Source organism: Coregonus clupeaformis, chromosome 40 (genome assembly GCF_020615455.1).
Source record: "Coregonus clupeaformis isolate EN_2021a chromosome 40, ASM2061545v1, whole genome shotgun sequence".
Classification (NCBI taxonomy): Eukaryota; Metazoa; Chordata; class Actinopteri; order Salmoniformes; family Salmonidae; genus Coregonus; species Coregonus clupeaformis.
Window position 1 is genome coordinate 25,542,697 of NC_059231.1, and position 71,721 is coordinate 25,614,417.

The following is a 71,721-nucleotide window of genomic DNA, read 5'->3' on the forward strand; positions in this document are numbered from 1 at the left end:
ACATACTTTTGGTCATGTAGTGTATCTCTTTCTTAAATAAAGGATGAAATAATGAATGAGAGCAGATTAAATAGGAGTTTTTAGTGGACTGAGATGGGGTAAAAGAGAGATCTTTCTCCAAAGTGGTGTGACTACTTGTAGGCCTATTATAAACTGGGTGGTTCGAGCCCTGCATGCTGATTGGCTGACAGACGTGGCGTATCAGACATATACCATTGGTATGACAAAACATTTATTTTTACTGCTCTAATTACGTTGGTAATCACTTTATAATAGCAATAAGGCACCTCAGGGGTTTGTGATATATGGCCAATATACCACAGGGTCTTGCCTAAGAACAGCCCTTAGTTGTGGAATATTGGCCATATACCACACCCCCTCGGGCCTTATTGCTTAATTTTACATCTCAATCCTCACATATTGCCCTACAGTACTTCCCAATAGCAGCTGCCACCCACCCATCCTCCCTCTCTCCGACTAGTTTCTTCCCATAGTGTTTTCTCGCGGCCGGGTCAGGTGACAGGCTTTGGAGCAGCTGGCCAGCCTCGTTGTCGCGCTCAACCATCGCCAAACGGGAGTGAACGGGATAGAGGCTCATGCTAACGGATTTATCTGAATATTTTGAAGATATTGGACGGAACTGATTTAGGGTCAACGGCATGGGCGAGCGAACAGCATTTCTGTTGTTATGGGTGGCGACCTTGACGCTGACATCGGAGGTAAGTAAAAGGGAGAAAACTGGTGCGTTCTTCCAGACGAAGCACGAACCTTCTTAAGGTATTTCCCCTGACTGTAGCAGCGGAGGAAGAACGGAATTCAGACCAAGGGTGAATCAAGAATGCATTTGTTTGGATACATTAAACAAATGTTTTAAATGACAATTATAGCCTACAATGTACTTTAATGCGATTAGGCTACATTCCTTTACCATCTTGTTCCAACCACTCCATCTTTCTACTCATTGCAGCCTGCGTATGGGGCGAGAGGAAGCTTGTTTTTTAATCTCTCTCATAGCCTAACTGGAGTAGAATATCCTAATGCATAAAGCGACAAACCTGACTCTAGGCCTATTCACTTTTAGGCCTATTTGGCCTACCCTTATAGCTGTCAACGACGCTAGATTTACATTTTGGCACTATAGATGAAAGGGGCTCGGAATTACACAAGCATGTTGTTCCGTTTTTCTTCTGAAAGACGACTATTTTAGCCTGCCAAATATCTAAGCGAAGATGATAGGGCCTATATTGTGGGAGTGCGTTTGTTTCACTGGTGTAGCCTACGTGTATGCTGATCTTGTATTTTACAAGGGTGTGTGAGCAATTTGTAGAATATTGAACAGATTTTGCACTAGTTTAGACACCCGTTTAGACCTGATAAACAAACTAGATAATTAGGCCTACCTGCAAAGGGACAAAATTAAAACAGTCAATATTAGGGTATTGAAAAAAAAATTGGTTGATGGCCATGCTTAGGGTAACAAACTATAAAGGAAAATAAATGGCTACAGTTAACAGATTTGTAGTTATTTAATCAAATGTATTTTTTATTAAAGGCTTATTTTGCCCAGCTACCGGGGCAATTCACCACAATAGAAGATGATGCCATAGGGTTTCACAGAAGTGTCCCTATTTTTTTTTTTACCTCACCTGCACATAGATTATCTTTCTTCTTTTACCTTTTCCTTACACTCCATTATGTACAGTTCAATTAAACTCATTATCATTTGAATAAGGCAAGATTTTAAATCCCAGCAGTATTTAAAATAAAATTCAAGAGCAAACGGTTTTCAATAGTTTGCAATATTTATACATTTTTTTGAACTCATTCATTGGACTATAACTGATTTTAAATATTGATTAAACACACATTAAACATTTGATAACAAATGACAATAATTTAACACAATGGTATTTTCCTAGATTATTTTATTGACACAGAGGTCGCAAACTAATCCCACCCCAGTTAAATTTGAGTATAGCTCGTGAGCCCACCTCTGACACTGTTTGCGCAGTATCCAGTCCCCACCGGTAACAGAGAAGAGCTCATTACAGAACAAGCATTCTATTCTGCATCCCCTTCTTTTAGGGTGTTTGTTGTGGTTTTGGAACCTGGAACAAACTTTTTCAGTGACGCATAGCTTTCTTCAGTGTCACAGGTTTCTTTCTCCCTTTACTTTCTTCCTTCTCTCTTAGTTTTTATTGCCTTGTCCTCAAGGAACCTCTTGTGGGGTGAGGCTGTCAGGACTGTAGCCGACTCAGCCTTTCTTTTCCCAGGCCTTGCCTCCTGTATCCTTGGCCTGGGGGACAACTCCAATATGACCTCTGCCACTGTTTGTTGTTGTAGAACTGGTAGTTTTAACAAAAACAAACAACAAATAAACAACAACAACTCATGAGTATTGGTTCAATAAACAATTATTTATAATCACTCTATATGCTACTATATATTTCCTAAAATTAGTGCTGATGTTTTTTCTTACCAACATTTGGAGCAAGGTCACTGGAGACCTGTGGGTGCTGGGTAGGCTGTGGGGTGGAGGTTGTGGCTGCGGTTGATGTTGTGGCAGGGTTAGAGGTCATGGTGGGGGTGAAGCCAACAGCTCGAGCCAGACTGGTTGCTTGTGGAATACGGATGGAGAATTCTGGGTGCCGCTTAATAAAACTGTAAAACCAGTCCCACTAAGCGCAAACCAGATGGGATGGTGTATCGCTGCAGAATGCTGTGGTAGCCACGCTGGTTAAGTGTGCCTTGAATTCTAAATAAATCACTGACAGTGTCACCAGTAAAGCACACCCACACCATCACACCTCCTCCTTCATGCTTCACGGTGGGAATCACACATGCAGAGATAATCTGTTCACTTGCTCTGCGTCTCACAAAGACATGGTGGTTGGAACCAAAAATCTCAAATTTGGACTCATCAGACCAAAGGACAGATTTCCACCGGTCTAATGTCCATTGCTCATGTTTCTTGGTCCTAGCAAGTCTTCTTCTTATTGGTGTCCTTTAGTAGTGGTTTCTTTGCAGCAATTTGACCATGAAGGCCTGATTCACACAGTCTCATCTGAACAGTTGATGTTGAGATGTGTCTGTTACTTGAACTCTGTGAAGCATTTATTTGGGCTGCAATTTCTGAGACTGGTAACTCTAATTAATTAACTAATCCTCTGCAGCAGAGGTAACTCTGGGTCTTCCTTTCCTGTGGTGGTCCTCATGAGAGCCAGTTTCATCATAGCGCTTGATGGTTTTTGCGACTGCACTTGAAGTTCTTGACATTTTTCGGATTGACTGACCTTCATGTCATAAAGTAATGATGTACTGTCGTTTCTCTTTGCTTATTTGAGCTGTTCTTGCCATAATATGGACTTGGTCTTTTACCAAATATGGCTATCTGCTGTATACCAACCCTACCTTGTCACAACACAACTGATTGGCTCAAACGCTTTAAGAAGGAAAGAATTTCCACAAATTAACTTTTAACAAGGCACAACTGTTTATTGAAATGCATTCCAGGTGACTACCTCATGAAGCTGGTTGAGAGAATGCCAAGAGTGTGCAAAGCTGTCATCAAGGCAAAGGGTGGCTACTTTGAAGAATCTCAAAATAAAAGATACTTTGATTTGTTTAACAGTTTTTTGGTTACTACATGATTCCATATTTGTTATTTCCTAGTTTGGATGTCTTCACTATTATTCTACAATGTAGAAAATAGTAAAAATAAAGAAAAACCCTGGAATGAGTAGGTGTGTCCAAACTTTTGACTGGTACTAGTACCCTATCGGTTTCAGGTGACAGACCATTCAAGCGACAACCCATGGGTTATCAAACAGGATATCAATATCCTAAATAAATCTGTGTAGGTTACCATGAAAGTCGTAATTATCCACGAATATGCTATTCTAATGTACTGATAGGCTATCTTCTAATCAACATCAAATGAAGGCACAGCCTGTGGGCATTTTACACTCAACTAGCCTACATTTACATTTAAGTCATTTAGCAGACGCTCTATTCCAGAGCGACTTACAAATGTACTTGCATATGCTGTGACCTCTTTATAATCTCTGTAGGTTAGATTTGCATAGCAGGGTTTAATTCTGTCAATGAAGCTGTTTGTATTTAGAGAGCGCGGATACATTGACCACATTTATATGCACACCAATATCCCGTTATTTTTGTTTGGGATACTCTAGTAGCGTATTCTGTTTTTGAGTTGACACATAAGCATCATATCCCGTTTACAATAACCCGAAAAAGGTTGTATCCCGGTTATGAGAAACCCGGATAAAATACCTGAGATATGCTGATCTTAGATGGGATACTGTTGCATGTAAACATCTTATCATTTTTGTTTACTGTTGTATTTCACAATCTGTGCAGGCTTAGTTTTGCATATCATGTCACGATGTTTTCATTTGATTGTCAAACAAATCACTTAAAAAAACTAGGCTACCTGCGCAGTTCGATCCACCATAATAATTCCATGATTTATTTAGCTGTTACTCCATACTGGACCATATAGCCTACTGGCTACTTTCACGCCTAATTTAGACATGTTTCTGATGATAATTTCCGACATTTGGTAGGCCATATTATAATTTCCGACATTTGGTAGGCCATTTGTTTGTCAACTATAGTTAGGTACCCCACCTCTTCTGTCATAACTTGTTGCCCAGGAAGACTATATAGGTAGTGCTCACCAGAATAATGTCTTACGTTGATAGAATTAATGCATTAGTAATCTTGTTAACACCAGTAAAGTTTGTCTGTTTCATTTAGGGACCGGGGAGAAAACACAATAATCCAAAACAGTGGAAAGATTGGTCCTGTGCAAAATGCCCAAATGTCATCAATTTGACAGTTTTTAAGGAAATGAAAAGCTGAAACACGTTTCTGATAAAATTCAGTTAATCTTGGGTGCATATTTTGTGCTTGAAGTACTGTCTGCTTGCATAAGTGTCAAAGATAACACATTGCACACACATTCGCATTTTCTCAAGAGATGCTGAAAGAAATTAATCATATTTCTCTACTCTTGTTCCCGAGACAAAACTAACATTTGTTGTATCATTTTACTTCAAGAAATGCATAATTCTGCATGAGTTAACATTATATTAGGGCCTACGCTACGTGAGAGGTTATAGGCCTAAAGTGTCAGTGCCCATATTTCAGTTACTATTCCATATGAACTTGTGATCGAGATATCAAAGGTGCATGTAAACGGCTTATCCCGAATAATACCTTAAGCGGGATATGAGCTACTATCCGGAATACTATGCGCATGTAAACGTGGTCAGTGTTGCTTCTCTGATGCGGGGGAAATAACTGCTGTGTGTGTGGATTATTGCGTCTGCATACTAGGTTCGGTTTGCTCCTATCAGAACTCGGCTAGGCGAAGTGAACATCTGTGCCTTAAAAGACCTTCGCTTGAAAAATGAGAAAAAAGTGTCAATAGTACTGTTTGTCCCTCTTGAGCCGCCGTAGCCTCAAAATTGTCTGAATTCATTTAAGATAACTAAAGAAATCTGTCATAAATTGACATTTTTGCCAAGGATATCTTGGTCGCATATTTCTCAAGTGAAAAAATTGCCAACTGTTGCTGTATTCATGTGATTGTCTGAATTAGGAAACTCTGACATTTCAACTTTCTAACTGGGTGTAGTTATGCACATGCCGCGTTCAACCAGTTAGCAAGTCGGAAATTTCAGAGATTCCTAGTTCTGACAAGCACATGAACGTGGCACATCTTTCAAGGAAAGTAGCTGTTGGTTCCTCCATTTGTCGCTAGTGATGGGAAACCAAGGCTTTCTGAAGTCTTCTGTGCTTTCACCAAATTGTGCCGAAAAATTGTTAATTACTCGGAGCTTCACAATGCACATTAGTGACATCTACTGGTCAGCAATAAATCGCAGCGCGTGATTATCAGATATATATTTTTAAAGATCTCCAGTTTTCATCAAAACTCTGGCGCAGTGGTAAATCGTTGGCTTTGTTAGCCTATAATCCGTTGGAATACCAGGTTCACATTTGACATCATGCTTCCCTTTTTTGCCTTCAAGTTGACTATTTTTCAAAAACTCAATCTATGGCATTATTTAGGATGCTTAAGACAGACAGAAGCTTATACTAAATAAAATATTTTTTTTGAACAACAGTGCAGATAGTGTGGTTTCATATAAAACCATTGTCAAAATAGTGTGTGTTCAACCTCATACCCTCACATCCCTGAATGTTCCATAGTCCCCTACTCTACCTGCTAAGCTACAGGTCAGGTGAAACGTTATATTTGTAAGTATGGTGACCAGGAGAGGTCGGTGTTTGAAAGCAGCTAGGAATCGAAGAAGGCACCAAACCACGGCAAAATCAGTGGGATCCCGCATTTTGCAACACCTGGTTTGAAAAAGCATGTGATCAAACGAAGCTTCGGACATCATCGATTACATTTACATTTCAGTCATTTAGCAGACGCTCTTATCCAGAGCGACTTACAGTTAGTGAGTGCATACATATTATTATTATTATTATTTTATTTTTCATACTGTACTTCTGATGAAGTGATACACGCATCGGCATACTGCTTCGAAGTTAACTGCTTAGCAATTTTGTCGCATGCCTCGGAGCGCTGGTATCAAACGTAACATCACTAGGAGTCGCTAGATGATGTCATGACGTAATAGTGATGTCATAATGTTAATTTGCGCATTAAAACACACACATATATATATATATATATATACACACACACACACACAGTGGGGAGAACAAGTATTTGATACACTGCCGATTTTTCAGGTTTTATCATAGGTACACTTCAACTGTGAGAGACAGAATCTAAAACAAAAATCCATAAAATCACATTGTATGATTTTAAAGTAATTGATCACCTACCAACCAGTAAGAATTCCGGCTCTCACAGACCTGTTAGTTTTTCTTTAAGAAGCCCTCCTGTTCTCCACTCATTACCTGTATTAACTGCACCTGTTTGAACCTGTAAAAAAGACACCTGTCCACACACTCAATCAAACAGACTCCAACCTCTCCACAATGGCCAAGACCAGAGAGCTGTGTAAGGACATCAGGAATAAATTGTAGACCTGCACAAGGCTGGGATGGGCTACAGGACAATAGGCAAGCAGCTTGGTGAGAAGGCAACAACTGTTGGCGCAATTATTAGAAAATGGAAGAAGTTCAAGATGACGGTCAATCTCCCTCAGTCTGGGGCTCCATGCAAGATCTCACCTCGTGGGGCATCAATGATCATGAGGAAGGTGAGGGATCAGCCCAGAACTACACGGCAGGACCTGGTCAATGACCTGAAGAGAGCTGGGACCACAGTCTCAAAGAAAACCATTAGTAACACACTACGCCGTCATGGATTAAAATCCTGCAGCGCACGCAAGATCCCCCTGCTCAAGCCAGCGCATGTCCAGGCCCGTCTGAAGTTTGCCAATGACCATCTGGATGATCCAGAGGAGGAATGGGAGAAGGTCATGTGGTCTGATGAGACAAAAACAGAGCATTTTGGTCTAATCTCCACTCGCCGTGTTTGGAGGAAGAATAAGGATGAGTACAACCCCAAGAACACCATCCCAACTGTGAAGCATGGAGGTGGAAACATCATTCTTTGGGGATGCTTTTCTACAAAGGGGACAGGCTGACTGCACCGTATTGAGGGGAGGATGGATGGGGCCATGTATCGCGAGATCTTGGCCAACAGCCTCCTTCCCTCAGTAAGAGCATTGAAGATGGGTCGTGGCTGGGTCTTCTAGCATGACAACGACCCGAAACAAAAAGCCAGGGCAACTAAGGAGTGGCTCCGTAAGAAGCATCTCAAGGTCCTGGAGTGGCCTAGCTAGTCTCCAGACCTGAACCCAATAGAACATATTTGGAGGGAGCTGAAAGACCTACAGGAAACGTATGATCTCTGTAATTGCAAACAAAGGTTTCTGTACCAAATATTAAGTTCTGCTTTTCTGATGTATCAAATACTTATGTCATGCAATAAAATGCAAATTAATTACTTAAAAATCATACAATGTGAAATTCCGTCTCTCACAGTTGAAGTGTTCCTATGATAAAAATTACAGACTTCTACATGCTTTGTAAGTAGGAAAACCTGCAAAATCAGCAGTGTATCAAATACTTGTTCTCCCCACTGTATATACATACAGTTGATGTCGGAAGTTTACATACACTTAGGTTGGAGTCATTAAAACTCGTTTTTCAACCACTCCACAAATTTCTTGTTGACAAACTATAGTTCTGGCAATTCGGTTAGGACATCGACTTTGTGCATGACACAAGGAATTTTTCCAACAATTGTTTAGACAGATTACTTCACTTATAATTCACTGTATCACAATTCCAGTGGGTCAGAAGTTTACATACACTAAGTTGACTGTGCCTTTAAACAGCTTGGAAAATTCCAGAAAATGATGTCATGGCTTTAGAAGCTTCTGATAGGCTAATCGACATCATTGAGTCAACTGGAGGTGTACCTGTGGATGTATTTCAAGGCCTACCTTCAAACTCAGTGCCTCTTTGCTTGACATCATGGGAAAATCTAAAGAAATCAGCCAAGACCTCAGAAAAAAATTGTAGACCTCCACAAGTCTGGTTCATCCTTGGGAGCAATGAAGGTACCACATTCATCTGTACAAACAATAGTACGCAAGTATAAACACCATGGGACCACGCAGCCGTCATACCGCTCAGGAAGGAGACGCGTTCTGTCTCCTAGAGATGAACGTACTTTGGTGCGAAAAGTGCAAATCAATCCCAGAACAAGGACCTTGTGAAGATGCTGGAGGAAACAGGTACAAAAGTATCTATATCCACAGTAAAACAAGTCCTATATCGACATAACCTGAAAGGCCGCTCAGCAAGGAAGAAGCCACTGCTCCAAAACCGCCATTAAAAAGCCAGACTACGGTTTGCAACTGCACATGGGGACAAAGATCGTACTTTTTGGAGAAATGTCCTCTGGTCTGATTAAACAAAAATAGAACTTTGGCCATAATGACCATCGTTATGTTTGGATGAAAAAGGGGGTGGCTTGGAAGCCGAAGAACACCATCCCAACCGTGAAGCACGGGTGGCAGCATCATGCTGTGGGGGTGCTCTGCTGCAGGAGGGACTTGTGCACTTCACAAAATAAATGGCATCATAAGGAAGGAAAATTGTGGATATATTGAAGCAACATCTCAAGACATCAGTCAGGAAGTTAAAGCTTGGTTGCAAATGGGTCTTCCAAATGGACAATGCATACTTCCGAAGTTGTGGCAAAACGGCTCAAGGACAACAGTCAAGGTATTGTGGTCCTCTGTAGCTCAATTGGTAGAGCATGGCGCTTTTAACGCCAGGGTAGTGGGTTCGATCCCCGGGACCACCCATACGTAAAAATGTATGCGCACATGACTGTAAGTCGCTTTGGATAAAAGTGTCTGCTAAATGGCTTTATTATTATTATTATTATTATTATTATTATTATTGGAGTGGCCATCACAAAACCCTGACCTCAATCCTATAGAAAATGTGTGGGCAGAACTGAAAAAGCGTGTGCGAGCAAGGAGGCCTACAAACCTGACTCAGTTACACCAGCTCTGTCAGGAGGAATGGGCCAAAATTCACCCAACTTATTGTGGGAAGCTTGTGGAAGTCTACCCGACCCGTTTGACCCAAGTTAAACAATTTAAAGGCAATGCTACCAAAAACTAATTGAGTGTATGTAAACTTCTGACCCACTGGGAATGTGATGAAGAAATGAAAGCTGAAATAAATAATTCTCTCTACTATTATTCTGACATTTCACATTCTTAAAATGAAGTGGTGATCCTAACTGACCTAAAACAGGGAATGTTTACTAGGATTAAATGTCAGGAATTGTGAAAAACTGAGTTTAAATGTATTTGGTGTATGTAAACTTCCGACTTCAACTGAAAAAAAAAAAGAAAAAAAAAATATATATATATATACATACATACACAGTGGGGGGAAAAGTATTTAGTCAGCCACCAATTGTGCAAGTTCTCCCACTTAAAAAGATGAGAGGCCTGTAATTTTCATCATAGGTACATTTTAACTATGACAGACAAAATGAGAATATCTTTTCCTGAAAATCACATTGTAGGATTTTTAATGAATTTATTTGCAAATTATGGTGGAAAATAAGTATTTGGTCAATAACAAAAGTTTCTCAATACTTTGTTATATACCCTTTGTTGGCAATGACACAGGTCAAACATTTTCTGTAAGTCTTCACAAGGTTTTCACACACTGTTGCTGGTATTTTGGCCCATTCCTCCATGCAGATCTCCTCTAAAGCAGTGATGTTTTGGGGCTGTCGCTGGGCAACACGGACTTTCAACTCCCCTCCAAAGATTTTCTATGGGGTTGAGATCTGGAGACTGGCTAGGCCACTCCAGGACCTTGAAATGCTTCTTACGAAGCCACTCCTTCGTTGCCCGGGCGGTGTGTTTGGGATCATTGTCATGCTGAAAGACCCAGCCACGTTTAATCTTCAATGCCCTTGCTGATGGAAGGAGGTTTTCACTCAAAATCTCATGATACATGGCCCCATTCATTCTTTCCTTTACACGGATCAGTCGTCCTGGTCCCTTTGCAGAAAAACAGCCCCAAAGCATGATGTTTTCACCCCCATGCTTCACAGTAGGTATGGTGTTCTTTGGATGCAACTCAGCATTCTTTGTCCTCCAAACACGACGAGTTGAGTTTTTACCAAAAAGTTATATTTTGGTTTCATCTGACCATATGACATTCTCCCAATCCTCTTCTGGATCATCCAAATGCACTCTAGCAAACTTCAGACGGGCCTGGACATGTACTGGCTTAAGCAGGGGGACACGTCTGGCACTGCAGGATTTGAGTCCCTGGCGGCGTAGTGTGTTACTGATGGTAGGCTTTGTTACTTTTGTCCCAGCTCTCTGCAGGTCATCCACTAGGTCCCCCCGTGTGGTTCTGGGATTTTTGCTCACCGTTCTTGTGATCATTTTGACCCCACGGGGTGAGATCTTGCGTGGAGCCCCAGATCGAGGGAGATTATCAGTGGTCTTGTATGTCTTCCATTTCCTAATAATTGCTCCCACAGTTGATTTCTTCAAACCAAGCTGCTTACCTATTGCAGATTCAGTCTTCCCAGCCTGGTGCAGGTCTACAATTTTGTTTCTGGTGTCCTTTGACAGCTCTTTGGTCTTGGCCATAGTGGAGTTTGGAGTGTGACTGTTTGAGGTTGTGGACAGGTGTCTTTTATACTGATAACAAGTTCAAACAGGTGCCATTAATACAGGTAACGAGTGGAGGACAGAGGAGCCTCTTAAAGAAGAAGTTACAGGTCTGTGAGAGCCAGAAATCTTGCTTGTTTGTAGGTGACCAAATACTTATTTTCCACCATAATTTGCAAATAAATTCATAAAAAATCCTACAATGTGATTTTCTGAGAAAAAAAATCTCAATTTGTCTGTCATAGTTGACGTGTACCTATGATGAAAATTACAGGCCTCTCTCATGTTTTTAAGTGGGAGAACTTACAAAATTGGTGGCTGACTAAATACTTTTTTTCCCCACTGTGTGTGTGTGTGTGTATATATCCCAAACCATCTCAAAATAAAGAAAAACCCTTGAATTAGTAGGTGTTCTAAACCTTTTGACCGGTTGTGTGTGTGTGTGTGTGTGTGTGTGTGTGTGTGTGTGTGTGTGTGTGTGTGTGTGTGTGTGTGTGTGTGTGTGTGTGTGTGTGTGTGTGTGTGTGTATATACACTGCTCACAAAAACAAAGGGAACACTTAAACAACACATCCTAGATCTGAATGAATGAAATAATCTTATTAAATACTTTTTTCTTTACATAGTTGAATGTGGTGACAACAAAATCACACAAAAATTATCAATGGAAATCAAATTTGCAGGGTTTGGGATGAGTCGGACCGCAGAGTGCAGGAAAAGCAGCCAACAAGTGCACAGCATATGTGGGAACTCCTTCAAGACTGTTGGAAAAGCATTCCAGGTGAAGCTGGTTGAGAGAATGCCAAGAGTGTGCAAAGCTGTCATCAAGGCAAAGGGTGGCTATTTGAAGAATCTCAAATATAAAATATATTTTGATTTGTTTAACACTTTTTTGGTTACTACATGATTCCCTATGTGTTATTTCATAGTTTTGATGTCTTCACTATTAATCTACAATGTAGAAAATAGTTTTTTTTTTTTAAACAAAAAAAACTTGAATGAGTAGGTGTATGTATGTGTGTGTGTGTATATATATATATATATATATATATATATGTGTGTGTGTGTGTGTTTATGTGTGTATATATATATATATATATATATATATATATATATATATATCACACACACACACACACACACACACACACACACACACACACACACACACACACACACACACAGTGGGGGGAAAAAGTATTTAGTCAGCCACCAATTGTGCAAGTTCTCCCACTTAAAAAGATGAGAGAAGCCTGTAATTTTCATCATAGGTACACGTCAACTATGACAGACAAATTGTGGAAAAAAAATCCAGAAAATCACATTGTGTACAAGAACACCAGTGTTGATGTTAATAACCTTTGTTTAGTGCGATTGTTGTTCGTTTTACTCTGTGGAGAGTAAAACATTCCCATACAGCAAATTCTCCAGTGTTAAATCAACACTGAGAGTGTTACATTTAACACTGGTCCAGTGTCAATACGGGTCCACATTTTTCTATACATTTTTGTCTTAAATTAACACACTGCTTAGTGTAAAGCCTTATTTTGCATATTTTCCAGAGTGCCTTGCCTTTCATGGGTGGTAACTCTACAATTCACTCAAAGGGAAAGGACACTGGGAAATTATATTGGAGGCGTGGCTTAGTTGGGGCATGGCTTTCAATTAGTTATTTTGGGCCACCCTTGAATGGAAGTGTTGTACCCATGTACAGTGAGGGAAAAAAGTATTTGATCCCCTGCTGATTTTGTACGTTTGCCCACTGACAAAGAAATTATAAGTCTATAATTTTAATGGTAAGTTTATTTGAACAGTGAGAAACAGAATACAACAAAGAAAATCCAGAAAAACGCATGTCAAAAATGTTATAAATTGATTTGCATTTTAATGAGGGAAATAAGTATTTGACCCCCTCTCAATCAGAAATATTTCTGGCTCCCAGGTGTCTTTTATACAGGTAACGAGCTGAGATTAGGAGCACACTCTTAAAGGGAGTGCTCCTAATCTCAGCTTGTTACCTGTATAAAAGACAACTGTCCACAGAAGCAATCAATCAATCAGATTCCAAACTCTCCACCATGGCCAAGACCAAAGAGCTCTCCAAGGATGTCAGGAACAAGATTGTAGACCTACACAAGGCTGGAATGAGCTACAAGACCATCGCCAAGCAGCTTGGTGAGAAGGTGACAACAGTTGGTGCGATTATTCGCAAATTGAAGAAACACAAAAGAACTGTCAATCTCCCTCGGCCTGGGGCTCCATGCAAGATCTCACCTCGTGGAGTTGCAATGATCATGAGAACGGTGAGGAATCAGCCCAGAACTACACGGGAGGATCTTGTCAATGATCTCAAGGCAGCTGGGACCATAGTCACAAAGAAAACAATTGAAATCCTGCAGCGCCCGCAAGGTCCCCCTGCTCAAGAAAGCACATATACATGCCTGTCTGAAGTTTGCCAATGAACATCTGAATGATTCAGAGGAGAACTGGGAGAAAGTGTTGTGGTCAGATGAGACCAAAATTGAGTTCTTTGGCATCAACTCAACTCGCCGTGTTTGGAGGAGGAGGAATGCTGCCTATAACCCCAAGAACACCATCCCCACCGTCAAACATGGAGGTGGAAACATTATGCTTTGGGGGTGTTTTTCTGCTAAGGGGACAGGACAACTTCACCGCATCAAAGGGACGATGGACGGGGCCATCTACCGTCAAATCTTGGGTGAGAACCTCCTTCCCTCAGCCAGGGCATTGAAAATGGGTCGTGGATGGGTATTCCAGCATGACAATGACCCAAAACACACAGCCAAGGCAACAAAGGAGTGGCTCAAGAAGAAGCACATTAAGGTCCTGGAGTGGCCTAGCCAGTCTCCAGACCTTAAACCCATAGAAAATCTGTGGAGGGAGCTGAAGGTTCGAGTTGCCAAACGTCAGCCTCAAAACCTTAATGACTTGGAGAAGATCTGCAAAGAGAAGTGGGACAAAATCCCTCCAGAGATGTGTGCAAACCTGGTGGCCAACTACAAGAAACGTCTGACCTCTGTGATTGCCAACAAGGGTTTTGCCACCAAGTACTAAGTCATGTTTTGCAGAGGGGTCAAATACTTATTTCCCTCATTTAAAATGCAAATCAATTTATGGGCGGCAGGTAGCTTAGTGAGTAAGAGCGTTGTGCCAGTAACCGAAAGGTCGCTGGTTCTAATCCCCGAGCCGACTAGGTGAAAAATCTGTCGATGTGCCCTTAAGCAAGGCACTTAACCCTAATTGCTCCTGTAAGTCGCTCTGGATAAGAGCGTCTGCTAAATGACTAAAATGTAAATAACATTTTTGACATGTGTTCTTCTGGATTTTTTTGTTGTTATTCTGTCTCTCACTGTTCAAATAAACCTACCATTAAAATTATAGACTGATCATTTATTTGTCAGTGGGCAATACTTTCTTCCCTCACTGTAAGTGGTCTATGGTTATGTTAATTAAAGTTTGAGCGTGTCTGCTGTCAGTGCCGAAGTCCTTATAAATGCTTATATAAGAGCATATGGCAATAAAGACTTGTAAATATTATTGTAATGTCCTTAACCCAACACTGAATAGCAAGAGAGTAAGACCTCTTGGTGCAATTGTTAAAAATACTGAGGTTTTATGTCGTAACACCATTAGTGCAAACTATATACACTTCCTAGTGTTAAAATAATGTCTTATTGCATAACACTGAAAGTGTTAATTCTCGAACACTGACTAAGTGTAACAGCGTAGCACTAAGCACAGTATTAAATTGAACGATGTCAGTGTTGATTTAACACTGGAGAATTTTATGTGTGGTGTGAGACAGCACTCAGGTTTTTGTTTGTAGCAGTGCATGATTTGATTTTGAAGAATTATGGCACAACATTAAAATGATCCACATCCGTACATAAAGCCTCACAATAGGGCTGATAGTAGCTTATTTTGCATCTAGCGTGTTTTACTCCATTCCTAAGTGCCTTGACTGTAAGCATAAGAAAAGCAGGATAATTTCACTGTAGGGTAGGCCTTATAAACAATGTGTACATACCAAAACAAAGTCGGGTCAACACCGACGTGCTAAAAGTCATGGGCATGTTTCTGTTTAACTGCTGCTCTACTATTTAGAAACAGTAGCCAACTTCAAGAAATATAGTTTTATCATCTTAATATAATGTTGAAGGTGTTTAAGGGAAAAAAGGCCTACTTTGGCTGCTGTGTTAGGCTTGTGTGGTATACCGGGGTATTTAGAAATAGTTTTTCAATACCGTTGAAACTATTTATTTGATGTTTTTCAATAAATTGTAATATTTGTTCCTATTTTTAAGTAAATACCCTCAGTCAACTTGTGCAATACGTCAGGAGATAAAGTAGATTGCGTTCTTCATTTCACCTGTCACATTTTATATTACGAAGCTTACCATAGTTTTCCAGAACAGCTGAGCCAGTCACGTGTTTGTTTGTAAATAGCACTACAGGAGAAAGCGGGAGCAGGGGGGTATTCCAGAAAGATGGTTTAACAAATTCAGGATTCCCTGAACATATCCGGCTTTCTTTAACCAGATGAGGCAGATTGGTTGATCTGAAAATTGGCGAATGCACGCAACATTCAAAAAGGTCCTCATGTCGATGACAGAAATAATTATAGATATGGAGTCAAAAGACAGCACAAGTCTACAACAAGAAACAATTATAACAACATACAACGAATATATAAACATATTTACCAAAAAAAGTAATACATCCACTGCCGCAAAAGCCAGAGGGAGCCTGGCTGAAAATTGCAGACAGAGTAAATGCGCAAGTGAAGTGCCACGATTCCAATATCTAATAGGCCTAGCTTACACACATGGCTGATTTAGTAATAATGCTTTCACTTTATAGAGCATTTTTATTGCAACGCTGGTGATATTAAGTGTCAAGGCTTTAGCCTAATACAGTGCATTTGGAAAGTATTCAGACCCCTTTACTTTTTCCAAATTTTGTTACGTTACAGATTAAATTGTTTTTTTCCCCCTCATCAAACTACACACAATACCCCATAATGACAAAGCAAAAACTGGTTTTTAGACATTTTAGAAAATATAATTTAAAAAATATCTGTATCACATTTACATAAGTATTCAGACCCTTTTCTCAGTACTTTGTTGAAGCACCTTTGGCAGCGATTACAGCCTCGAGTTTTCTGGGGTATGAAGCTACAACCTTGGCACACCTGTATTTGGGGAGTTTCTCCCATTCTTCTCTGCAGATCCTCTCAAGCTCTGTCAGGTTGGATGGGGAGCGTTGCTGCACACCTATTTTCAGGTCTCTCCAGAGATGTTCGATCGGGTTCAAGTCCGGGCTCTGGCTGGGCCACTCAAGGACATTCAGAGACTTGTCTCGATGCCACTTCTGCGTTGTCTTGGCTGTTTGCTTAGGGTCGTTGTCCTGTTGGAAGGTGAACCTTCGCCCTAGTCTGAAGTCCTGAGCGCTCTGGAGCAGGTTTTCATCAAGGATCTCTCTGTTCATCATTGCTTCGATCCTGACTAGTCTCCCAGTCCCTGCCGCTGAAAAACAGCCCCACAGCATGATGCTGCTGCCACTACCATGCTTCACCGTAGGGATGGTGCAAGCTTTCCTCCAGACGTGACGCTTTGCATTCAATCTTGGTTTCATCAGACCAGAGAATCTTATTTCATGGTCTGAGAGTCTTACGGTACCTTTTGGCAAACTCCAAGCGGGCTGTCATGTTCCTTTTACTGAGGAGTGGCTTCCGTCTGGCCACTGTACCATAAAGGCCTGATTGGTGGAGTGCTGCGGAGATGGTTGTTCTTCTGGAAGGTTCTCCCATTTCCACAGAGGAACTCTAGAGCTCTCTGAGTGACCATTGGGTTCTTGGTCACCTCCCTGACCAAGGCCCTTCTCCACCGATTGCTCAGTTTGGCCGGGCGGCCAGCTCTAGGAAGAGTCTTGGTGGTTCCAAACTTCTTCCATTTAAGAATGATGGCGGCCACTGTGTTCTTGGGGACCTTCAATGCTGCAGAAATGTTTTGGTACCCTTCCCCAGATCTGTGCCTCGACAAAATCCTGTCTTGGAAGTCTACGGACAATTTCTTCGACCTCATGGCTTGGTTTTTGCTCTGACATGCACTTTCAACTGTGGGACCTTTATATAGACAGGTGTGTGCCTTTCCAAATCATGTCCAATCAATTGACTTTACCACAGGTGGGACTCCAATCAAGTTGTAGAAACATCTCAAGGATGATCAATGGAAACAGGATGCACCGGAGCTCAATTTCGAGTCTCATAGCAAAGGGTCTGAATACTTATGTAAGTAAGGTATTTTTTTCTTTTCTTTTCTTTTACTATTTTCACTTTGTCATTATGGGGTAATGTGTGTAGATTGCTGAGGATTTGTATTTATTTAATCAATTTTAGATTAAGGCTGTAATGTAACAAAATGTGGAAAAGGTCAAGGGGTCTGAATACTTTCCGAAGGCACTGTATGTAAGTTGTAGTCTGTCACAATTGCAATGGGCACTTGTTGGCTGCTTTTCCTTCACTCTGTGGTCCGACTCATCCCAAACCATCTCAATTGGGTTGAGGTCGGGGGATTATGTAGGCCAGGTCATCTGATGCAGCACTCCATCACTCTCCCTCTTGGTCAAATAGCCCTTACACAGCCTGGAGGTGTGTTTTGGATCATTGTCCTGTTAAAAAACAAATGATAGTCCCACTAAGCCCAAACCAGATGGGATGGCGTATCGCTGTGGTAGCCATGCTGGTTAAATGTGCCTTGAATTCTAAATAAATCACACAGTGTCACCAGCAAAGCACCCCCACACCATAACACCACCTCCATGCTTTACGGTGGGAAATACACATGCGGAGATAATCCGTTCACCCACAACGCATCTAATAAAGACGCGGTGGTTGGAACCAAAAATCTCCAATTTGGAATTTCCACCGGTCTAATGTCCATTGCTTGTGTTTCTTGGCCCAAGCAGGTCTCTTCTTCTTATTGGTGTCCTTAGTAGTGGTTTCTTTGCAGCAATTTGACCATGAAGGCCTGATGCACCAATTGTGCGCCGCCGGGTTTGGCTGGTATAGGCCGTCATTGTAAATAAGAATTTGTTCTTAACTGACTTGCCTAGTTAAATAAAGGTACAATAAAAAAAATACACACAGTCCCCTCTGAACAGTTGATGTTGAGATGTGTCTGTTACTCTGTGAACTCTGTGAAGCATTTATTTGGGCTGCAATTTCTGAGGCTGGTAACTCTAATGAACTTATCCTCTGCAGCAGAGTTAACTCTGGGTCTTCCATTCCTGTCGCGGACCTCGAGAGCCAGTTTCATCATAGCGCTTGATGGTTTTTGCAACTACACTTGAAGAAACGTTCAAAGTTCTTGAAATGTTCCATATTGACTGACCTTCATGTCTTAAAGTAATGATGGACTGTCGTTTCTCTTTGCTTATTTGAGCTGCTCTTGCCATAATATGGACTTGGTCTTTTACCAAATAGGGCTATCTTCTGTATACCTTGTCACAACACAACTGATTAGCTCAAACGCATTAAGAAGGAAAGAAATTCCAAGGGTGGCTATTTGAACAATCTCAAATATAAAATATATTTTGATTTGTTGAACACTTTTGGTTACTACATGATTCCATATGTGTTATTTCATAGTTTTGATGTCTTCACTATTATTCTACAATGTAAAAAAATGTAAAAGTAAGGAAAAACCTTTTGAATGAGTAGGTGTGTCCAAACTTTTGACTGGTAGTGTACAGTGTGTGTACAGACAAAGGGTCTCATTTGGGGGCATGGTTTAAAATATGTTCTATTTGTGCCAACCGTCAGTGGAAATGTTGTACCAGTTTAAGTGGTTTTATCATTATGTTGATAAGGCTTGAGCACCTCTTTTGACATTGTCAGTTCAGTAATCTGTGTAAGTACTTGTAACAATCAAGAGCTGCACTGTTGAGACGTTACTGTGCATTTTCCAGTAGCTTAATGGCAGCTTGTTCAAATGAACTTTTTAGCCAGCTGCATCCCACTGCTGGCTTGTCTCTGAAGCTAAGCAGGGTTGGTCCCTGGATGGGGACCAGATGCTGCTGGAAGTTGTGTTTGAGGGCCAGTAGGAGCCACTCTTTCCTCTGGTCTGAAAAAATATCCCAATGCCACAGGGCAGTGATTGGGGACATTGCCCTGTGTAGGTTGCCGTCTTTCGAATGGGATGTTAAACGGGTGTCCTGACTCTCTGTGGTCACTAAAGATCCCATGGCACTTATTGTAAGAGTATGTGAACCCCGGGGGCCTGGCTAAATTTCCAATATGGCTCTCATACCATCATGGCCACCTAATCATCCCCAACTTCCAGTGATGATTTAACCCTGCCCTGCAGCAAAGCTTGCAAGTCTCCCCCTTTTTCCTCCAAACATAACGATGGTCATTATGGCCAAACAGTTATATTTTTGTTTCATCAGACCAGAGGACATTTCTCCAAAAAGTACTATCTTTGTCCCCATGTGCAGTTGCAAACCGTAGTCTGGCTTTTTTATGCCGGTTTTGGAGCAGTGGCTTCTTCCTTGCTGAGCGGCCTTTCAGGTTATGTCGATATAGGACTTGTTTTACTGTGGATATAGATACTTTTGTACCTGTTTCCTCCAGCATCTTCACAAGGTCCTTTGCTGTTGTTCTGGGATTGATTTGCACTTTTCGCACCAAAATACGTTCATCTCTAGGATACAGAACGCGTCTCCTTCCTGAGTGGTATGATGGCTGCGTGGTCCCATGGTGTTTATACTTGCGTACTATTGTTTGTACAGATGGACGTGGTACCTTCAGGTGTTTGGAAATTGCTCTCAAGGATGAACCAGAGTTGTGGAGGTCTACAATTTGTTTTCTGAGGTCTTGGCTGATTTTTATTTTTATTTTCCCATGATGTTAAGCGAAGAGGCAATGAGTTTGAAGGTAGGCCTTGAAATACATCCACAGGTACACCTCCAATTGACTCAAATTATGTAAATTAGCCTATCAGAAGCGTCTAATGCCATGACATAATTTTCTGGAATTTTCTAAGCCTTTTAAAGGCACAGTCAACTTAGTGTATGTAAACTTCTGACCCACTGGAATTGTGATACAGTGAAATAATCTGTCTGTAAACAATTGTTGGAAACATTTATTTTGTCATGCACAAAGTAGATGTCCTAACCGACTTGCCAAAACGATAGTTTGTTAACAAGAAATGTGTGGAGTGGTTGAAAAACAGGTTTTAATGACTCCAACCTAAGTGTATGTAAACTCCCGACTTCAACTGTAGCTAATCCATCACCGGATGATGTCTGTTAGGAAAGTGAGTATTACAATTACATGGTGACTAGTTATAAATTAAATATTTTATGGTTCTTTTGTTATCGCATGCACTTATGTCAGCCTTTAACAAGGCTGCAGAACTGACAGTGTACAAGCTTAAAGTTCCTGAACAGTCATTCTGATTCCCATGTAAAATAGCCTTGTGAGTGACTAGAATATCACCCATAATTTAAAAAAGTATATAGAAATGCTCTACATTTTTGAAAAATAACGTTTTCTCTCATGGCTAACTACCGGGCAGTTTGAAAAGACAGGCTAAGTGGGCGGGGAGCATGAGCTCGCCTTGATTGACAGCTCTTTGAAACACCTATGTCAAGCAACTTGGATGCAGTGTTGCAGTAAAATCATCTCAAGCTAATTTGGAGATACACGAAGCAACTCAAACAACATTAAAATTGCATCAATGATGTCTGTTTTATACATCTCCCATTTGGCATGTCTCTTGTGATGCAGTTCACAGTAGCACTGATGTGTTGACTTGACAACTGTCAGAGTTTTGAACGACCCTTACCCACCTTTTGTTTCATGCTGGCTGAAGACCTAGCTACCCAGTAACTAGCTAACACCAGACACAGATGAAAGGGGAAACATATAATTATCTTTGCCATAGTTGAATAAGGTACAATTTTAATTATATTTGCTGACACCCAAGAGTCAGATTTTGGCACCAGTAGAGTAGCTATCTAGCTATATAAACCACGCCCTTCTGCAAATGCCTTCTCCGATGTTGGTTTCAAGGCAGTACTTATTTAAATTAGGTAAGACAGTATCATGTTACCATTGGTGTATTAAAATGAGTTAGGGTGATGCTGCTCTCATCCCCTTAATAATCCCGCCTCCTGAGTCCAAGTGTTTGACACAGGGGAAGGGACCAGTAACTTTATGATCAAACTTTATCAATGTAGAGAAGCAACAGTAATTTACTTTAGTCATCATACTTTGATCTGGTTTGGTCTAAATATCATCCAATTTCATGAAAAACATGATCTTTAAAGTTTATGAGCACATTCCCTCTTATGGGAGACTAAAAAGAGCTAGCTGAAAGCCACGCCACAAATAAGCCACGCCTTTTACAGTATGCTGCCAATCAGCAGGTGGTGTGCATGTTGTCAACAGAAGTCAGTGAAGGCATTTTATAGGAATCACACCTTCAAGTTGTTGTACATATTTACTTAATTTTTACTGCAACTTGCAGAAATGTATTCTTGACAATCTCCGGTATGTCCACAGTCCTGGTGGAACAGCAGGAACTTCAAGTTGCTAGCAAGAGTTTGTGAGTTCAAATCCCAAGTGAGGTTGAGTCCCAAGTCATCTGCATACTGTCCATTAACACCTAAATGTAGCTGTAAAAATACAATAACTAGTTGTAGATTTACCATATTTGCACTAGACAAAAACCCCAGGGTACCATGACTGTTAAAAGTGAATTAATGTAAATTGTGCCTTTCAAAGTAAAATGTTCTAAATTACATTTGACACCTTGGTTTTCAAATGTTGTCACATTTGTAGTTTCATGTTATCACGTTGAAATTTTGTGTCCCCATGTTGTCACATTTATTTCACATTAATTTCAGATGAGATCATGTTCTGACGTGCTCACATGTTGTCACATGTAGTTTTATGTTGTCACATGTTGCGTCGCATGTTATCACATTAACTTCACATTAAATCACAAAAGATCAAATGTGTTCATGTGAAATTCATGTGTTTTTTTCATAAGGGTTCTCTGACACCTCAGGTCAACTGTTGTCTCCAGAGTGACAGGTCAGCTTCTCGCTCTAGTGGTATGTAGGGTTGGCTCCAGGGTGCAAAGTGCTGGTGGGAGGCTGGGAGGGTGGGAGGCTTCATTGGTGCATGTGACCTGGGGAACACACTGGATGTCTCAGCTGCTGGGATTACTGCAGAGAAGAGGAGGTCAAAGAGAAGTGGTTCTGCTATAGTGCAGCCTCTCCTGGGGATGTCACCTTCCCTGAGACGATGGGACCTGAAGTCATCTGTCACTTAGCTAGCTAGTAAATGCTAGTTGGTACCAGAGTGCAGAGTGCCAGTCAGCCAGTGGCAGGTATCATATAAAATCTAGGCAGGGTTGGAACAAGGCAAGCTACATAAACACAAGCTTCCGCTTTCCGAAGCATAACAGACACTCCCAAGGTCCTAACATTGTGGAATGTGATTGCTGTTACTCCTGTTGCAACTGACCCCCTCAATAACAAGGACTTTTCTTGGGATTGTTTTAGTGCCTGGCTGTCACATAGCCTACTGTATAAAGGTTGAGTGACCAAAAGCAGGCTAGTCTGTTACATACCATGGCCAAAGTGCAGTTGCAGTACTGTCTTTGTCCCAGCTACACTACTGTTACCGGGCTTCCTCCTCTCCCCTCGTTCTTCAATTCCTACACAGAGCGTTGACCAGAACCGTAACCTAGTTCAATGTGCTGACTCAGGCCTGGTGAATCTATACTGAACAAAAATATAAACACAACAATTTCAAAGATTTTACTGAGTTACAGTTCATATGAGGAAATCAGTCAATTGAAATAAATTCATTAGGCCCTAATCTATGGATTTCACATAACTGGGAATACAGATATGCATCTGTTGGTCAGAGATACCTTACAAAATAATTGTCCTCACAATGGGCCTCAGGATCTCGTCACTGTATTTCTGTGCATTCAAATTGGCATCTATAAAATGCAATTGTGTTTGTTGTCCATACCATAATCCCACCGCCACCATGCCATGGGGCACTCTGTTCACAACGTTAACATCAGCAAAACACTCGCCCACACGAGGCCATACACATGTTCTGCGGTTGTGAGACCGGTTGGACGTACTGCCAAATTCTCTAAAACAACGTTGGAGGCGGCTTATGGTAGAGAAATGAACATTACATTCTTTGGCAACAGCTCTGCTGGACATTCCTGCAGTCAGCATGCCAATTGCACGCTCCCTCAAAACTTGAGACATTTGTAGCATTGTGTTGTGTGACACAACTGCACATTTTAGAGTGGCCTTTTATTGTCCCCAGCACAAGGTGCACCTGTGTAATGATCATGCTGTTTAATCATCTTATTGATATGCCACACCTGTCAGGTGGATGGATTATCTTGGCAAAGGAGAAATGCTCGCTAACAGGGATGTAAACAAATGTGTGCACAAAATTGAAGAGAAATAAGATTTTTGTGCATATGGAAAATTTCTGGGATCTTTTATTTCAGCTCATGAAACATGGGACCAACACTTTACATGTTGCGTTTATATTTTTGTTCAGTGTAGATGGTGTGTGTGAAGTAAGATTCTAGGACCCTCTACTACCTGCAACCCTGCTGATGCTGTGTCTCTTTCTGTTGCCATGAGCATGAGACACCATCTTGGAAATGCTACCTTCTCCCCATCGCATCAGTTGTTTCTGGCATCCCACCACCACCTCATAATATCGACTTCCATTCAGGCTCATTGTAAGATGATAGCTATGGTTCATGATTGTGTTCCTCGTGTCAGCCATGTTCCATCAGGGTCCCTTACAATTAAATGCACACACACACACGCACGGACACACCCAATCACGCACAAGACATTACATTTTTTTATAAAATATAAAGAAGCAATTAAACAGCAGTGTCAAAGAGATTCCCTGCAGGTATAATGCAACGAGCACCTTGTGAGAGCAAACCACACTCCCTGAACTCCACAGGGTGTTAGGTCATACACCACCAACAGCATCTACTGAGAACTGTTTGTTCACTGCTGCTATATAACATAAAAGGACAACATATGTGTGCTTCTATAACACATATATTGCATACAAAATGGCAATCATAAATATGGGGAGAAAAGATGTAGCAGATTCGCGCAAATTTATGTGGTTATTATTAATCATAATCTGCTACACTACAGGCTGCAGAAATAACAAGGGCCTAGTTTTTTAATGAGTGTCATCATCCAGGGCATGGATCATTATAATGTTTTGTTTTTCACAGGCAAACACAGCACCATCTTTGCTTTGGTAATTTACCAGCAGAATGGCAGCAGGCTCCTGTTTTGGTAGTTTGCAGCATCTGTATTGTCGGATGTGCGTGAGACAAAATGGAGAGCCAGACGGCCAGCTACAATGAAACTTCCTCCAATTGCATCACGGAACGAAAAACAATCCCAGAATGCTTTGTGTTTAGCTCCGTTAGAAGGGGGAGGTCAAAAGGTAAAAACTAAACACTAGGGTATAAACAGAAAGTGGATCTATCTTTATACTGTTCTCTCTGTTTCCACCTCCCTCTCTGACACAGACACACATTTTGTAGCGCTATCTGTCTGTGTCTGACGTACCCTCTTCCACACGTTCTATATTTATTTCTCTCTCTTTCTCACCTAAGTTTGCTGAGCTCGTCCCTTCCTATATGAACAACACTCCTTATTCACTCAGGACAAATACAAGAGCTCATACATGCACATGGTCACAGTCACATACACACACTGTAGGCACAGTTCTCTGTGCTGTTGCCTCTTCTTTGCCTGTCAGTGATTCAGTAGAGTGCTCTGGCCAGCTGGCCTGGCTCAGAGGATTAAAGCAGTGTTTATGCTTTTTTAATCATAACTGAAATGGGCAGTGTCATTACACAATGATTCACAGAGGCCGCGACCCTCAAAGCACATTAATCCTTATGCTGTGTTGGGTGAGGAGTGGACGTGTGTTAATGTGTGTGTGTGTGTGTGTGTGTGAGAGAGGGTAACATTACCTCAAGATATAATGTATGCACTCACTAACTGTAAGTCGCTCTGGATAAGAGCGTCTGCTAAATAACTAAAATGTAAAATGATGTAAATGTGTGTGACTTCTGTCAGTGCGGTGTGTGTTCTAAGAGGAAATTATGAAAGCTACAGCCGGATTAAGCTGATCTCAGCTGCAACGTGGGAATGAATAAATCGCTGTGTTTTGAGTCCGTTTAACGTTTTGAGTGCACTTCAACTGCAAATAAAGTTTGTAAACAGTAATTACAGAAATTTCACTCTCTCCTTCCTCCCTCTGCACTTCCTCTCCTCCCGGTTCTCCCTCTCTTCCTCCATCGACCATCATCCTTCCTCCCTCTGCCCCCCTCTATCCTCCCTCGCTCCTTCCATCCTTCATCTACCATCCTTCTTGGTCTCTCTCCCCCATCCCTCCAGGTGCCATCTGATGACTCACTAGGTCTGCTACCAGAGCCCCAGGTAGCCATGTTCTGTGGGAAGCTGAATATGCACGTCAACGTCCAGAGTGGCAAGTGGGAGCCGGACCCCTCCGGCACCAAGAGCTGCATCGGAACCAAGAATGGCATCCTGCAGTACTGCCAGGAGGTTGGAGGAGAGGGAGGGGGAGGGAAAGGTGGCAGAGAGAGGAAAGCATGAGCGGTAGGAAAAAGAGAAATAAAGAAAGGTGAAAGGAGAGTGGAAGAGGGTGGTTGATTAGGAAGATAGAGGGGTGGAAGCTAAATGAAATTAGGGCGAGAAAGAGAAACAAGGGAGATCTGAGGTAAATGTCAGGAATATTACACCAATACAAAACAACTGTGTGAAGTCTTGTACAATCATTGAATCCTGCTCCTTCCCCAGGTGTACCCTGAGCTCCAGAGCACTAACGTGGTGGAGGCCAACCAGCCAGTCAGCATCCAGAACTGGTGCAAGAAGGGACGCAAGCAGTGTCGCAGTCACACACACATCGTGGTGCCCTACCGCTGCCTGGGTAAGCTGTGTGTATGTGCTTGTGTGTGTGTGTGTGCTTGAGTGTTTATGAGAGACTCCATAATCTGTGTGTGTTTTGCAGTTGGGGAGTTTGTGAGTGATGCCCTGCTGGTTCCTGATAAGTGCAAGTTCCAGCACCAGGAGAGAATGGACATGTGTGAGAGCCACCTGCACTGGCACACCGTGGCTAAAGAGGTGAGGACACATGCTTTTCACTTCATTTTCACGCCATTCTGTTGTGTTCAGGTATGCTCCTCCCCAGTCTCTCCTCCCCAGTCTCTCCTCTGTCTAGTGTTCTCTCTCTCATCCGCATTCTCTCGCTCGTATTCTCTCTCTCGCTCGTATTCTCTCTCTCGCTCGTATTCTCTCCTCTTCTATCTCTCTCCTATATCTATCTAGTATTCTCTCCTCCTATCTCTCGTTCTCTATCTATCTAGTTCTCTCTCAATTCAATTCAAAGGGCTTTATTAGCATGGGAAACATATGTTTACATTGCCAAAGCAAGTGAAATAGATAATAAACAAAAGTGTAATAAAAAATTAACAGTAAACATTACACTCATAAAAGTTCCAAAGGAATAGAGCCATTTCAAATGTCATGTTATGGCTATATACAATGATGTAACGATGTGCAAATAGTTAAAGTACAAAAGGGAAAATAAATCAACATAAATATGGGTTGTATTTACAATGGCGTTTGTTCTTCACTGGTTGCCCTTTTCTTATGGCAACAGGTCACAAATCTTGCAGCTGTGATGGCACACTGTGGTATTTCACCCAATATTATCTACTCCTCTCTTTCCTGTCTGTCAATCTAGTATTCTTTCCTCTCTCTTTTGTATTCTCTACTCCTCTCCGCTCTCTTATCTATCTAGTGTCCTCTCCTCTCTTTCCTCTCTATCTAGTATTCTCTCATCTATCTAGTATTCTCTCCTCTTTTTCCTCTCTATCTAGTGTTCTGGGAGAGAGTGTGCTGTGCTGTGGTGATTCATCCTTCCCTGCAGGCCTGAATCCTCTCATCCCATCCTTCCTCCTTCTATTCTTTCACTGAATTTGAGTCAACTAGATTTTATAAGCTATAATTGTAAAAACGTAATTGTTTTGCTTTTTTGCTTCATATTATTGTTTTTGTCATGTGACCTGACCAGGAAACCGTCTTGGCACTAGTGATATGTAATTGCGTGTAAAGACCTGTGTCTCAAAAATAGATTATTTCTAATTACTATTATTATCAGTCCTGTGGAGACCGCACCATGAATCTCCATGACTACGGCATGCTGTTGCCATGCGGCATCGACCGTTTCCGAGGGGTGGAGTTTGTGTGTTGCCCGGGAGACACGCAGCGCAAGTCAGACAGCGTCGAGCTGACTGAGTCTGACATGTGGTGGGGCGGTACCGAGACTGAATACACCGATAACAGGTATACACGCACGCACGCGCACACACAAATGTGTACACACAAAGGCACAAGCACAGGTGCATACAGTCAGACACAAACACACAGACATTTAAGCACACATATATCATCTTAAATGCTTACTCAAGTTCGTAAACCAGTGGTTAAACACTTTTGACAGATAACCTTCACAACCAGTCTACACACACTCACGAACACCCACCCTCCCTACAGCATGCCTCGCCAGGCGGATCAGGGGGCTGCCACCACTGAGGATGATGAGGATGCCTTTGATAGGGACGGTGACGGTGATGAGGATGATGATGATGAAGACGATGAGGATGATGTGACTGACGAACGGGATAGTGGTGAACGCACCTCCAACATCGCCATGACAACCACCACTGAGTCGGTCGAGGAAGTTGTCAGAGGTAAGAGCATGGCATGGATGGAAAGAGATAAATACTTGTTGGTTGGTTTGTAGAGATGGATAAGATGGAGTGTGTATGTTTGAACATATGTGTAAACACACACCCAAGCAGTGTGTGTATGTGTGTGTTTGCGCTGTGTGAGTGTGTATGTGTACATACTGCGTGTCGTGTGTTTAAGAGTGTGTGTGTCTCTCTCAGAGGTATGTTGGGCACGTGCTGAATCGGGCCCATGCCATGCCATGCTGGAGCATTGGTACTTCGTGCCAGAGAAGGGCACCTGTGCCCCCTTCCTCTTTGGAGGGTGCGGGGGCAACCGGAATAATTTTGACTCAGAGGAATACTGCCTGTCTGTCTGCAGCACCAGTGTGTGTAAGTCCCTGTACTGGACCCCCGATATGGCCCTCTGTGCCCCTTACCTTGGGCCATGGGGACTGTCCACCCTGCTGTCTGCCTCTCTGAGCCGCCTGTCTGTCTAACACTGTCTACCTGTCTGTCTGATGTCTCTTAGAACATTGGAGCGTAAGTGATTCAGAGGGGTTGGGTTAAATGTGCAAGACACATTTCGGTTGAATCCATTCAGTTGTTCAACTGACTAGGTATCCCCTTTCCCATATGTACTACCAACTCTGAAAGGGGAAGATTTTTCAGTTCTAGATTTAGCAACACGTTGGTCAATGAAGCACCTTGAGGATACTTAACGTTTTTATTTAATTTCATTTAAGAGATATTCAGCTACTCTTAAAGGAAAATGGAAGGTCAATAAAAAGCACTGCATTAAATACTTTTATTGATATTACATTTTCCTTCAATAGTAGTTATTAAAGATTAACCATCACTATGGATAGCTAATAACAAACCTTGAGAGGGTCTGAGTCCAGGGTCTGAGTCCAGGGTCTGAGTCCAGGGTCTGAGTCCAGGGTCTGAGTCCAGGGTCTGAGTCCAGGGTCTGAGTCCAGGGTCTGAGTCCAGGGTCTGAGTCCAGGGTCTGAGTCCAGGGTCTGAGTCCAGGGTCTGAGTCCAGGGTCTGAGTCCAGGGTCTGAGTCAATCTCAGCTATTGAATATTGTGGGAAGTGCAGAGGATTCCTATCAATATAGTCTGATCTAGTGGGTGTACAGACATCTTGGTACAGACAGAGGTTAACCTTTCGATTAGGTTATTCTGGTTTAAAAAAGAGATATAGCGACTTTAAGAAACAGCTGAGAAATATCTGAGCAGGAAAATAGCCATCACACTCCCTCCCTCACTCACTCACTCACCCTTTTACTCATCTGCTTTCGCAACGATTCTCTTACTCATTCCATCACTTGCCAACAAGCTCAATAACACTGGAGGTTATGAGTCTCTGTGGGTCTGATGGGGTCAGGGTAATGTGTGTGTGTGTGAGAGACAATATTTATGTCTAGTGATTTATGCTAGTCTGACCTGGCTGTGTGTGTTAATGAGTTCATGTCCTAACCGGCTTAACCAAACAACACCAGTCTCTCTTCATATTGGTGTGTGTGTGCATGTGACAATATTTATGTCTGATGATTTATGCTGGTCTGACCTGGCTGTGTGTGTTAATGAGTTCATGTCCTAACCGGCTTAACCTAACAACAGCAGTCTCTCTTCATATCACTTTATCAGTGTGTGTGGGTCAGTGGGTTGAGTCCGTTTTCCTGTCCCTCTCTTTTCTGGTACAGCACAACACTCCTCAGCGGGGAGTGTCAAGGCAGCGAGAAGTCAAGGCAGACAGATATATCACCTGTCGCTCGCTGGCTGACAGGTTTAGCTGCTCTAACCAGTCTGTGCCGGGTCCACCTGTCTGTCTGTGTGTGTTCAGGACTTGAACGTCTAAGTACAGTTTCAGATTACAGTGGCAGATAATGTAGACTTGTGGAAGGAGGATATGCCACTGTTTAACAGTTAACTTCTCTCTCTGGACCCTTTTGTGGACATCCACTTTCCGCTCTACCTCTCCTCCGCCCTCCCCAGTGCCCACCAAGGCCCCCTCCCCCCCTGGCGTGGTGGACCATTACCTGGAGTCTCCCGGAGACTACAACGAACACGCCGACTTCCAGAAGGCCAAGGAAAGTCTGGAGGCCAAGCACCGCGAGAGGATGTCCCAGGTGTGTGTGTTTGAGCGAGAGAGAGTGCGAGAGAGTCAGTCAGTTTTGGCTAGAATAGCTAGAATAGTTACATTCTGCCCATAACACATATCAACACACACACACAGGGTGACGATAGCTTACCTTGGGTTTGTGATATGATGATGCAAAGGTTCCAAATGAACAATGTTACACATTACCAGGTACCTCACCATGTCATATGCGGGGCAAAAGCACTGGTGTACATGTGTATGTATGAGAGAAAGAGAGAGAATATGTATTTTTGAGAGAGAGAAGTATCCCTCCTCTGATGTGAACTAGGGACATTGAGGGAGGTCTCTGAGAGGTGTGTTCTCTGATATGTGTCTCTCCAGGTGATGAGAGAGTGGGAGGAGGCAGAGAGACAGGCTAAGATTCTCCCTCGCGCTGACAAGAAGGCTGTCATTCAGGTACGGTACCTGGGCTGTGTGTATGCGTGCTATATATATATATATATATATATATATATATTATTTTATTTTATTTTATTTAACCTTAATTATGACATGGAGTCATGCTGAAACCAAGGTCTCTTTTACAGATGAGCCCTTTATACACATCAATACACATGCGTGCCAGTAATGTGTGTGTGTATACTAGTGTGTATTAATGTTTCTGCGTGCTCCTGTGTGCAGCACTTCCAGGAGAAGGTGGAGGCCCTGGAGCAGGAGGCAGCAGGAGAGCGACAGCAGCTGGTTGAGACCCACATGGCCCGGGTGGAGGCCCTGCTAAACAGCCGCCGTCGCATGGCCCTGGAGAACTATCTTAGCGCCCTGCAGGCCAACCCACCCAGGGTATATATAAACTCAGCAAAAAAAGAAACGTCATCTCACTGTCAACTGCGTTTATTTTCAGCAAACTTAACATGTGTAAATATTTGTGTGAACATAACAAGATTCAACAACTGAGACATAAACTGAACAAGTTCCACAGACATGTGACTAACAGAAATTGAATAATGTGTCCCTGAAGAAAGGGGGGGTCAAAAGTAACAGTCAGTATCTGGTGTGGCCACCAGCTGAATTAAGTACTGCAGTGCATCTCCTCCTCATGGACTGCACCAGATTTGCCAGTTCTTGCTGTGAGATGTTACCCACTCTTTCACCAAGGCACCAGCAAGTTCCCTGACATTTCTGGGGGGAATGGCCCTAGCCCTCACCCTCCGATCCAACAGGTCCCAGACGTGCTCAATGGGATTGAGATCCGGGCTCTTCGCTGGCCATGGCAGAACACTGACATTCCTGTCTTGCAGGAAATCACGCACAGAACGAGCAGTATGGCTGGTGGCATTGTCATGCTGGAGGGTCATGTCAGGATGAGCCTGCAGGAAGGGTACCACATGAGGGAGGAGGATGTCTTCCCTGTAACGCACAGCGTTGAGATTGCCTGCAAGGACAACAAGCTCAGTCCGATGATGCTGTGACACACCGCCCCAGACCATGACGGACCCTCCACCTCCAAATCGATCCCGCTCCAGTGTACAGGCCTTGATGTAAAGCTCATTCCGACGATAAACGCAAAACTTTTTGCCAGTCCTGTCTGGTCCAGCGACGTTGGATTTGTGCCCATAGGCGACGTTGTTGCCGGTGATGTCTGTTGAGGACCTGCCTTACAACAGGCCTACAAGCCCTCAGTCCAGCCTCTTGCGGACAGTCTGAGCACTGATGGAGGGATTGTGCGTTTCTGGTGTAACTCTGGCAGTTGTTGTTGCCATCCTGTACCTGTCCTGCAGGTGTGATGTTTGGATGTACCGATCCTGTGCAGGTGTTGTTACACGTGGTCTGCCACTGCAAGGACGATCAGCTGTCCGTCCTGTCTCCCTGTAGCGCTGTTTTAGGCGTATCACAGTACGGACATTGCAATTTATTGCCCTGGCCACATCACAGTCCTCATGCCTCCTTGCAGCATGCCTAAGGCACATTCACGCAGATGAGCAGGGACATTTACATTTACATTTTAGTCATTTAGCAGACGCTCTTATCCAGAGCGACTTACAGTTAGTGAGTGCATACATAATTTTTTTATTTTTCATACTGGCCCCCCGTGGGAATCGAACCCACAACCCTGGCGTTGCAAACGCCATGCTCTACCAACTGAGCTACATCCCTGCCGGCCATTCCCTCCCCTACCCTGGACGACGCTGGGTCAATTGTGCGCCACCCAATGGGTCTCCCGGTCGCGGCCGGCTACGACAGAGCCTGGATTCGAACCAGGATCTCTAGTGGCACAGCTAGCACTGCGATGCAGTGCCTTAGACCACTGCGCCACTCGGGGGGACCCTGGGCATCTTTCTTTTGGTGTTTTTCAGAGTCAGTAGAAAGGCCTATTTAGTGTCCTAAGTTTTCATAACTGTGACCTTAATTGCCTACCGTCTGTAAGCTGTTAGTGTCTTAACGACCGTTCCACAGGTGCATGTTCATTAATTTTTTATGGTTCATTGAACAAGCATGGGAAACAGTGTTTAAACCCTTTCCAATGAAGATCTGTGAAGTTATTTGGATTTTTACTAATTATCTTTGAAAGACAGGGTCCTGAAAAAGGGACGTTTCTTTTTTTGCTGTGTTTATTTATTTGTATATATATTGAACAAAAATATAAATGCAACATGTAAAGTGTTGGTTTCATGAGCTGAAATAAAAGATCCCAGAAATGTTCCATATACACAAAAAGCTTATTTCTCTCAAATGTTGTTCACAAATTTGTTTACATCCCTGTTAGTCATCATTTCTCCTTTGCTAAGATAATCCATCCACCTGACAGGTGTGGCATAGCAAGAATTGATTAAACAGCATGATCATTACACAGATGCACCTTGTGCTGGGGACAATAAAAGGCCACTCTAAAATGTGCAGTTTTGTCACACAACACAATGCCACAAATGTCTCAAGTTTTGAAGGAGCATGCAATTGGCATGCTGACTGCAGGAATGTCCAACAGAACTGTTGTCAGATAATTTAATGTTAATTTCTCTACCATAAGCCACCTCCAACGTTGTTTTAGAGAATTTGGCAGTACGTCCAACCGGCTTCACAACCGCAGACCACGTATATGGCGTCGTGTGGGCGAGCAGTTTGCTGATGTCAATGTTGTGAACAGAGTGCCCCATGGTGGCGTGGGGTTATGGTATGGACAGGCATAACCGACAGACAACGAACACAGTGCCGTTTTATCTATGGCAATTTGAATGCACAGCGATAGAGTGATGAGATCCATTGTCATGCCATCCACCGCCATCACCTCATGTTTCAGGATGATAATGCACGGCCCCATGTCGCAAGGATCTGTACACAATTACTGGAAGCTGAAAATGTCCCAGCACCCGTTGCTGACAGGTGTATAAAATCGAGCACACAGCCATGCAATCTCCATAGACAAACATTGGCAGTAGAATGGCCCGTACTGAAGAGCTCAGTGCCTTTCAACATGGCACCGTCACAGGATGCCACCTTTCCAACAAGTCAATTTGTCAACTTTCTGCCCTGCTAGAGCTGCCCCGGTCAACTGTAAGTGCTGTTATTGTGAAGGAGCAACAACGGCTCAGCCGCGAAGTGGTAGGCCACACAAGCTCACAGAACAGGACCGCCGAGTGCTGAAGCATGTAAAAATTGTCTGTCCTCGCTTGCAACACTACCTAATGAGTTCCAAACTGCCTCTGGAAGCAACGTCAGTACAAGAGCTTCATGAAATTGGGTTTCCATGGCTGAGCAGCTGCACACAACCCTAAGATCACCATGAGCAATGCCAAGCGTCGGCTGGAGTGGTGAATCACGCTTCACCATCTGGCAGTCCAACGGACAAATCTGGGTTTGGTGGATGCCAGGAGAACGTTGCCCCAAAGCATAGTGCCAACTGTAAAGTTTGGTGGAGGAGGAATAATGGTCTGGGGCTGTTTTTCATGGTGTATAATGTATAATGTACACAGACACTCACTCAGTACATACTGTACAAATACTCTCACTGTGTATACACACTTACCAGTCATTCTCACTATAATCAAACACATTCTCACTTGTACATACACATGTTGTCCACATCAATATCTCTTATTTCTCTCTTAGTTTTTCTATCTCTCTGTCCCTCTCTCCTTCTCTCACTTTCTCTCTTGCTCTCTATCTCTCCCTCATCCCCCTTTCCTCTCCCCCATCCCACTCTCTCTCTGACCCATCCCCCTCTCTCTCTCCCCCTTAGCCTCGTCAGGTGCTGGGCCTGTTGAAGAAGTATGTCCGTGCAGAGCAGAAGGACAGACAACACACCCTGAAACACTATGAACACGTCCGCATGGTGGACCCCAAGAAGGCTGCTCAGATCCGACCCCAGGTACCCCAACTCCCCCAACCACTATAATACACTACCCTACATTCAGCCCATACATTCACTCTGTGTCCCGTGTAACACTCTGTGTCCCGTGTAACTCCTTTGACCTCTGCACTTCTGACTTCCAGGTGATGACCCACCTGCATGTGATTGACGAGAGGATGAACCAATCCTTGGGGCTGCTCTTCAAGGTGCCCAGCGTGGCCAACGAAATCCAAGACCAAGTTTGTGAGTGTCCGCCCTACTCCTACCCATATACTGCAGTTTCATGTTATTATTTAGTCCATACACAGTGTAGTACTATATTGTGTTATTACAGAGATAATGTACCGACTATACATTTTCCTTTCTGGCTTGTGTTCATTCTGTCTCCTTTTCCTTCTATTTTCCCTTTCTCTCTCTCTCTGTCTGTCTCTGTCTCTCTCTGTCTCTGTGTGTAGCGGTCCTGATGCAGAGGGTTCAGTCAGAGCTGTCTCAGCAAGTCTCATCTCTGCAGAGCGATGGGAGGGTGAGTTTTACACAGGCATGCACACTCTCATTCATAAAAATTTTACAATCTCTCCTATCCTATCTCACACACACACGCAAACACACACACACCAGGGCTGGGATCAATTCAAATGGAAGGCAGTCAATTCAGGAAGTGATTTTAATAACAAATTCCTAAATAGAAAAACTTAAATCGTTGAAAATAGATGCTGTTAAAAAAAAATAAGATTTGTTATTGAAGTTTACTTCCTGAAATGACTGCCTTCAATTCAAATTGACCCTAGTCCTGACACACACACACACACACTCAGTAATGTGTATCCTGTGTTTGCAGACTGATGTCATGGTGAGCTATGGGAACGATGCCCTGATGCCTGACCAGGCCTACAGCTCTGCCCCTCTGGACCCTGGCATGGGCCTGGACAGACTCGGCTTCATCCACCCAGAGAGTTTCAACCAGCCCAACACCGACAACCATGGTAACACACACACACACACACACAACCAGCCTAACACACAGCCTAGCAAACCACGGCAATACACACACAGGACAGCTGTTTCATGCATTATTCATTACATTGGTCATGCTCTAAAGCTTTTTATCAGGGAATGTTTCCTCTGTTAAAACAGTTGAGCCTGTTGACGCTCGTCCAGTTCCAGATAAAGGTCTGCCACTCGGCCTGCTAAGTGTCTGTGTGTGTGTGTGTGCTCCTATAGTATGTGTATGATTGTGTTTATACTGTATGGGTATGTTTGTGGTTATGGTTGTGTTTGTCTCTTTGATTATGTGTGTATGTTTGGATGGTGTATGATGCTCTCTCTCTCTCACTGTGTGTGTTTAGTCTCTGCTCTGAAGCCTGAGGAGTTCCCTGAGGTGCGGATGGAGAAAGAGAGGCAAAGCGCCAGCTATGAAGTGCATCATCAAAAACTGGTACAAAAACATTCAGTACCTATACACTGGTACATGTTCATACATGTATACATCACAAACTGTCTCAGTAGTTCACATGTTTACGATAGAAACTGGAACATTTCCATAATGGTTTATCTGTGCATTGGAGACTGGTAAACACAGTTCTCGTCACAGTCTATAACTGCAGAAACCCTCAACAAACACACGATCTCCAGTTTGATTGACAGGTGTTGTTGTGTTGATTATTACCAGGTGTTCTTCGCTGAGGATGTTGGCTCCAACAAGGGTGCCATCATTGGGCTGATGGTGGGCGGGGTTGTCATAGCGACAGTCATCGTCATCACTCTGATTATGCTGAGGAAGAAGCAGTACACCTCCATTCATCACGGAGTCATCGAGGTAAGAGAGTGTGTGTGTGTGTATGCGTGCGTGCCTGTGATTTGTCTGTGCATGTGCGTGGGTGTTCTGTACCTGTGTGTTAACCTGGTGTGTGTGTGTGTTGCAGGTGGATGCTGCAGTGACCCCAGAGGAGCGACACCTGTCCAAGATGCAGCAGAATGGTTATGAGAACCCCACCTACAAGTTCTTCGAACAGATGCAGAACTAAGGAGCTACCCTTTGATCCCTCACTGACCCTGAACCCCCTTAACCCCTCCTACTTAGGCCATGTTCCATTTTGGTCCCTAAACCCTTCTCCTAGCTCCTGCTTATTTTCAATGGATCTGAAAGGACTGGATAGGTGAAACCAGTATGACTGAAGCTCCACGTAAATCTATTGGGTTAGAAAGAGCCGTAGTCATATTACTTACAGCTACCCAAGGGTAGTGAAGGCCAAGGGGCTAGGGGCCAAAATGGAACCAAGCCACACTCACCCTCCATCCCTTCCTTGTAAGGTGCAGCACATCAACATCCATAGCTGCCATTAGTCAGACAAGGGTATCCTTCTTCACCTGCACATTTTTAGCCAATCACAGATGAGATCCCGTAGCGTTTGTACAGAACAGAGAAGCTCATTGATTGATTAATCTGTCCATGTATCTGTGGGTTGGCCCTCCCCCTCAGTACAGCACTCACATCTCTAAGAGGGCTAAACAGAGGCCTCATATACACCTGTAATCTTCCTCCCTCTTCCTCACTCCTTCTGAAGCAATCTCCTCTCCCCCTCCTCCATCACTCCCATGCACTCCTCTCCCGCTCCCCCTCTCAGATGACGGATGTGCTGTGTTTGGTGATGACATAACAGCTCTTAGCGCTAGCGAAGGGAGGAGGGGCTCAGTCTACCCTGAGCTCCTCTCCGCAGAATTATATCCCAAGTGTTTCAGGTTTGTTTTTCAGAAAAAAATATATACAAAAAAATTATATATAGATATATAAATACATCATCAGAAATATGTAAATGGTGAAGAAATATTGAATGTTTTCATTTGTTATTTTTATTTTGTGCATAATGTATTGAAACAAGGCATAATGTAGTGCATGGCGATATTGATGACCGATATACTTAGAGGGAACCCGGCTCCTGTTGTGGGGACTGGGCCTCTCATGTAGACTTAGCAGGATTTAACATTTCAGTGTCTTCTTTGATCTTGTGATACGAAGAAGAGAAAAAAAGTATTTGGAATCTGGTCTGCTTTGTTGTCACGGAGACATGCTTTAAACAGAATCTGTGCTCTCCTTTGTTTGCCATGCCTCACCCTGTTTTAGCTGCATGGGCTGAATGCTCTATCTATATGTAATATGATATGAAGTGGAATAGTATCTGAAAGGAAGTCGATTGTGCTACTATTTGCATTATATGCACTCATTTAGAGTCTGATTATTTACTGGTATTACTGCTCTGTTTATCGGCATTCCATGTCCATAGAATTGTTTCAGCTCCATTCCTCATTGCCATTCCGGAAATCTCCAGCATTTGACCTATCTTTCCTATTCCTATATCGTCTGTGAATATCTATGAATATCATTTACGGAACAGAAATAATTAGTTTTTATTTTTCTCAGGCTTTCAGACTATTTTTCTATCTTTCTTTCCCTCTCTCTATCCTACAGTCCCAACAGCCCTTCTCTATCACTCCCTCTCTCTGTGCTGTGTCAGCTTGGGGTGTGCGGCGCTTTGGAGTTGTGTAAGAGAGAATTAGATTAAGTTGATAGAGAGAGGGACAGGGATTGAGAATGTGATAAAGATTAGAATGTACAAATCTGATATTCCCGTCACCTTTCCTATCATCACTCCTGCACACACACACACATTCCCTCCAGTGTCTCACACACGCAACATACATTATACACTATTTTTCTATCTTTCCTTGGTTGTTTGATACATGTACAGTGTATGTGTTCTGTGGTGGATATCCCCCTCTTGCTTGTCTTGTCAAATCTCTCATTAAGTCTCAGACCTCCTGGCTTTAAAAGCAGAGGCTAAAGAAATACTGATCTCAGACCAGTTTGATGGTTAAATTGATCTCGGACCAATGTGTGAGAGGCTAAATACAGGGACCTGTATAAGATTCGTAAGTGCAATTCCTCAAGATTTAATGATTTTCTTACGAACTTCTCAAATATCGTACATTTAAAAAAAAAAGATGTTTGTTTCTAGGCAACCGTTTTAGCTAGTCATCTAGCTAGCCATGGCAATCGGGTTAGCATATTTCTTACTGAGATTACTGTTCTAAAACATGTTCTTGGGTTTAAAGTAATCAATACTGAAACTTTCAGATGAATTTTGAGTGAATTAAACATTTCAATTGCTTTCATTAGCGTTTTCTCTCACTGCCCTGAGTTTAAGACAATGGTTTAGCTAGCTTGGAATTAAGAACATTTCCAATACTTTATTTTCAAGAATCTAATTTCTTCTTAACTTTTTGCTTAAGGAGCAACACAAGAAATAGCGCAAGAAAATAACCTTTTTAAGGAATAGCAAGTTTTCTTAACTTTCTTCTTAAGTCTATAGTTAAGGACAAATTGACCGTTAAGACATTTCTTCCTAAGAAGGTTTTGTGAATCTGGGCCCTGATCTGGAGGACACAACTTCACAATGTTGAGATTCAATGTGTTATGTAGACCAGATGTCATTGTCTGTTAGGTAGTGTTTGTTACATTTCTATCTGCATTTCTAACTGAATGCACCCCAGATCTGGGATCAGTATTTAGAGGCAGTAGTAGAGACGAGACATTCCCCGTACCCAAAATGGAGTCAAACTACAGCCTCCAATAGACATGAATGTGACATTCATATTGTGCAATTATTCCACAGATCTACACACACAAACTGAATCAGGTAAATGTGTTGTTGTCGTCAAGGATACTCGTGCTATCTTTCTTTCATTTGTTAATTCTGTGACTTTTTTCTCTGTACCTATACAAACTATTTGCTTAGACTGAGAAAGCTTTCTACACACTATCCCATCAATAAAAAATGTAATGTACATACATATCTCTGGTGTGGTATTCATGACAGAGCTTGAATCCTGCGTGAATGACAAGTGTTGTTTATATAGAAGGAACTAGAAAACATTTGAACACGTTATCGTGGTGCAAAAGAGAGAGTGTGTTTGTGCATACGCATTACATTGGAGGAATGTTACACTAAGTCCTTAGGAAAACACTTGCCACTTTATTCCCCCTGGAGGACAGAAAAGGTCCAGCTCATCAGGGAAACACACTCAAAATAAAATACAAAACAGATCCTTTATAAATGGAAAATATGAAAATACACTGTCCTTGTGGCTATCAAAAACATTGAGTACCGGTATATACAATGGAAACGATACTAAGCTACAGATAAAGGAACAAAAAAAATGCAAAGCTCATATTTCATTTTCAAACATACGCACACACACTCCACTCAAACGCTCATGCACACATACACAGACACTCTCCCTCCCCGACCTGGTTAAAATAAAATAGGAAAACAACCTCCCCATCCTGCCTCAGCCCCTTCTCCAATCAAACCCAAAGGAGTAGGATGAAGTTGCCCATAGACACTGTTTTAAGGTCAGTTTATCATTTCCACCTCCTAATGGTTAAGCTTAGGGCTGGTCATAGTAGTCTGAACCTAGATCTGTGCCTATGGGCAACTTCTACCCTTAGAGAGCCCCAGGCTCCTCCCCCCTCAGCTGTCCTGTGTGGAGGTGTACACAGTGGTGATGGGCTGGCCAATTCCGTGCAGCTGAATGCGGGCCAGCTTCTTCTGCTCACACTCCGTCACCAGGTTGTTGAGCTCGGCAGCGCTGTAGCCAATCAGAGTCCTCAGGTCACACACAAACTTGTAGACGAAGCGCTTGCCCTGTACTTTGCTGATCATGTCCCCGTCATAGTAATACCTGAGAAAATAATCAGATTAAGTAGCCCTTTACAGTCGTACCCGTATAAGGGTTGAAAATGGCAGATTTGTGCATCGGTAAGCGCCTAAATTGGAACGCAGTGGCTGTACAGTTACATGCTATAAATTGTCAGAGCTCAGATGCTACGCTTCACAGCGCCGTATGGGTTTTGACTGACAGCCGTTCTGAACTTGAGCATTGCACGCGACAAGAAGTTGCACCCATCCCTCCCGCTAATTGGGTAACTTTTGCAAATGTTTTGTTGTAGGAGGGCGGGAAATGCTGTAAATTAAGAGGACACTATGTATTTTGAAAGATGAGACGTTGAGGATTATAATAAATACCGCTTTGATGTCATACAAGCAATCCAAACACCCATGAGTCCAAAAGTGCACTTCACATTTCCATATCATAAAATTAATGTCATATACAGTGTCAACGTTTATGATCACTATGTTTGATGTACAGTTCCAAGATGACATGGGGTTATACCCTGGGTTGTGCACTTTGGAGAGGTGTGTGGCCACTTGGAGACACCAGTTAGTCTTTTTCTTTCTTTCTTTCTTTCTTATGTTGCACCTACCACATTTTCCAGGAATATTCTAATTATGATACTGAATGTATTCACAGTATGTTCATATTTAATTAACAAATGCGGCGAAAAGTACAGTAAATGGAAAATGCACAACAACAAAACAATCGACAGTGTAATGTTTGAATTCAGTCTTGTGTCAGGTTAACTGTTGTGTACGCACCTTTGGTCTAATCATTTTCCCATAATCTCCAAACTGTTCCCATTCAATTGCTACCATGCTTATGCATATGAATTTCATATTTATTCTGTAAGAAACCTTTCAATTTAGCCCTATCCATTTAGGTCAATTCCCATGAGTGTAAAGGGTTCAAATTAAACAAGACAAGAGAGTTCAAGACATAAGATAAGAGATATTGAACGTATGCAACAAAAATTTTAAAGAGAGGAAAAGGGAAAGAAACAGGAGGAGTGACATACCGGAGCGCTCTGCTGAGTTTCTCGTAGTTCATGGTGGGCTTGTTCTTGCGGTGGCCCCATTTCTGGGCCACCAGTTCAGGCTGGTTGAGTTTGAACTCCCCCTCCTCTCCCACCCAGGATATACAGTCTCTAGCGTCCTTATCAGTCAACAGCTCCAAAAGGAACTGCCACAGCTGGATCTGACCATTGTTACCTGCAGGGACAGGTGAGAGGACGTTTGTGTGTGTGTGTGTGTACATCCACATCAGATTTGAGCACATGCACATACACACACCATTAATGCACTCATTTTAAAAAACATACCAAGACTTATGCTCTTAAGGTGTACACACACACACACACAAAAAACACACACGTTGTATGCGTACCTGTGCGGTTGCCAGGTGAGCTGCGTTCCTCTCCTCCGGAGATGCGGGGTGTTTTGGGGCCGCGGCTCTGCTTCAGCACCTTGATGGTGGTGGGTGTGGTCTGCACAGCGGCCGGGATGATCTGGACCTCTGGGGGCGGAGACAGAAGGTTCAAACAGTTAGAAACATACAGGATTAAGTTAGACACTGATCTATGGTCAGTTTGCTGTTCCTACCCATGTTTGCACAGGTAAGAATTTGGATAAAAGTAAGCTGATCCTAGATCTGTGCCCACAGGCAACAACTCACACAGAGGAAAACAAGATAGTGTGGTAGATGCATTCAGGGTGACACTGAGTCAGAGAGACAGGAAATAAACGTACGTTGGTCAATGGTGACTGTGGCCTCCTGGCCAGACTGGTCCTGACTGGCCAACACATCTGTAAAGAACAGGGACAGATACAGGATGTATCAATTAACATGCTTGCCCAGGCTCCCATCCCCTTTTCCTAGCCTCTATCCCTTCAGAATTTTCAGTTCTGAACGCACTGGGGACAAATTGGTTGAATCAATGTTGTTTCCACGTCATGTCAATGAAACCAACGTGGAATAGACTCCCCATAGCAGATGTGAGTAAGACCTTTAAACAGGTCAACATTCACAAGGCCAGACGGATTAACAGGATGAATACTCAGAGCATGCGCTGACCAGCTGGCAAGTGTCTTGACTGACATTGTCAACCACTCCCTGACCCAGTCTGTAATACCTACATGTTTCAAGCAGACCACCATAGTCCCTGTTCCCAACAACGCCAAGGTAACCGTCTAAATGACTAATCGCCCTGTAGCACTCACAGCTGTAGCCATGAAATGCTTTGAAAGGCTGGTCATGGCTCACATCAACACCATCATCCCAGACACCCTCGACCCACTCCAATTGGCATACCGCCCCAACAGATCCACAGATGACGCAAACTCTATTGCATTCCACTGCGCCCTTTCCCACCTGGACAAAAGGTGAGAATGCTGTGCCCTCCAAGCTCATCACTAAGCTAAGGACCCAGGGACTCAACACCTCCCTCTGCAACTGGATCCTGGACTTCCTGACAGGCCGCCCCCAGGTAGTGAGGGTAGGCAACAACACATCCGCCACGCTGACCCTCAACATGGGGGCCCCTCAGCGGTGCGTGCTCAGTCCCTTCTTGTACTCCCTGATCACCCACGACTGCGTGGCTGCGCACGACTCCAACACAATCATTAAGTTTGCCGACGGTGGTATGCCTGATCAGACGACAATGAGACAGCCTATAGGGAGGTCAGAAACCTGGCAGTGTGGTGCCAGGACAACAACCTCTCCCTCAACATCAGCAAGACAAATGAGCTGATTGTGAACTACATGAAACCTAGGGCCGAGCGGTTGAGAGCTTCAAGTTCCTCTGTGTCCACATCACTAAGGACCTATCATGGTCCAAACATACCAACAAAGTCGTGAAGAGGGCGCGACAACGCATCTTCCCCCTCAGGCAAGCGGTACCTTAGCGCCAAGTCTGGGACCAAAAGGCTCCTGAACAGCTTCTATCCCCAAGCCATATGACTGCTGAAAAAGTAATTAAATTGCTACCCGGACTATTTGCATTGATACCCTTTTTTGGGGGGCACTGACTCGCTTGCACCAGCTCTATGCACACTCACTGGACTCTACCCACACACTCACACATACTACATATTCTCTCACACACACACACACACATTGCCACACACACACTGCTGTTCTGTTTATTATCTATCCTAATTGCCTAGTCACTTTTACCTCTACCTACATGTACCTCAATTACCTCGAACTACCTCGTATCCTGGACATTGACTCGGTACTGGTACTCCTTTTATATAGCCTCTTTATTGTTATTTTATTGTGTGAAACTATTTCCTATTTTTATTTAGCTGTTTTTTGTCATATTTAACTCTGCATTGTTGGGAAAGGGCTCATAAGTAAGCATTTCACGGTAAAGTCTACACCTGGTGTATTTGGCGAATGTGAAAAATACAATTTGATTTGACGTCTGTTCCCAGTGGGAAGGGACCAGGCACGTGTAAACAATATGGTTATTATGGCTCTACTTAGGCTTGAAATTGGCTAGCCCCTAACACACTGACTCAACACAGAGTAGCTACAACACACACTCACACTTGCGAAGCAGCTCCAGGTGGCTCCAGAGGATCTCTCCACTGGGGACCCTCTGCAGGAACTCATCCTGGGTGAAGGTGCAGAGGTCGCGACCCAGGATGTGAATCCCTCCCACCTCCATCTCGTCAATGCTGAACTCCTTCATCACCCACACGGCCCAGTGGATCACCTGGTCCGCCGTCCACTCTACTGGGTCTGAGAGGAGAGAGACACATTACAAGACTGTGACAATGCTGACTACAGCTTTCTTGTCTGTTAAAAATGTCAAGGCAACTGCAGCAAACTGGTCTCACTTTGTACAATGGTGTGTAACTGCCTGATTAATTATGTTTTTCAGAGTGTGTGTGTGTGTTTATCTGCGTTGTGTCTTATTAATGTGTTTCAATGTAAGTGTGTGTACTCATCACCGTAGGGTATCCCCAGGCGGACCTGCTCCTTGCGGTAGCCCTCCAGTGCGGCGGCCCAGCGGGTCACCTGCTCCGACGTGTCGTCTGACAGGGAGGAGCGCTCCACCGCGATCAGCTGGCCCTCCTCCATCAGGGTGCCCTCCTCCCCCGCTGCATCTGGGTCGATCACCACCTCCACCGTCTCCACCGGCTTCACGATCTCCAGGATGTTCAGCTTCTCCTCGCCTGGATGAAAGGAGGCAGGGGGGTGAGTGGAGGTTAGAGTGTGATTCAATAGTATCGACAGTCTAATTGTTATGGTGCAACATTTGTGTGCGTCTATAGTTTGGGTGCCTGGGTTTTGATAAAGTCTTGGTGCAGAGTCTTGTGTGTGTACCTGGCTTGGTGATGATCTGTAGGCTGAGTTGCACTGTGCCATCTGTCTTCACTCCCTGATCAAAGAGGCTGTGGTCTGGATGCAGCTGGAGAGACAGAAAGAAAGAGAAAGTGGACAGGAGAGGGAGAGGGAGAGAGAAAATGGCAGATTAATAAGAGAGGAGGGAGCCAATGGGAGGGTCAGAAAGGGAGATCAAAAGAAATTAGATAACTCTAAACATATTTCTCCATCAAATGATGAACTCTAAAACACACGAGACGCTCCATCAGTATCAGGTCTGATCAGGTTGGGCAGATATTTCAACCCCATAAATAAATCAAATCAAATGTTATTTGCCACATGCACCGAATACAACAGGTGTAGACATTACAGTGAAAGGCTTACTTACAAGCCCTTAACCAACAACGCAGTTAAGAAAATAAAAAAAATAAAAGTGTTAAGTAAAAAATACAAAATGGCAAATAATTAAAGAGCAGCAGTAAAATAAGATAACAGTAGGGAGGCTATATACAGGGGGTACTGGTACAGAGTCAATGTGCGGGGGCACCGGTTAGTCGAGGTAATATGTACATGTGAGTAGAGTTAAAGTGACTATGCATCGATAATAAACAGAGAGTAGCAGCAGCAGGATGGGGGGGGGGGGGACAATGCAAATAGTCTGGGTAGCCATGATTAGCTGTTCAGGAGTCTTACGGCTTGGGGGTAGAAGCTGTTAAAAAGCCTTTTGGACCTAGCCTTTTGGACCTAGACGTTAAAAAGCCTTTTGGACCTAGGTAGCGCTTGCCGTGCGGTAGCAGAGAGAACAGTCTATGACTAGGGTGGCTGGAGTCTTTGATAATTTTTAGGGCCTTCCTCTGACACCGCCTGGTATAGAGGTCCTGGATGGCAGGAAGCTTGGCCCCAGTGATGTACTGGGCCGTACGCACTACCCTCTGTAGTGCCTTGCAGTCGGAGGCCAAGCAGTTGCCATACCAGGCGGTGATGCAACCAGTCAGAATGCTCTGGATGGTGCAGCTGTAAAACTTTTTGAGGATCTGAGGACCCATGCCAAACCTTTTCCGTCTCCTGAGGGGGAATAGACTTTGTCGTGCCCTCTTCACGACTGTCTTGGTGTGTTTGGAACATGATAGTTTGTTGGTGATGTGGACACCAAGGAACTTGAATCTCTCAACCTGTTCTACCACAGCCCCGTCGATGAGAATGGGGGAGTGCTCAGTCCTCGTTTTTTTCCTGTAGTCCACAATCATCTCCTTTGTCTTGATCACGTTGAGGGAGAGGTTGTTATCCTGGCACCACACGGCCAGGTCTCTGACCTCTTCCCTATAGGCTGTCTCATCGTTGTCGGTGATCAGGCCTACCAGTGTTGTGTCGTCTGCAAACTTAATGATGGTGTTGGAGTCGTGCCTGGCCATGCAGTCATGGGTGAACAGGGAGTACAGGAGGGGACAGAGCACGCACCCCTGAGGGGCCCCCGTGTTGAGGATTAGCGTGGCAGATGTGTTGTTACCTACCCTTACCACCTGGGGGCGGCCTGTCAGGAAGTCCAGGATCCAGTTGCAGAGGGAGGTGTTTAGTCCCAGGGTCCTTAGCTTAGTGATGAGCTTTGAGGGCACTATGGTGTTGAACGCTGAGCTGTAGTCAATGAATAGCATTCTCACGTAGGTGTTCCTCTTGTCCAGGTGGGAAAGGGCAGTGTGGAGTGCAATAGAGATTGCATCATCTGTGGATCTGTTGTGGCGGTATGCAAATTGGAGTGGGTCTAGGGTTTCTGGGATAATGGTGTTGATGTGAGCCATGACCAGCCTTTCAAAGCACTTCATGGCTACAGACGTGAGTGCTACAGGTCGGTAGTCATTTAGGCAGGTTACCTTAGTGTTCTTGGGCACATGGACTACGGTGGTCTGCTTGAAATACAGGCCTCTATCAGTACCTGGATGTCCTGTAGACAGATCTCATATCCGTCCAAAGACATCTGGATACGGGGCTCCAGGAGCTTCTTCAGGTTACCGATTGGCTCATTGATGTCGATGTCCTGTTGGATCAGATCGGCTGATGTGATGGTCTGCTCCTCAACCCTGAAAATGACAACCACACAAACGAAAACACACAAATAGTAATGTTAAGTCATCAGTAGTAGGGAGAGAGCTGGGTTTGAATTGATGGGCTTATGGGAGCCTGTTCACATTGTAAAATATATAACTCACCCCTCCTCCAGACACTCCTGTTTCTCCTGTCCATCGATCTCGATCTCTATCATCTCCTCGGTCTCGCTTTTAGACATTGCTGTACACCAAGATTAAACCTATTCTGAGGAAAAGACTGACAGACGGGGAGGGGGGGTAAGTATCAATCAATATGAAGATTACATCAATTATTTTCAGATGTGATGTTAAAAACACATACAATGGGTTCACATCAGCTATCATCAATTATAAACCGGGTCATTCGAGCCCTGGATGTTAATTGGTATATTTAAGCAATAAGGCCCTAGGGGTTGTGGTATATGGCCAATATACCACAGCTAAGGTCTGTTAATGGTCATGAAGAAACGCGGAGTGCCTAGATACAGCCCTTAGCCGTGGTATATTGGCCATATATCACAAACCCTGAGGTGCCTTATTGTTATTATAAACAGGTTACCATCGTAATTAGAACAGTAAACAAGTAGTTTTGCGTCATACCTGTAGTATATTGTTTCATATACAATTTAAAAAACATTGAGGAATAGTCGCAAAATTGTCACTTGATCATCATTGGCACATTAATAAAACATTTAGTAAATTACCATGAATGCATTTTATCAACAGTGGCATTTTACCAAGTATTTAAAAATAAATAATAAATAAAGAACATTGAAAAGGTTAATGGCTAGTGACTGACAGTTTTGATGAATAGAGTTGAGGGTGCCTCGGTTTCTCATTGGGCGGCAGAGAGTTGTGTGCGCTGAAGTACTAACTCCAGGGCGAGGCCTCTCCAAAGCATAGGCCTTGCGGTGGGCCATTAGTTTATAAATCATGACATCAACTTGATCAATTTAACTCCCTTGAATGCAAACACTTCGTGTATATATATATATGTATATATCAGTACTAATGCACTTTATACGCGTAGCATAGCGCTACAATGTTGTAGCATTACAAAGCTCGCTAGCCAGCATATTTGTCAGCGATGTTACAAGCGCGAAACGGAGGTCGGTATCATGTGAAATACACAATTGATACCGACTGTAAAAAAAAAAAAGTATACACTAAAATAACTGATTTAAGTGTCGATTAAAATATACTCTGAAATTTATAATCTGGAAAACTTTGAAACGGAAATGGAAGAAACGGAAATAAAACAGCAGAGGGGCAAACGCAAAGGAGCCGGAAATCCTGGCTAAGTTTACAGTGTTGTCCAGACTTCCGAGAGCGGTCAGGGGGAATACCGGAGTAATTTGCTCGATTAGAAAATTATATTTAGGTAGCTATAACATTAGGAAAGCTTATTTATATTTGGCTAGCCGTATAACGTGTCAACACGGCGAACAACTGGACCGCACAATGAGCAAGCTGTTGTTGGCATTAGCTAGCAATAATAGCTAGCTAAGTTACTGGCTAACGTTAATAACGAACGTGTCGAAAGTTGGATTTTGGATGTACTTTTGGATTTTGAAGCACATCGTAGACAAGTCATTTTAGAAAGCTATTTTGTAGTTGTAAAGTAGTCTGAAAACGATTCCTTTCATTAGTATTTTATGTTATTGTTTTTAACTAGGTTAATGCATCCACCATGGCATGTGGCTTAGCGGATCAACAAGCTAACGTTTGCTATCTAGCCGCTAACTAGCAAACATAGTTTGATACAAAAAGCGGGAAGACCGATGAGGCATAGTGAAAGAAGATACAATTCCTTTCAGAGAGACAATGTAATGGATTTCATATATATACATTTAAAGTAGTTTATGCTCATACACATACCTCTTCAAATGTACACTCCAAGATTGTGGACTTGCTATGAGTCGATGTAGGATAGCAAGCTAGCTAGCCTTTCCACTCAAATCGAATCGAATTCAAGTTTTTGGTCAACGATGGGGCGGGGACAAGCTTGCCTTTTAGACATAGACCAGCGTTTACTCTTGTATCAAATAAATCATGATGTTTGTGAATTTGGTTGTAATTAATTATGTGTATGAATGTGACGTTTGATAGCAAGCATAATTATTGACAATAATTTTCAGCATTTAACTCACTTGGAACAGCAGGCTGTTGTAGATAAGAACACTCACTGTATGCTTGCACTTATGTATTGAAATAAACCAGCCATCAGTAATCATTATACCACAATGTCCCTCCCACAGACATCCGATTAAATTCAACGTTTGAATATGTAATTAATAAAATCCCTATCTTTGAGGGTAAACAAACATGTAAAGTTTATGAGTTCTTATTACAGAAGGATGAGTTATTCATTTCAAAGTATTATCTAGTATACACTTGCGCTTGACCCCCCTACTTTATTGAGGAAAAGTGTACTTACTATGCCTGTGATATGTTATTTTAAGATTAATGCACTAACTGTAAGTCGCTCTGGATAAGAGTGTCTGCTAAATGACTAAAATGTAAAACATGTAATTATCTAAATACTATAATTATGCTGCAGTGCCTCTTCATAATAAATACATATTGTATGTAATGTTGATATATCTAATATTCAAGAAGACTAATCTTGTACCAGTAAGTGACATCTGCATAATGCTCAGACACCTCAAACATGCCCACTCCAAAAAATAAGTAGACATTTCTCAAGGGAATAAATAATTGGATGGGGTGTACAGTAAGCAAGGAGTGGGTGGTAGGGAATAGACTGATTTCAGACTGGGCAACACATTCAGTAGCCATGATCTCACAATATATTACAGTTCTAAGCCAATTTCAGTCTCCAAATAAATACATTTGTAACCACTGTGTTCTATGTTACCTAGCTATAAGCCAATTTCATAGTGTCCAAATAAATATAGTTGTAACCACTGTGTTTGTATGTTACCTAGCTAAAGGGCCAGTCAAGTTATGGGGCAAATCAAGATTACCTACAAAGTTTAACGATAGCCTTGATTTCAATGCGCAACAGAGGTCCCCTCATCATTTCTGATAGGATGGGCCAACTATTCCACTTCTTCCATTCTAGATTTATAAAAGCCTTTGACACTTCATTTAGTTCATCAAAAATAGTCATGATTGATGTACGCTGTCAGTGTTTGTTACAGGGTTTAGTGTAGGTTTTCCATGCTCTCTGGTAGTGTAAAATCAGTGCACAGACGAGACCGGAAAAAAAGTAGTCACACCAAAGATATTTATAACTAACCCAAGATAGTTCATCTGTGTCATTTACAGTGGGAGCAAATTAAGCATAGTGGGCAGAACAAGCAAGGAGGTGGGCAAAACCGAGCACGAGCTAGCGAGATCCTATTGGCGCCTTGTAGCATGTAGTATTTGCAGTTTGTAGTTTCCGTTAGGGAACGCCTCCTCTGTGAAGTGCGCGTGTGCACAAACTCAATTCGACTTTGTACTCCTAAACAACGCACATTTTTTAAAACTTTGGCAAAGCATCAAGTCCATAAAATTTTGTGCACTGTGTTCGTAATAGATTATAGTTTTGGGAACAGGCAAATGTATTGAGATCAGATGTTTCATCGATGAGAAAATTGGCAGAATGTCGGCCCAGTTTTACCTAGTTCCATCCTCTCCCACTACCCGCAACTGGACTTCCTCTCACTACCCTATTTGGTGGTGAGAAAACGTTCTAAACGGATGCTTCAGCTTTATAGCCCATTTGACGTGTCTGGGTTACCCCTTTTGTATGTGGTCCACACTGTACCGTCTTTGGTTTAGTCGACATCGAAAATGGCGGAATACCTGGCGTCCATTTTCGGTACAGAGAAAGATAAGTGAGTAAAATGTTCTTATAGCCTTGCTTATTTGGTCAAACAATCATACGATCTAGGCCTAAGAGAATTTTCGCATTGCATGTGGCTGGCTAGGCTAGTTACCTAGGATATATCATGTAGCATTATAAGTTGTGAAACGTCAACGGCGTTAGCTTCTAGCTTAGCTAGCTAACATTAGCATGGGGTTAATAACATGTTGTTTGAACGTATGCACCGTTCTTTTATAGTTCAATGGTGTGCACAGATGGATAAGGGATCTTTGATGTGTGTGTGCTGAGCAGTTTGCCAGTCCCACCTATCTAAAATGTGCATTAACTATATTACTAACTAGCTAACTACCCTGATAGACAATTTAGGCTTAGGGCATTATTTCGTGTGAGACCAGGGAAACATGGGCAACTTGCTCTCTTTGCCAAATTAGCTAGCTAGGCTAGCTATACCAATTATTTATTTAATCTGTGGCTATACATTCAGTAACTAGCTAGCTATTATGCTAACTAGCTAACGATAACTAGTTAGCTAGTTCCAAGTCCCAAGTTCCTCCACTGATGCCAATGTTGTATATCCAAGCTAAGTAAATTGAGAAAATAAGGTAGGCCATTCACAATTTATTAACGTTAGCTGATATAGGCCCTAGTTATACAATCTGATCTAGCTAGCTAACGTTACGTTGTTAAATCCAATGCAATTTGACTTTGAACAGGTTGCTGTTTTCCAAACTTAATCACATGATGGATAGTTGCATATGCCACTTAATTTGCATCTGGTAGAGTGAAACTGATGTACCTAGCTAGTTATGCATTTCAGGACTGTGTAGCTAGCTATTTATCAGCATTTTTTTTTGTCGTTCAGGGTGAACTGTTCTTTCTACTTTAAAATTGGTGCCTGCCGCCATGGTGACCGGTGCTCCAGATTACATAATAAACCAACTTTCAGCCAGGTAAGTCAATTCAGTAAAGCAAACTTGTTTAAAATATTTGCTTCTACCAGATGCCCTGCATGAAAGGGAATAGCATGTCTAAAACGTATCCTGTCAAGATGAAGTGGTTGTCATGCTGTAGGCTAGTTTGCCAAATATTAACCTCTCGTGGAATTATGCAGCAGTTCTGGTTTAACCGAGATTATTCAAATGAATACATTATCTTTGGTTTGGTCTAACTTTGATCAAGTGATTGGTGCTTTGTTTAGCTTGTTCTTCTAAAGAGTTTGGAAAGGTTTATCAGCACCCTGGTGTTCAGATAGTGAAGCACCATAGTGTGATTGATTAACGTTGAATTGGAGTGTTATTCAATGTTGTGTGAATAACCCTTTCCCCCCTCATTAACATCTATTTTGATTTATTCTAGCAGAGAGATGGATGTGTGCTTGTGTATGTTGGCTCTGTTGTGCATCAGCTGATTCCCTTTGAGTAAAACAGAAGGGCTTGTCAATAATCCTCTTTAATTATAACACTACTAAAATATGAAAGTTATGACTTTGAATGTAGATCACTAAATACTGTACAAGTTAGTGTCCAAAATATATGAAACAGGAAGTGTGTTTTACGCAACCATACTACTGACACAAGCACAACGATATACACAGTTCCTAAATTTTTGGTGGTCCAAGACTGTTCAGTAGCCTCGCTTCGAATAGCCAAAGCATTTATTGCATCCCGCGTCTCAGTATACCAGACAAAAACATCTCACACGACACAGTCTCCCTGCATTACCATTTTTCTCTAGCTGGTCGATCATAAATGAACAGAGGTACTTTTTCTAACTCCAATAGGACAAATCATTCCTATTTTTAGTAGGGCTGGGATGATACCAGTATCGCGATACTCATTAGTATCGTGGCAAGGAAACAAAACACAAAGCTGATTTAACTTCTTTAGGGAAACAGCCATCATTGTGGTGTCATCGAGTCACAGTATTTTTCCCCTCAAGCTATAGCACACAATATTTTACATACAGCAGGTTTTTAAAGGACCAAAGAGGTTGGTCTGCTTTGTTTACATTTTTGCCAAGGATAACATATTGCGATATCCTAAAAATTAGGGCTGTGACAATGCCAGTAAGGTCTGCCCTGAATCTAGGTCATCCTCTCCTCCATCCCTTTCACTCGGTCACATTTATATATCTAAATAGCGGGAGAACTTGAATTGAGAGCTAGATTCACCCAAGGGTCCCATGAGTCGCTAACACTCCCCTACGTATGTATTTGGACAGTGATGCTGTTTTTTTTTTTTTTTTACATTTGGCTCTATACTCCATCATTTTGGATATGAGGGCATTTTCATACATATCTGATTTACCATTTAGAAATTAAAGCACTTTATGTATCTAGTACCCCCATTTGAAGATGTCATAAGTGTTTAGACAAATTTCACTTATAGTTTTTATTTATTTTATTTTTATTTCACCTTTATTTAACCAGTTAAGCCAGTTGAGAACAAGTTCTCATTTACAACTGCGACCTGGCCAAGATAAAGCAAAGCAGTGCGATAAAAACAACAACACAGAGTTACATATGGGGTAAAAAAAACATAAAGTCAAAAAATACAACAGAAAATATATATACAGTGTGTGCAAATGTAGCAAGTTATGGAGGTAAGGCAATAAATAGGCTATAGTGCAAAATAATTACAATTAGTATTAACACTGGAATGCTAGATGTGCAAGAGATTATGTGCAAATAGAGATACTGGGGTGCAAAAGAGCAAAATAAATAACAATATAGGGATGAGGTAGTTGGGTGGGCTAATTTCAGATGGGCTGTGTACAGGTGCAGTGATCGGTAAGGTGCTCTGACAACTGATGCTTAAAGTTAGTGAGGGAGATAAGAGTCTCCAGCTTCAGAGATTTTTGCAATTCGTTCCAGTCATTGGCAGCAGAGAACTGGAAGGAATGGCGGCCAAAGGAGGTGTTGGCTTTGGGAATGACCAGTGAGATATACCTGCTGGAGCGCAGACTACGGGTGGGTGCTGCTATGGTGACCAATGAGCTAAGATAAGACGGGGATTTGCCTAGCAGTGATTTATAGGTGGCCTGGAGCCAATGGGTTTGACGACGAACATGTAGTGAGGACCAGCCAACAAGAGCGTACAGGTCACAGTGGTGGGTAGTATATGGGGCTTTGGTGACAAAACGGATGGCACTGTGATAGACTACATCCAAATTGCTGAGTAGAGTGTTGGAGGCTATTTTGTAAATGACATCGCCAAAGTCAAGGATTGGTAGGATAGTCAGTTTTACGAGGGCATGTTTGGCAGCATGAGTGAAGGAGGCTTTGTTGCGAAATAGGAAGCTGATTCTAGATTTAACTTTGGATTGGAGATTCTTAATGTGAGTCTGGAAGGAGAGTTTACAGTCTAACCAGACACCTAGGTATTTGTAGTTGTCCACATACTCTAGGTCAGACCCGTCGAGAGTGGTGATTCTAGTCGGGTGGGCGGGTGCCAGCAGCGTTCGATTGAATAGTGTACCAAAGTAGTCAAAAGTTCAGTATATGGTTCCCATATTCCTAGCACACAATGTCTAGCTACATCAAGCTTGTGACTTTACAAACTTTGGATGCATTTGCAGATTATTTGGGGCCCAATAGGAACTGAATGGTGAATGATGAATGGTGAATGATGACTGGAGTAATTCTCTTTCTAAGTGAGTAAAAAATGTTTCTTAACACTTCAAAATCAATCCTGATAATGCCATGATTAAGAAGAATCATGAATAATGACGAGTGAGAAAGTTTGAGGCTACAACAAAGCATGCTAACCTCTCACCGTTACCAATAATGGGGTAGATCAGCATTGTTTAAGGGGTATGATCTTTGTCTCTTTGTAACTATCTCACTCATCATCATTCACAATTTCATTCAAGATTATCTGTAATCATGGTAGCATTCACATTCATGTTGAAGTGTTCACAAACATCTATTTTTACTTAAAATAAGTGACTTCAAAATGACTACATTATTCACCATTCACTTCCTGTTGGACAAAACATAATCCGAAACACAACCAAAACAAGCTGAAAATGCATACAACAAGTTTGTAGAGTCACAAGCTTGATGTTGTCATTGTATGCAAGGAATACGGCACCAAATACTAAACTTTTGACTACTTTAATACACTATAAGTTAAACTTGTCCAAAGACTTACAGTTCAAGTCAGAAGTTTACATACACTTAGGTTGGAGTCATTAAAACTCGCTTTTCAACCACTCCACAAATGTCTTGTTAACAAACTATAGTCTTGGCAAGTCGGTTAGGACATCTACTTTGTGCATGACACAAGTAATTTTTCCAACAATTGTTTACAGACAGATTATTTCACTTATGATTCACTGTATCACAATTCTAGTGGGTCAGAAGTTTACATACACTAAGTTGACGGTGCCTTTAAACAGCTTAGAAAATTCCAGAAAATAATGTCCATGGCTTTAGAATGTATTTCAAGGCCTACCTTCAAACTCAGTGCCTCTTTGCTTGACATCATGGGAAAATCAAAAGGAAATCAGCCAAGACCTCAGAAAATAAATTCTAGACGTCCACAAGTCTGGTTCATCCTTGGGAGCAATTTCCAAACGCCTGAAGGTACCACGTTCATCTGTACAAACAATAGTACGCAAGTATAAACACCATGGGACCACGCAGCCATCATACCGCTCAGGAAGGAGATGCGTTCTGTCAAGGCAATTCAGCAAGACAGAAGCCACTGCTCCAAAACCGCAATAAAAAAGGCAGGCTACGGTTTGCAACTGCACATGGGGACAAATATCGTACTTTTTGGAGAAATGTCCTCTGGTCTGATGAAACAAAAATATAACTGTTTGCCAATAATGACCATCGTTATGTTTGGAGGAAAAATTGGGACGATTGCAAGCCGAAGAACACCATCCCAACTGTGAGGCACGGGGGTGGCAGCATCATGCTGTGGGGGTGCTTTGCTGCAGGAGGGATTGGTGCACTTCACAAAATAGATGGCATCATGAGGAAGGAAAATTATGTGGATATATTGAAGCAACATCTCAAGACCTCAGTCAGCAAGTTAAAGCTTGGTCGCAAATGGACAATGACCCCAAGAATACTTCCAAAGTTGTGCCAAAATGGCTTAAGGACAACAAAGTCAAGGTATTGGAGTGGCCATCACAAGCCCTGACCTCAATCCTATAGAACATTTGTGGGCAGAACTGAAAAAGCGTGTGCGAGCAAGGAGGCCTATAAACCTGACTCAGTTACACCAGCTCTGTCAGGAGGAATGGGCCAAAATTCACCCAACTTATTGTGGGAAGCTTGTGGAAGGCTACCTGAAATGTTTGACCCAAGTTAAACAATTTAAAGGCAATGCTACCAAATACTAATTGAGTGTATATAAACTTCTGAACCACTGGGAATGTGATGAAATAAATAAAAGCTTAAATACAGAATTCTCTCTCCTATTATTCTGACATTTCACATTCATAAAATAAAGTGGTGATCCTAACTGACCTAAAACAGGGAATTTTTACTAGGATTAAATGTCAGGAATTGTGAAAAACTGAGTTTAAATGTATTTGGCTAAGATGTAAACTTCCGACTTCAACTGTACATCTTCAAATGGGGGGACTAGATCTATAAAGAGCTTTCATTTCTAAACGGTAAATCATACAGTGAGGGGAACAAAGTATTTGATCCCCTGCTGATTTTGTATGTTTGCCCACTGACAAAGACATGATCAGTCTATAATTTTAATGGTAGGTTTATTTGAACAGTGAGAGACAGAATAACAAAAACATCCAGAAAAACGCATGTAAAAAATGTTATAAATTGATTTGCATTTTAATGAGGGAAATAAGTATTTGACCCCTCTGCAAAACATGACTTGGTACTTGGTGGCAAAACCCTTGTTGGCAATCAGAGGTCAGACATTTCTTGCTGTTGGCCACCAGGTTTGCACACATCTCAGGAGGGATTTTGTCCCACTCCTCTTTGCATATCTTCTCCAAGTCATTAAGGTTTCGAGGCTGACGTTTGGCATGATTTTCTATGGGATTAAGGTCTGGAGACTGGCTAGGCCACTCCAGGACCTTAATGTGCTTCTTCTTGAGCCACTCCTTTGTTGCCTTGGCCGTGTGTTTTGGGTCATTGTCATGCTGGAAAACCCATCCACGACTCATTTTCAATGCCCTGGCTGAGGGAAGGAGGTTCTCACCCAATATTTGACGGTACATGGCCCCGTCCATCGTCCCTTTGATGCGGTGAAGTTGTCCTGTCCCCTTAGCAGAAAAACACCCCTAAAGCATAATGTTTCTACCTCCATGTTTGACGGTGGGGATGGTGTTCTTGGGGTCATAGGCAGCATTCCTCCTCCTCCAAACATGGCGAGTTGAGTTGATGCCAAAGAGCTCGATTTTGGTCTCATCTGACCACAACACTTTCACTCAGTTCTCCTCTGAATCATTCAGATGTTCATTGGCAAACTTCAGACAGCCCTGTATATGTGCTTTTTTGAGCAGGGGGACCTTGCGGGCGCTGCAGGATTTCAGTCCTTCACGGCGTAGTGTGTTACCAATTGTTTTCTTGGTGACTATGGTCCCAGCTGCCTTGTGATCATTGACAAGATCCTCCTGTGTAGTTCTGGGCTGATTCCTCACCGTTCTCATGATCATTGCAACTCCACGAGGTGAGATCTTGCATGGAGCCCCAGGCCGAGGGAGATTGACAGTTTTTTTAGTTTCTTCCATTTGCGAATAATTGCACCAACTGTTGTCACCTTCTCACCAAGCTGCTTGGCGATGGTCTTGTAGCCCATTCCAGCCTTGTGTAGGTCTACAATCTTGTGCCTGACATCCTTGGAGAGCTCTTTGGTGTTGGCCATGGTGGAGAGTTTGGAATCTGATTGATTGATTGCTTCTGTGGACAGGTGTCTTTTATACAGGTAACAAGCTGAGATTAGGAGCACTCCCTTTAAGAGTGTGCTCCTAATCTCAGCTCATTACCTGTATAAAAGACACCTGCGAGCCAGAAATCTTTCTGATTGAGAGGGGGTCAAATACTTAATTCCCTCATTTAAAATGCAAATCAATTTATAACATTTTTGACATGCATTTTTCTGGATTTTTTGTTGTTATTCTGTCTCTCACTTTTCAAATAAACCTACCATTAAAATTATAGACTGATCATTTCTTTGTCAGTGGGCAAACATACAAAATCAGGAGGGGATCAAATACTTTTTCCCCTCACTGTATGTATGAAAATACCCTCAAATAAAAGGTGACATTTTATGCTGTCACCTTGTATGAAACATTTGATGTCAAATCCAAAATGCTGGAGTATAAAGCCAAATATATATTTTTAGCATCACTATCCACATACAAATGTACGTAGCGGAGTGTAATTTAGAAACAAGTCTTTCTCTATACATAACATTGGATGAAAGGCGGCACGGCAATGCACTTCCCTCTGCATCTCCATGTATTTCTACTCCATTGTAATCGCTGGCCATGCCTTTTGCAAGAGATTCCATGCAGAAAGTTGCCTGCTTGACCAGACTGCAAATTGCTCTGGCCAACCGCTGTTTGATCTGACCCTACCCTAGAGTGCGTTTTTGGATCTTCGCTCCAGGTTGTTGGCAATCCTTTTTAGTCTTTTGACAGAGCTCAAACCATTTGACTGGATTATTGACATAGTCATGCGCCTGATGTCCCTCGTTGTAGGGATGTGGAGGGGAAAAAAACTTTAAACAGCCTTTATCCATTTTCTGATAAACAAAAAATCATAAAATTCCACGTGAATTCACAATGCAGCTTTGCTGCTGCTAGCAACTGTTTGGGTCTCACGGTGCATCCCTTTCAGATGGTTAAGCATTGCACCTGTACTACCTCGAGGGGTGGAGTTAAATGCGGAAGGCACATTTTCGGTTGAATCCATTCAGTTGTGCAACTGACTAGGTATCCCCAACTGTTAATGACGATGGCGTAGTGGTGGAGAGTTGAGTCAAATAATTGATTCCTCGTTTCCTTGCATGTCGACTCCTATTTCTGAGTGTCAAGCAGAATCGACTACTAAGATTCAGTATTTTTGGAACAGATAAGACTGATTTAGTTGCTGTACTTCTGAGAACACAAACATTTACATTTTGGTCATTTAGCAGACGCTCTTAACCCTAATTGCTATAGTAAGTCACTCTGGATAAGTGCCCTGCTTAAGGGCACATCAACATATTTTTCACCTAATCTGCTCGGCGATTCAAACCAGCGACCTTTCAGTTACTGGCCCAACGCTCTTAACCGCTTGGCTACCTGCCACATCTTTCATAGCGAGCCAGGGAGGGGCGGAGAGAGCGAAGAGGGGCACAGTATAGGCAGGTCGGCCACCAGGCAGACAGTCAGAACCGTGCACTAGGCTTATCTATTGGCAATCAAAAGCTGTGTCTTGCAACTTCAGTAAAGCAGGGCCTATCATCAATGAATAGGCTAGGATACTCTAGGATATTCTATACGCAACAGACCGAAGACTAAACACACACATATTTAAATTAAATTACACACCTTTCCCCATGCCTTTATAGCCTGTCTATTTAAGCTATAATATGTTCTGTGATAACTTTTTTTTCCGGGTTTGGGTTTTTTCTTAACGTTAAGGATCCCAATTTTGTTTAAACGTCAACACCCCTACCTCGTTCCCTCCTATTAATGCATATTGTGACTGCGTTCGACTAAACATGACTGAGTCACTGAACATAATTTCAGTCCTCTTTTATAAACAGTAATTGCAAGCTTTGCAATAGCTAGCACTTTTCCACCAGTTGGCCTACTCTCCGCAATGGTTTGTCTGAAGTGGTAGGATTTATGTGGCCTGTTCCCACCTCCAAAGTCAGATGTATCCCTCTCACTGAATAGATTATTAGAACATAGCACATACTCTAGGCTTCCTCTAGGTTTCCCTACAGCTCGCCTTGTCTGCATGGGACAGAGAAAAGACACAAACTCCCCAGCGTGTCCACCGGTCAAGCACGGACTCCTGCTTTATTTTGCACTTACCCCTCCTACAGACTCAAGGTTCCTCTACATCCAGGGATTTTGTCTGCCCACCCTCTATAGGTTCTAGGTATCTGGATTTGGTCCGCCCCCCTTCTATAGGTTCTAGGTATCGGGATTTGGTCTGCCCCCCTCTTATAGGTTCTAGGTATCGGGATTTGGTCTGCCCCCCTCCTATAGGTTCTAGGTATCTGGATTTGGTCTGCCCCCCTCCTATAGGTTCTAGGTATCTGGATTTGGTCCGCCCCCCTCTTATAGGTTCTAGGTCTCGGGATTTGGTCTGTCCCTCTCCTATAGGTTCTAGGTATCGGGATTTGGTCTGCCCCCCTCCTATAGGTTCTAGGTATCGGGATTTGGTCTGCCCGCCTCCTATAGGTTCTAGGTATCGGGATTTGGTCTGCCCCCCTCCAATAGGTTCTAGGTATCTGGATTTGGTCCGCCCCCCTCCTATAGGTTCTAGGTATGGGGATTTGGTCCGCTCCCTCTCCTATAGGTTCTAGGTCTCGGCATTTCTTATTTTATTGATTTTAAACTTTTTCACATTTTAGCAAGAGGGGCCAAACAGTCCTCTACCTTCATCACCACCTGTGGGTTAAAAATAAAGTCTGTTTACGTTAGCTATATAGCCACATTTTTTTTGGGGGGGGTGGGATTTAGTTTTTGTATTTTTATAAAACAATTTTTTTATTTTTCCCTCTGCAGACCATCTTGATTCAAAACATCTACCGTAACCCCCAAAACAGTGCGCAGACGGCCGACGGCTCCCACTGTAAGTGCCTCCGGTCCAGTCCTCTCAGCCCACCAGGTCTCTCTAGCTCTCTCCCCCTCCTCAGATTTTAGGTCTGCGTCTCCGCTGGCTTCCTGCAGGGCTTCGGAGGGTCTGTCTCAGCACTGGTAGCAGGGGGTACCATAACACTACCTCAACACTTTAGTATATTGCCAATCAAATCGATTGAAATCTTTTTATCCGTTGCCATTCAGGAGATTTTAAGCCTAGGCGTAGAATGACATGCTCTGATAGTGACATTGAGAAAAGGACTCAAACAAAGAAAATGCCTTGATCCCCACAATTCGCATTGGATCCGTACAGTGAGGTTATTATCCACAGGCAATCTCCTCCATAGTACCTGTTTTCTAACAGTTGACTGACTTTAGGTATTTTTCAGGCGCTTTCAGACAAGACTGACAACACACTGACTGCCCTAGTGCCCAACATTTGTTTGTGATTAGCTAGGTTTCCATCCAATTGGCGACAGATTTTATGCAAATATTCTAAAATCCACATAAAACAATATTAGCATTTTCCCACCAGAGATGTGTTTCCATCAAATTGACTTGTTGCAGATAAAAGGCTGTGCGTGATGACAGAGTGCACATAAAAATACATTTTGCCGTTAAACTCCCATGTATAAAATAAAAACAATACTAGTTAAATGGGTTTATTGCATTGGTTTTCTCTACTGATGGTTTTCCACTCTGGTATTGGCACGTGCACTCTAGCAGCGCTGTCTGCGCGCTGTTGGTTAGAGCGCGTGTATAGCCTACATGATTACATTATTATTATTATTAAGGACAAAGGAGCGAGATTATTTTTATTTGTCAAACAGCAGCCATGCATCGATTATCATGCCACCAGAATGAGACCCTCAATATTTATTGGAAAGGAGCATCAAGCTCATCACCTTGCACATTCACCACCCAGTGAAGTTCATCATAACTTAAACTGTATGCTTTCCAGGCGAGTGGGAGGACCACACAACATGTCATCGAGTGACTCCAAGTTCACTTCGATATGATGGTTATATCAATATTTTACGCTTAAAAGTGTTTCCACCAACATTTCTCGCATGATTCATTTTACCAACACAAAAAGATCCCACCTTGTCTAGTGTATTTTGTTTTGTCGACAGTTGGAAAGTTTATTGAAAAATGTTGTTTCCATCAGGTCTGACATGGCATTTTTTGTACTTTACTCGCATAAAAAGGTTGGATAGAAGCCTGGTTATAGACAGCAGAAATATCTATATGCGTTACTGTCTAGACACAGAACACTTTTAGATTTTTGTTTTTGCTCTCGCAATACTGCAGCCCCTATACATTAGACTGATTCAGAGTTCGTCAGCCATATTGTAAGTGTGTAAATAGTACCCTGATGTTGAGCCCCGGCTAGCAGAGCTGATGCATTGCCACTCGCTTCCTCTAAGGTAAGTAGTGGGTTTGTGGTCTTGTTGCTGTCATGTATAACTGTTCTGTTTCTCAGCTGAGCATCTCAGAATGACGGGAAAAAATTAAACACATCTTGGCATCCAATCACCTATGATTCAGCAAGTTCTGGAGGTCATTTCGAGCCCCAATGACCTGATATAAATGTTTGACATATGTAATGTTTGGGTAGGCTAAATTGTCGAATGTATTGGATTTTCCATCATAATTTTCAATAGTCAAATATTGTCATGCTGAGATTTTCACTTCTTCCAGCTCCATCTCTTTCAGCGTGGACCAGTCCCGTGGATCATCTTAACCTCTTTCAGTCATCCCTTCCTACCCTGTTCTGGGGCTGGTTGGGGCGAAAGTACACCGTTTTGAGGGAGGGGGATGGGAGTAAATGCACCTATTTAACTACCATTTTAGAAATCTGCCTGAAACTATCTCAAAAATGTACATTTTGTATTTCAGACCATTGCCCTCTTGAACATTTACCGTAACCCTCAAAACACTGCCCAGTCTGCTGATGGTTTGCGCTGTAAGTTTCCCACCTGTTAACAGGGACCTGTGGCACAAAATGTTATTTTATCTTTCTCTTTATTTGCCCTTACTTCCTTTTGGGGGCGCTATCTGTCCTCTTTATCTGACATGTTAAGATTTATCCCTTTATTACATGATCAGTGATATACGTTCTCCGCCCTTTAGAGTGCTGTAATATACATATAATACAACAGGTACTAGTGTAAATTAAAACAAACCATGTATGCTACCGTTCTGGTGCCATGTAGTCAGTGTAACAGAAATAGTCCAATTTATGTTTTGATGCATACAGTATGTTTCTATTAATTCAAAATCTAAGACTTGTTCTAGGAAAACATTTATTCATCAATGTTTCAACTACAGCGTCATTCACAAAACACTTTATTAATGATATTCTAGAGGTTAACCCTGCTCTATAGGCTCAGGTGGTCAAACTAATGGAGGATACAGTTTTTGTTTTTTATTGTACAAAATGTGATATGATACATGGGGTGTGATTTTGGGGAGTTGAGTATGACTGACATTTTCCCTAGAGTGTTTAGGCCCCAGTGAGTCCCATTCCTTAGCATCCATTGATGGCTATATTATCTCAGTGCCAGAACCGTACCATTACTACTTGGCACTCACTGAATGGAACTCAAATTAGTCTCATAAGACTCTGTCCTCTCATAAAGGGCAAATGTCCAGTCTTACTGTCGTCCTTGGTGTGCAGGGGCACAATGAACATATTTTTCGCATTGACCCTTTGCCTCCGGACACTTGTCTTTGCTGTGTATTAGATTGAATACATTTGTAATTCAGTAGTCCAGACTCCTAGGTGTTAGAAATATTTATCTTGTGCATGTAGTTCATGAAACCACAATGCTTATGTCACATACTGTAACACGTTGACTTGTCCCTGATGCGTGCGTTTCTCCCCTGTGGCCACTAGGTGCCGTCAGTGATGTGGAGATGCAGGAGCACTATGACGAGTTCTTTGAGGTGAGTCAGTGATGTTCAGCGTGTGGTATTATCGCACCGTAAGCCAATTTGAATGGAGTGGATGATGCAACTCAGGTCTACCTTGCATCTCTTCCCTCCCCCTCCACACAGCCCATGTGGGAATCATTGACAAAATACTGAAACCTTTTTTCCCTTGTCTTTGTAAAGTGTGTTTTGATCATGTGTGGGAAATGGACTTTGAATTCAAATAGTATGTTTTAACCCTTCTGTCTGCCAATCCATCTCTCCCTCTGTTTGTCTTGCTGTAGGAGGTCTTCACAGAGATGGAGGAGAAGTACGGAGAGGTGGAGGAGATGAACGTGTGCGATAACCTAGGAGACCATCTGGTCGGAAACGTATATGTGAAGGTGTGTCACTGACCATTGTGTGTGTGTGTGATGGTGGGTTTTGTATACATTTGTTGAAGAAAACACACATTCTCCTCTCATTCAATCACACTCTGTCATTCTCTGCCTCTTTAGAACCTACATTTGCACACACACTAACTCTGTGATGGTCTCTGTGCAGTTCCGTCGTGAAGAAGACGCAGAGAAGGCAGTGATGGATCTGAATAACCGCTGGTTCAATGGTCAGCCCATCCACGCCGAGCTCTCTCCCGTTACCGACTTCAGAGAAGCCTGCTGCCGCCAGTATGAGATGGGGTTAGTACTCGACCGCAGGACCACACACACACCATTTTCAGCTCAACTTTGCATTAAAGGTGACACCTACACAAATGAGTTGTAATTAAGTTGAGTTATTTCAACTATATAAATGCTGTAGCAAGGCTAAATCCTACCAATGGCACCAAGTCCACACACCTTTCTCTCCGTTACTGATTAGATTTCTTCATACAAGAGTTGCTGTCCCCCCCCCCCCAGTGCACTAACTGAGTTCCCCCTCTCTCCACAGGGAGTGCACTCGAGGAGGTTTCTGTAACTTCATGCACCTGAAGCCCATCTCTAGGGAGCTGAGGAGGGAGCTGTACGGACGCCGCAGGAAGAGGGGGTAAGCTCAGGCTCTCAGAGTCAACGCTAATCATAAAACGTATGCTGCTTTCAAGTGCTATCCGGAATGCACGTTTCTGACTTGATAAGGTTTTTCACATAAGTTTAAGTGGGAAATTCTCATTTTGAGTTTAACTAGCTCCTTGTTTTCTCTATTCCTCAGAGGGGGGCATCGTTCTCGCTCCCGTTCCAGGGAACGGCGTTCGCGCTCGAGGGACAGAGGCAGGGGAGGTGGTGGAGGTGGACGTGACCGCGAGAGAAGGCGCTCCAGAGACAGAGAACGCTCGGGAAGATTCTAAACTGAGCATCCACCACACATCTATCTCCATTATCACTCTCCATCCATCCCCAAATCTCTCTATCCTTCCCTCAATTGCGGCCTATCAATTCACCCATATCCCTTTCATATTAATTGTGTCTCCATGACCAAAATGAATTGGAAAATGTTGGACTTGTTTTTTTTCTCTTATCATTTTTATTCAAGGAATGGAAACATTTTCCTTCTCAATAAAAAAACAACATGATTTGTACTCATTTCTTCTATCCATTTCTTATAAATGGTTACTCTGGAAAACAGAAACATTTAATTTTTATAGTGAACAGTTTTTATAATGAGGAACTGTTACTTTTGCCTTGAGTCATCATGCTTTAGACTGGGTTTACTGTAAGTGAGGGAAGTGAAATACTTCCCATAGACTCCTCCCTGATTCCCAGTAACTTGACTCCCTCAGCCTCAGCTAATTTCTCACTCAGAACATGCTCAGCTGTGAATTGAGTGTTCACTTGGCTCAAAAAGACAGTTGGCATAGAGTTTTTAAGGATTATCTCCTAAACCAATGAGCTGTGATTCTGAGTCCATATCGAACTCATTTTTTCCAGTTTCCCATGCCTACACTTGCCTGTTTGGATTACATCTGCAAGTACATATTATTGACTGTGTAGACCTGTAATTTTGGATAAATTGACTTGATTGGAGAGAGCGGACTCAAGGCCATGGTGTGGTTGAAGTAACACATTTAAAACAGAATTCTTCTGGGTATATGTATTTACATTCAATATGCAAGATGCAAGAGCAAGTTACATCTCAGATGCAAGGGCATAGTACAAAAAGTCCTAATGGCTCAAAAGACAGATTATTCTTCTGAGTCTCAAGATTATATTTTCATTCTGAATTACGTATACATGCGTCATTATAGACTCTTGATATGAAACTGATACAACTTTCAGTTGAACAATGAGAACATTCAGACATCTTCTATTTTGTCATGTCCATTACAGAGTGAAATTCAGCTGCTTAAGCCAGTTCAAGGTTGGATTGTCACTAGTTGAGGCCTCTAAGACTGTGTTTAGACAGGCAGCCCAATTCTGATATTTTTTCCCACTAATTGGTTATTTGACCAATCAGATCAGTTTCTTTACAATATTTGTGCAAAAGATCCGAATCGGGCTCCCTGTGTAAACACAGTCAGAGAAGGATGGCAAACACTTGTATACTTTAATACCATTTTAAGTTGTGTGAGTAATTAAGCAGGTTACTCATGATATGATTGTAAGCAACGATGTGTGAGGATATGACATCTGGGTCGTTGTCGATCTTGGTCGGCCCCCACAATTGCATTTTCAACTACTGTTCTCAATCAGTGAGTGAAAAGCCTATGCACATAAGTAGTTTACATTCAGAATTGACAGAAGCACAGTGCCAGAGACAAGAATACTGCCCCAGATGCAGTATTTCAAATGGAAAGTGAACATGAGGTGGATGCAAATTCTGTGAAAGTCTCTTCAGCAACTTTAATTTCAAACAGAAACCAAGGCTTTATTCAGTGTGCGTTGGACTACAGCCTTTCGGATTTACAAAGCACTCCACTTATGAATGACAATATCCCATTAGTTTATCACTGTCTCTTCACCTCTGTACAGAGAACCCTATACTGTAATAGCCAGTACATCATGGTTGTTATTAAGTTTGATAACAGGAAGGCGGCCTACATAATGGTTGTGTTTGCAAGTTTACGAGTTTACCACTCCTTTGTTTATCTTGAGCTCTACTGGAGCACCCAGGTCAGGGCTAGCGTGAATGCCAGAGGATGTTTTTGCCAATACAGTTGTGACACTCCCAAAGAATTATTTTGACTTAGATAATAGCTTCCTGAGGTAAGATTATAGGTTTGAATTTCACACATTTTAAAACACCATCAAAGTGTGTATTTCCAGATGGCCTATTTAATGTCAATACATAGGCTATGCATATCCACCTTATTCACCCATCTGATTGTGCATTCTGATATGAATGTCTACATAGGCCTGCATGTTTAGTGAAGAGCAAAAATACTTTGTTTGTATTTTTGTGCTGAAGAACATTCTTTAAACAGGATGCAGAAATGTCAAACAGGCTGGTCGAACCTACTCATCGGTAGACAGTGTTATACAGTACCATAAAAAGGAAACACACCATTTAGAAAGAACAGAGTGCACATGTGGGAAGGATAGAGAAATCTTGAGATGATAAAAATGTAATGTACAGTGATCGTATAAACACATGTTTATGTCTGTAGGTAAATTGTACACATGTTAATGTTATGGCTTGTTTGAAATGTTGGAACCGCTACATCTGGTCGTCACTGTAAAAATACCTTGATTTGGCCTCCCAGATTAGACTAGAAGGGTGAGCTGGAACAGGGTGGGCTGCGTCCAATGATGAATGTAAACCCTGGATTGCTGATGCTATGCAGAGGTTTTGAAGCCACCGGTCGGCCATATTGGCACTCCCCAGTAGGAGCAGTCCATAGAGATAGATAGAGGACTCATCTTTATATCTGTGCCATTATAGCAGTGGTCACCAACCGGTCGATCGCAATCGACTGGTCGATCTCCAAGCATTCCTAGTCGATCACCAAACATTTCTGTAAAGAAGCCAACGATAAAGCCTTGCGTTCCTATTTTTCTTATTCGTTTCGCGCTGTTGGCGGTAGGTGCACATGATTCAGCAGCCCTAGCGCCGGGAAGGCAGTGTGTTCCCATTTTTTACCATTTAATGTGTCTGAAGGTAGAACTCTGCCTACCCGGCAGTTCCAGAGAGCAAATCAAGTGCACCTATAGGCCTACCGCTGACCAATCAGATAGCTCAGATATCCATGTCTACACAGTTTCCTCGCTCCATAGACTGTACGCACAGCAAAGCTGATAATATGAGATTTCAAAAATGTTAAAACCATGACTATAGAAAGACTCAACAAATACATCAAAGAGCTGCGGTTTTCATGAGTAAGTTCATGTTGAAGTTGTTATTCAGCACTGTCAACACTTTGTTCAACACTTTTATAAGCCATAAAATCTCACCGATGCTCCCTCCATCAGATGCAGTCCATCAGTACATTTTTTTTTTGTAAGTTCATTATTATGCTCACTTAGCTGTGCCTCACAAGTAATACAACAAATTATCTATTACCAGTGTGATCATATACAGTGCCTTCAGAAAGTATTCATACCCCTTGACCTATTCCACATTTTGTTGTGTTACAGCCTGAATTCAAAATAGATTAACTAGATTTTTTTTCTCTGCCACCTACACACGATACCCCATATTGACAAAGTGAAAACATATTTTTAGACATTTTGGCAAATGTGTTGAAAATGAAATACAGAAATATTTAATTTACATAAGTATTCAAACCCCTGAGTCGATACTTTGTAGAAACACCTTTTCCAGCATTTACAGCTGTAAGTCTTTCTGGGTAAGTCTCAAATAACTTTCCACACCTGGATTGTGCAACATTTTCCCATATTTTTTTTTCAAATTCATCAAGCTCTGTCAAATTGTTTGTTGATCATTGCTAGACACCCATTTTCAGGTCTTGACATAGATTTTCAAGTCGATTTAAGTCAAAACTGTAACTAGGTCACTCAGGAACATTAATCTCCAGCCTTTTGTTTTAGGTTCCGTTTCTTTTTATCCTAAAAAAAACTCCCTAGTCCTTGTTGATGACAAGCATACCCATAACATGATGCAGCCACCACAATGCTTGAGTGGTATTCGGTGATCAATCAATCAATCAATTTTATTTTATATAGCCCTTCTTACATCAGCTAATATCTCGAAGTGCTGTACAGAAACCCAGCCTAAAACCCCAAACAGCTAGTAATGCAGGTGTAGAAGCACGGTGGCTAGGAAAAACTCCCTAGAAAGGCGAAAACCTAGGAAGAAACCTAGAGAGGAACCAGGCTATGAGGGGTGGCCAGTCCTCTTCTGGCTGTGCCGGGTGAAGATTATAACAGAACCATGCCAAGATGTTCAAAAATGTTCATAAGTGACAAGCATGGTCAAATAATAATCAGGAATAAATCTCAGTTGGCTTTTCATAGCCGATCATTAAGAGTTGAAAACAGCAGGTCTGGGACAGGTAGGGGTTCCATAACCGCAGGCAGAACAGTTGAAACTGGAATAGCAGCAAGGCCAGGCGGACTGGGGACAGCAAGGAGTCACCACGGCCGGTAGTCCCGACGTATGGTCCTAGGTGCTCAGGTCTCTCAGTTGGCTTTTCATAGCCGATCATTAAGAGTTGTTTATATTTAGACATTTTGCATGTTGTGTCACTGGCCTACACACAATACCCCATAATACATTTTTACTAATTCATAAAAAATGAAAAGCTGAAATGTCTTGATATGTTGTGTTGGATTTGCCCCAAACATAATGCCTTTTATTCAGGACATATAGTTTATTTCTTAGCCACATTTTTTGCAGTTTTACTTCAGTGCCTTATTGCAAACAGGATGCATGTTTTGGAATATTTGTATTATGTAGAGACTTCCTTATTTTCACTCTTTTAGGTTAGTATTGTGGAGTAACTACAATGTTGTTGATCCATCCTCTGTTTTCTCCTATCACAGCCATTAAACTCTGTAACTGTTTTAAAGTCACAATTGGCCTCATGGTGAAATCCCTGAGAAGTTTCCTTCCTCTCCAGCAACTGACTTAGGAAGGACGCCTGTATCTCTGTAGTGACTGAGTGTATTGATACACCATCCAAAGTGTAATTAATAATTTCACCATGCTCAAAGGGATATTCAATGTCTGCTTTTTACATGTGTACCCATCTAACAATAATAACCTTCTTTGTGAGGCATTGGACAACCTTCCTGGTCTTTGTGGTTGAATCTGTGTTTGAAATTCACTGCTCAACTGAGGGACCTTACAGATAATTGTATATTTTGGGTACAAAGATGAGGCAGTCATTCAAAAATAATGTTAAACACGATTATTGCACACAGAGTGAGTCCATGCAACTTATTATGTGCCTTGTTAAGCACATTTTTACTCCTGAACATATTTAGGCTTGCCATAAGAAATGAGTTGAATACTTATTGACTCAAGACATTTCAGCTTTTCATTTTTTATGAATTAGTAAAAATGTATTATGGGGTATTGTGTGTAGGCCAGTGACACAACATGCAAAATGTCTAAATATAAACAATTATAAATTCAAGCTGTAACACAGATTTTTTTTTTTTTTTTTAAGTCAAGGTGTGTGAATACTTTGAAGGCACTGTACATACAATTTTGAAATATTATTTCAAAATGGTCTGAGAAGAACAACATTGGCAGGGCAATTCAACCATAGCCGATATGCAGTGATAATGTATTGGGCCTATAGCCTACTGCACAAAGCTCATTACTACAGATCTGTTTTTAATTGGTTAATGTTGCATAGGCTTACGTTTTTTAAGTCATGTTTTTAAAAAATGTGAGCGGTAGATCTCGGCATGCATTTTGACTCAGAAAGTGAACTTGACTCAGAAAAGGTTGGTAACCACTGGATTATAGCGTCTGTGACAGCATGGGCATCGCCGTTGAGGCTACAACCCATAGGAATCTCCACCCAGTTAACTACTTTGACTACTTTAAAATGGCGGAAGCATGATGGAAGCCCTCAATGGCGCTGCCCATGCTAAAACAGATTTTTGGCCACTAGAGGTCTCTATCATTCTCTATAGAGCGGTCCTCCATAGGAATGAATGGAATTGGACAGTATTTAAATTAAAGGTTTCAAGGACAAAATGACATGTATTTAAGTATTTTTTTATTGTAGCTGGGACAGTAACATTAGTAATCCCTAAAAATGATACTTTAATTCTAACAATGGTGGGGGAGTGCCAAGATGAATGCACAGTGGCTTCAACACAGCGTCCCCTATCAGTAATCTAGTGTATATATAAATCATTGCCTGGATCTAGAAAAAAAGGGTTTAACCAAATGTTTTTATAACTAACCCAAAATAGATTACAGCCTTTCGTTTCCAATGGGAACAAATGAGTCATAGTGGGCAGAACAAGCAAGGAGGGGGACAGAGCCAAGCGTGAGCTAGCAAGATCCTATTGGCATGTTTTAACATGCATTTGTATATTTCCGTTAGGGAACGCCTACTCTGTGAAGTAATTCAATTCGCCCTTGCACTCCTTCTATGCAACGCAATTTTTAAAAACTTTGGCAAAGGGTAAAATCTACAAAACTTAGTCCACTCGGTTCATAACAGATTTTAGTTTTGGGAACAGAAAACTGTATTGAGATCAAATGTTTCATCAATGAGGAAATTAGCATAATGTCTGCCAAAATCCATCTCACTCCATCTTCTCCCACTGCCGGCACTGGACTTCCTCTCATCACCATATTTGGTAGTGAGTAGAAACGCCAACCGGATGCTTCATACTTATACATCCGGTGAAATATCTGGCTCATTGTTCTATCTGTGGCTTAACTGTTCAATATAGTGGATGATATGTAAGGCACTTCTGTCAAATCTTTAATTCCACTGTGAGAAGAGAGGGAAAACATTTTATAGAAAAGGAATAACGTTTCCAATTTTTTTATTGCCTTTTCACTTAAATTGGCTTATTTATTAGCAATCGTTTTGCACACCTTTTTTTTTACAGTCCTTTTTGCACTCCTTTTAGGATTGAGCACAGTGAACAAACCTTTTCTGAGGGGAAACATTCAAACTTTTAAATAACAAAATGCAATCGATCCGTTGAAATCAAATAATTGTTATTGCTTATCTTGTGAAAGAAGCATGACTACCTGGGGTATCCTAAAAAGCAGGCTTGAGGAGTTAGCGATGTAACTTTGGTCAACTCTGAGTTCAACTCGGGATAACCGGTCACACGAAAGTGGCTCACCTTTTAGCCAAGTAAATTTCTATGGTCACGAATACTTCAGAACTAACCTGCTCCGGGGCAGGGCTAACTCCACTTATCCTGAATGAAATTACTGAGCCACAAGTTGAGGACCAATGAAATCAGATTCCCTCCCTCTTACAAAGATTGTGTTTCTGTATAAGCACTTTGTGGCATTTGCTGATGTAAAAAGGGCTTTATAAATAGATGTGATTTGTTTGAAATTTGATTGATCAACCCCTTTATTTGAGGAAGACAACAGATTA

At 42.3% G+C, this 71,721-nt stretch overlaps 3 protein-coding genes across 8 annotated transcripts; 2 read left to right on the forward strand and 1 right to left on the reverse strand.

The window, feature by feature from the left end:
• Positions 1-460: 460 nt before the first annotated feature.
• On the forward strand, positions 461-39,412 carry LOC121571616 (amyloid-beta A4 protein). 3 transcript variants are annotated; one of them, XM_041883178.2, is made up of 18 exons: positions 461-719; positions 25,758-25,925; positions 26,181-26,310; positions 26,392-26,504; positions 27,544-27,728; positions 27,939-28,135; positions 28,334-28,504; positions 30,112-30,245; positions 30,599-30,673; positions 30,899-31,057; positions 34,452-34,580; positions 34,706-34,805; positions 35,018-35,085; positions 35,401-35,545; positions 35,697-35,732; positions 35,909-35,997; positions 36,232-36,378; positions 36,485-39,412. In XM_041883178.2, exons 1-18 carry the CDS (start codon positions 660-662, stop codon positions 36,584-36,586), a joined length of 2,208 nt encoding a protein of 735 aa, XP_041739112.1. In that variant the 5' UTR covers positions 461-659; the 3' UTR covers positions 36,587-39,412. The 3 variants fall into 3 exon arrangements, with proteins under 3 accessions (XP_041739112.1, XP_041739113.1, XP_041739114.1); XM_041883179.2 differs by lacking the exon at positions 35,697-35,732 and having other exon boundaries at positions 462-719; XM_041883180.2 differs by lacking the exon at positions 28,334-28,504 and having other exon boundaries at positions 463-719.
• Positions 39,413-39,572: 160 nt separating this feature from the next.
• LOC121571621 (GA-binding protein alpha chain-like) lies at positions 39,573-48,960 on the reverse strand. 2 transcript variants are annotated; one of them, XM_041883191.2, is made up of 10 exons: positions 48,587-48,960; positions 46,832-46,946; positions 46,558-46,702; positions 44,628-44,712; positions 44,252-44,476; positions 43,845-44,039; positions 42,044-42,100; positions 41,682-41,810; positions 41,314-41,506; positions 39,573-40,301 (listed from the first exon to the last, which is right to left on the reverse strand). In XM_041883191.2, the coding sequence occupies exons 2-10, from the start codon at positions 46,906-46,908 to the stop codon at positions 40,091-40,093; spliced, it is 1,317 nt and encodes a 438-aa protein (XP_041739125.1). In that variant the 5' UTR covers positions 46,909-46,946; positions 48,587-48,960; the 3' UTR covers positions 39,573-40,090. The 2 variants fall into 2 exon arrangements, with proteins under 2 accessions (XP_041739125.1, XP_041739126.1); XM_041883192.2 differs by lacking the exon at positions 48,587-48,960 and adding an exon at positions 47,508-47,958.
• A 1,493-nt stretch (positions 48,961-50,453) lies between these two features.
• On the forward strand, positions 50,454-64,815 carry LOC121571612 (splicing factor U2AF 35 kDa subunit). 3 transcript variants are annotated; one of them, XM_041883172.1, is made up of 8 exons: positions 50,454-50,553; positions 51,406-51,493; positions 60,255-60,321; positions 63,229-63,278; positions 63,548-63,646; positions 63,807-63,940; positions 64,191-64,286; positions 64,449-64,815. In XM_041883172.1, the coding sequence occupies exons 1-8, from the start codon at positions 50,510-50,512 to the stop codon at positions 64,582-64,584; spliced, it is 714 nt and encodes a 237-aa protein (XP_041739106.1). In that variant the 5' UTR covers positions 50,454-50,509; the 3' UTR covers positions 64,585-64,815. The 3 variants fall into 3 exon arrangements, with proteins under 3 accessions (XP_041739106.1, XP_041739104.1, XP_041739105.1); XM_041883170.1 differs by lacking the exon at positions 60,255-60,321 and adding an exon at positions 62,229-62,295; XM_041883171.1 differs by lacking the exon at positions 50,454-50,553 and adding an exon at positions 62,229-62,295.
• The last annotated feature ends 6,906 nt before the right edge of the window (positions 64,816-71,721 follow it).

Bases quoted from the DNA above. Each gene is read 5' to 3' on its own strand.
- LOC121571616 (XM_041883178.2), top strand. From the start codon at position 660: ATGGGCGAGCGAACAGCATTTCTGTTGTTATGGGTGGCGACCTTGACG. The intron at 26,505-27,543 runs GTGAGGACACAT...TATTATTATCAG, and splicing joins GGCACACCGTGGCTAAAGAG to TCCTGTGGAGACCGCACCAT. The intron at 35,086-35,400 runs GTGAGTTTTACA...CTGTGTTTGCAG, and splicing joins CTCTGCAGAGCGATGGGAGG to ACTGATGTCATGGTGAGCTA.
- LOC121571621 (XM_041883191.2), bottom strand. From the start codon at position 46,908: ATGTCTAAAAGCGAGACCGAGGAGATGATAGAGATCGAGATCGATGGA. The intron at 44,713-46,557 runs GTACTGATAGAG...CTGTCTCTCCAG, and splicing joins TCTGTCTACAGGACATCCAG to CTGCATCCAGACCACAGCCT. The intron at 44,477-44,627 runs GTACACACACAA...CCTTTCATCCAG, and splicing joins ACAGATCATCACCAAGCCAG to GCGAGGAGAAGCTGAACATC.
- LOC121571612 (XM_041883172.1), top strand. From the start codon at position 50,510: ATGGCGGAATACCTGGCGTCCATTTTCGGTACAGAGAAAGATAA. The intron at 63,647-63,806 runs GTGTGTCACTGA...GTCTCTGTGCAG, and splicing joins TCGGAAACGTATATGTGAAG to TTCCGTCGTGAAGAAGACGC. The intron at 63,941-64,190 runs GTTAGTACTCGA...CTCTCTCCACAG, and splicing joins TGCCGCCAGTATGAGATGGG to GGAGTGCACTCGAGGAGGTT.